At 43.3% G+C, this 55000-nt stretch overlaps 4 protein-coding genes across 4 annotated transcripts in view; 1 reads left to right on the forward strand and 3 right to left on the reverse strand.

The window, feature by feature from the left end:
• Positions 1 to 6790: 6790 nt before the first annotated feature.
• On the forward strand, positions 6791 to 20165 carry ppp2r2ca (protein phosphatase 2, regulatory subunit B, gamma a). The gene is made up of 9 exons (XM_046843483.1): positions 6791 to 7551; positions 9653 to 9750; positions 10682 to 10856; positions 11038 to 11150; positions 11375 to 11552; positions 11742 to 11906; positions 12321 to 12490; positions 12698 to 12789; positions 19039 to 20165. The coding sequence occupies exons 1-9, from the start codon at positions 7491 to 7493 to the stop codon at positions 19328 to 19330; spliced, it is 1344 nt and encodes a 447-aa protein (XP_046699439.1). The 5' UTR covers positions 6791 to 7490; the 3' UTR covers positions 19331 to 20165.
• A 6561-nt stretch (positions 20166 to 26726) lies between these two features.
• On the reverse strand, positions 26727 to 33948 carry wfs1a (Wolfram syndrome 1a (wolframin)). The gene is made up of 10 exons (XM_046843528.1): positions 33818 to 33948; positions 33274 to 33528; positions 33057 to 33136; positions 32537 to 32681; positions 32249 to 32422; positions 31953 to 32024; positions 31673 to 31821; positions 31070 to 31186; positions 30268 to 30947; positions 26727 to 30114 (listed from the first exon to the last, which is right to left on the reverse strand). Exons 1-10 carry the CDS (start codon positions 33900 to 33902, stop codon positions 28959 to 28961), a joined length of 2913 nt encoding a protein of 970 aa, XP_046699484.1. The 5' UTR covers positions 33903 to 33948; the 3' UTR covers positions 26727 to 28958.
• Positions 33949 to 41894: 7946 nt separating this feature from the next.
• On the reverse strand, positions 41895 to 50148 carry pi4k2b (phosphatidylinositol 4-kinase type 2 beta). Its single transcript, XM_046843006.1, has 8 exons — positions 49276 to 50148; positions 48335 to 48485; positions 46040 to 46241; positions 45719 to 45850; positions 45465 to 45618; positions 44772 to 44836; positions 42026 to 42125; positions 41895 to 41929 (listed from the first exon to the last, which is right to left on the reverse strand). Exons 1-8 carry the CDS (start codon positions 49562 to 49564, stop codon positions 41895 to 41897), a joined length of 1128 nt encoding a protein of 375 aa, XP_046698962.1. The 5' UTR covers positions 49565 to 50148.
• Positions 50149 to 52543: 2395 nt separating this feature from the next.
• Positions 52544 to 55000, reverse strand: part of hgsnat (heparan-alpha-glucosaminide N-acetyltransferase) — a 23774-nt gene continuing 21317 nt past the window's right edge. The window contains exons 18-21 of the mRNA XM_046842574.1: positions 53742 to 53927; positions 53476 to 53546; positions 53200 to 53312; positions 52544 to 52791 (exon numbers count right to left, since the gene is read on the reverse strand). Coding sequence (XP_046698530.1) covers positions 52610 to 52791; positions 53200 to 53312; positions 53476 to 53546; positions 53742 to 53927 — 552 coding nt within the window. The 3' untranslated portion in view covers positions 52544 to 52609. The remainder of the gene's footprint in view (positions 52792 to 53199; positions 53313 to 53475; positions 53547 to 53741; positions 53928 to 55000) is intronic.

The raw sequence follows: 55000 nt of genomic DNA on the forward strand, positions 1-55000 counted from the left end.
CCCAACGGCTTTATAAAACAAAAGCAATTTACTTACCTGTTGGGACCAGACAATCCAGATACTTTTTTTTACCTCCTTCCAGGATCCATAAGGACCCTAAAACATGGAACATACACATAGCAACACATATGCTACAGCGGAGTATATTGAACACTTCCTGAACCCCCTCAGTACCCTCATATGGGGTGTCTGGATTCAGTCTAAACTAGAATTTGAAGAATGTATTAATCATCTCAACCAGTTTAATAAATCCATTTGGGTCAAGTACACCATACACTCATATGAAATTAGCTTCTTAGACACAAGCACATTCAAGGAGGAATATTTCATAGAAACCCAACAACTGCAAGTTAGGGTCTACTTTAAGGACACAGACACAACACACTCCTACATAAGAAGCGCTTTCACCCAAAACACACTATTAAAGGCAATGTAAAGTCTCAACTGCTGAGATTCCATAGTATATGCTCTAGGGCTGAGGATTTTTGGAAAGCCACCAAAATCCTATTTGGGTCACATAAGAAAAGGGGATATTCTCTGCCTTTCCTAAGGGGTTGCATAAAAAGATTCCTGACCTTCATAAACTAGAATAAACAGACCCCATCAGAAAACATTCAAATCATCACTCTTGTATCCACATTCTCTGATAGTAGTACACTTTTAAACAGGAGAATCAAAAAAAATTTTGTCAAATTCATGACTGAAGGGGAAATTTTGCATGGACACAGAGTAATTTCGGCCTATAAGAAAAATTACAATTTAAAGGACTTATTAGTTAAAAGTAAGTTACTTCCACCGTGGAACTCGGAAAGGGACAAGGCATACATTTTGACCCAAACGCCACATTAGTAATCCCAACACCAAGGAAATGTTTGTAATTAGACCCAACTCAAATTCACAAGTTTCATATTGTGTTTATTTAATTTACTGTAATAAATACAATTTGCAATATGTAGGGGAAACGGGAAATGCTCTATCAATGAGAATGACAACATTTTTATAATATCAGGAAGGGAAAGGAGGCACACATGCATTTGTACAGCACTTCCTACAACATGGTTGTAAAGAAATATGACTCATGGGACTTCAACGCAACCTGAACTGATCCTGGAATGCCCAGAACCAGGAAAATGTTTTATGAATGTTTGAAATATGATTAAAAATGCACTAATGTTTGGAGTGATTTTGCCTTTACCTTTTTAAAAAATTCCGCAGTAAAATGACTTGAAAATTAATTGTGTAATACATAGCGATATTCTAAATAGGAATTATTTAAAAGATTGAGCAAACCTATGAAGGAAAATGTTTAATGAATGTTTGAATATGTGACTTGATTTAAATGCACTATTGTTTGGAGTGATTTCACCTTTACTTTTCTTAAAAACTCCACAGTAAAATGACTTGATATTTAGCAAACATAACAGTGATTTTGCTTTTACATATATATATATATATATATGTATAGTCTCAAACATTATACAGTAAAGATGTTTTAAGAGTGTTTGAATATGGGCCTTGATTACATATATATTTACACCACAAACAAGAAATTGTATTATTTGTGCTTTGATTTAAAAAAAAAAGGTATTGCTATTTTATGTCTTTTTGTTTTGTTTTGTTTTTTTATAATGGAAACGCCTTTCTGAAGCGTCTTTATATATATTTTGACGGCTCCCACCACCAATAACCCTGACCTCGCGCAACACAAAGAAAAGTGCGTCCGTGTATTTTCAAGACGCGGCTGTTTAATCGCAGTACCGATATCCCAGTCTTCTCAGGTGTTAATGTTTAGCAATAGATGAAATATAAAGTGAGAAGAGTAACCATGACTAACTAAACATCATTCTAAAGCTCTGAGCCTCAAGCAGCGATTTCAGGTCACAGTTTATCAATGGAAAACGTGTAACGAATGTATTATCTGAATGTGTGTGAGCAGTACACAACAACAACATGCATAAAAAAAACCGCAATACTCACATTTTTATTGTATTAACGAGTCACAAACACATCCACTGCTGCTCATCCCGGTTTATTAGGAAAGACGAGGCTCCACTGAACAACATGCTGTAAAGCATTTCTGCTCCAAACAAACAATAGTGTTGTCATTTAGATGGTAATTTTTTGGTTTCACAGAACTTCGGCTGGTGTTTGTGTTTATATGTTTCGGAATAACTTCCGCATAAAAAAGTAAAAGAGGCGGAATCTTGGGCTTCAGTCTACAATCCATATGCAGGCGTCGTAATGTTTATTCTGGACCACCTTTCATTCCAACCCTTTAATTTCCAGCCAGTAGCATTAAGGAAAGAAAATGACTGATGGAAAATGTAGCCAATGAGTTCAGGATTCTAATGATATATGGGAGGATTTTATTCCCCACGTGTGTGTGTGTGTGTGTGTGTGTGTGTGTGTGTGTGTGTGTGTGTGTGTGTGTGTGTCAGTTTTATTACTCTTTACAAACTCTTATTGGTCAAACAGTGACAGAGCAGGAAGTGCATGTGGGTTACTGTTGTTGTAGACAAATGCCAACATTTTTCAAGCAGCTGTATTATCTTGCTAAACAGTAACTTGAGCAACAAAGAACAAATTTCATTATCTATTATTTTTAATTAGTTGTTGCAGCCCTTAAATACATCTCCAAGTCAAACTTACTCACATGCTAATGTGAAGATTCAGTAAGTAATAATCATGGTGAAGGTGAAGGAGCTTCTTAAAGTTCTAAGGAACAACAGTGGAATGGTGAAAGCTGCAGGATCACTGTTCGTGTAGCACAGACCTGGAACATCTCTCCTCCAACAACTGACTAGACAACATGCTGGAAAAAAGAACACAGCAAAACCTCATAGGATCTCACACCATGCTCTCAGGCTACTAATTATGGTGAGGGAAAAGGAAGCAGTCAGCAGAAAAGGGCTGCAGCAGAAAAACAAAGAACATCAAGCAGCACCTTACTTAAATGGTGTGTTTATCCCTGATGAGCACCATGGAGACTGTGGCAAGGAAAAACTCCCTTAGACATTATAAGGAAGAAACCTTGAGAGGAACCAGACTCAAAGGGGAACCTCATCCTCGTTTGGGTGACATCAAGAGTGTGATTATAGTCTTTAAACACTACAGAACACTGGAGGGTGAGAACTAACATGAGCACTGGAGTGTGTGATTATGACTGATGATCTTTCTTCAGTCTTATACAGTCATTATGGTTATAAAACTAGGAGCTACTGAGCAACTCTTAAAATAGCTCAAGATTTGCGATCATCACAGATCCAACACCAGCTTCTCCATGCCAGAGCCTTTAAACACTCAGGTTTAATATCCAAACTCCACATGAAGTGGGATCCAGCTGGCACTGGTATGTCTCTGGGTGGTACGGGAAGTTTGCGAGTTCCGCATCTATTTCTTTAAAGGTCCATAATCTTTATGAGGTGGGACGTGACTGGCGCTGGAGCAACCTCAGGATGCCTCGGGATGGGGATTAGCGTAGATGCTGTTCATGATATTAACAGCACAAGTTGATAATGTGATGTGATCAGATGTTCTGGAGCACAAGGTTATGATGTGATGTGTGTTATGTGTAGAACTCGCTAAAAAGATATGACTTTAATCTGCACTTAAACTGGGAGAGTGTGTCTGAGTCCCGAACACTGTCAGGAAGACTATTCCAAAGTTTAGGAGCTGAACGTGAGAATGTTCTACCACCTTTAGTGGACTTTGCTATTCTAGGAACTACTAGAAGTCCAGAGTTTTGAGATCTCGAAGAGTGTGACAGATTGTAGTGTCTTAAAAGACTGGATAGATACATGGGAGCCAAACCATTTAGTGCTTTATAAGTAAGAAGCAGTAGTTTGTAGTCGATTCGAACATCATTTCAAAAAGACCATACAAAGCCACAATAACTCAGAAAAGACCTGCATGGCCAAGCTCCTGACTATTTCTGGTTGATTCAGAAGTGCGAGTCCATTAGAGGGATCTGAATAAGTTGATGGATCTGAAGAGCGTTTACTGAGAAGAATGAAATAAACAAGCAATGCTGCAAGAAGTGAATTAGATCATACAGCTGACATCTCCTTCCCGACTCCAACCACCAAGATCTCCGACCCTGATTTTTATTAATCCATATAAAGCAGTGGTAGAGTATGGAGGGATGAGTGGAGAAGTGGTAGGGGATAGAGAGATGAGTGGAAAAGTGGTAAAGAATAGAGGGATGATTGGAGAAGTGGTAGAGGATAAAGGGATGAGTAGAGAAGTGGTATATATATATATATATATATATATATATATATATATATATATATATATATATATATATATATATTGGTAATTTCAAAGACAACAAACAAAAAACTTCTTCCTCTTCTTTCGGCTGCTCCCATTAGGGGTCGCCACGGCAGATCATTCGTCTCCATACCCTCCCTGTCCTCTACATCTGCCTTTATCAAACCAACTACCTGCATGTCTTCCCTCATCACATCCATAAACCTCCTCCATTGTCTTACTCTTTTATTCGTTCATGGTGTCTCCATCCTCAGCATTCTCCTACTGATATACCCCATGTCCCTCCTCTGCACATGTCCAAACCATCTCAATCTGGCCTCTCTCACTCTGTCCCAAAAACGTCCTGCATAAGCTGTCCCTCTAATAAACTCATTTCTATTCCTGTCCATCCTCAGCACTCCCAGTGAAACCCTCAATATCTTCTGCTACCTCCAGCGCCTGCCCTCTTTTCTTCACTTTTCTAACACACTTCATTACTTTGCACTGTTGACCCCAGGTACCTGAACTCCTCCACCTTCTCCACCTCTTCTCCCTGCAACCACACCCCTCCACTGCCCTCCCTCTCATTCACACACATGTACTCCGTCTTACTCCTACTAATTTTCATTCCCCTTCTCTCCAGTGTGTACCTCCACCTCTCCAACATCTTCTCCACCTGCTCCCTACTCTCACCACAAAGCATAATATCATCTGCAAACATCATAGTCCACGGAGACTCCTGTCTGACCTCGTCCTTCAACCTGTTCATCACCACTGTAAACAGGAAAGGGCTCAGAGCCGATCCTTATCATGTCTTCATACATGTCCTGCACCACCCTTACATACTTCTCTGACACACCAGACTTCCTCATAAAATACCACAACTCCTCTCTCCACCCTGTCATATGCTTTCTCTAAATCCACAAACACACAATGCAACTCCTTCTGACCTTCTCTATACTTCTCCATCAACATTCTCAAAGCAAATAATGGGTCTGTGGTGCTCTTCCTCGGCATGAAACCATACTGTTTATCACAGATGGTCACCTCTTCTCTCCGCCTGGCTTCCACTACTCTTTCCCATAACTTCATGGTGTGACTGATCAACTTTATTCCCCTGTAGTTACTGCAGGTCTGCACATCTCCCTTATTCTTAAAGATCGGTACCAGCACACTCCCTCTCCATTCCTCAGGTATCTTCTCACTTTCCAGAATCTTGTTGAATAATCTTGTTTAAAACACCACTGCATCTCTCCTAAACATCCTCATCCTCATTCATCAGCTGCTCAAAATACTCCCATACACTAAACACAGTCTCCTCACTAGTCAATGCATGTCCATCTCCATCCTTTATTGCTCTAACTTTCATCACATCCTTCCCAGCTCAGTTCCTCTGCCTGGTCAATCGCTACAAATGCTTTTCTCCTTCCTTAGAGACAAACTTCTCCTACAGCTCCTCATATGCCTTTTCCTTGTCTTTCACCACATCCCTCTTTACCTGCTGCTGCATCTCCTTGTTCTCCTGCCTACTTTTCTCATTACTCTGTCGATCCCAATTCTGTTTCTCCAACCTCTTTCTCCTTCTGCTCTCCTGCACTTCCTTATTCCACCACCATGTCTCTTTGTCTTTCTTTCTATTTCAAGATGTTACACCAAGTACCTTTCTAGCTGTCTCACTTATCACTCCTGCAGTAGTTCCACAATCATCCAGCATCTCTTCAACACCACCGAGCTCCTGTCTGACCTCTTCCCTGAACCTCACACTACAGTCTTCCTCCTTCAGTTCCCACCATCTTATTCTTCTTTCAGTCCTCACTCTCCTCCAAAACCATCCTACAGACCACCATCCCATGCCCGCCAACACCTTACAGTCTCCAATCTCCTTCAGGTTGCATCCCCTACATAGAACATAGTCCACCTGTGTGCACCTTCCTCCACTCTTATATGTCAACAACAAACAAAAATAAATACCTAAATTAACACTTTCCAAGTTTGTAGAATTCAAGTTATATTTATATTAGGTTTGTAATCTTGCGTACCCGTGTAGATTTATTCATTACTAGAAATTTAAAGCACTTTTGTACATCGCTCTGGATAAGGGCGTTTGATAAATGCCGCAAATGTAAATGTAAATAAATAAATAAATAAAAAATATTTTGTGCAAACTATCAAATATTATTCACAATTATTTTTCAGTCATAAAATAGTTTTTGAAATATCAATAAATAACTTATAAATAGACATTTTATTATATACAGTACACTTCTTTAGAAGCATAAATAACTCTATTGTTTAACTCCTCCAGTCGTTCCTCAGGCCACAGTTCACTTCCTTCCTCTAATATTCATTTCCTCCCTCATTTCTGTGCTATGATGCAATGGCTCTCTCACTCTCTCTGTATTCTCCCCTCTGTGTTCTATCTTTATCCATCTTGCCCTCCCTCTTTCTCTCCCTCAAGCTCCCTCCCTCCATCTCCCCTTCTCTGCTCACTTCTTCTGTCACCTGCAGTGGGTGGAGTTATAAAGCAGTGCTGAATTGTCATTGGCTATTGAGGGAGGAGGCTGCAGTGGCATGGTGATGCTGTGCAGATGCTCAGCAGAAAGACAGGCAGCCACATCTTCTCTCTGTCTATCTCTCTCTCTTTTTTTATTTCTCTCTTTTCCTATTTGGCCTTCTCTTACTCCCCTACTTTATCCATCTCTTTCTTTCACAGACACATACACACAAACAAGCTGTAAGGTAGGATTAGGCCCCTATCATTCTGCTCTCCTTCATTCATCCTTCTCTCCTCTGTTCATCCAGCATCCCAGCGTTTATCCTGCTCTCCGCTTTTACTCTGGATCTTCATGAAGGATCACCACACCCACTGTGAAAAGTGTCTACAGCAACTCGGGAACACACACTGACGCTTCACTGGAGTGCACTACTGTGTTTCTTGGACCCTGGTTACCAAACAGTGCTGGATTTTGTGTGTGTGTGTGTGTGTGTGTGTGTGTGTTATTTTGGTTTCTGAACACGCATACACACACTCACTTAAGGAGCAAATCATATTTATTCTTGTTTCTTGAAGCTTTTCTGAACCGTGTCTATCTTAAGAAGGCTTTTCATATCCCAGGATGTTGTGCAACAGGCCACTCCAATAGGCCACAACAGAATGGGTGGAGCCTCAAAGGGCCTGGTCACTACTGATTGGACAGCTCTTCGCTGGACAGGCAGAGACACACAAACCGATACTGCCCATGGGTGAGGACGAGAGTACCAAGATCAACCACAGCTTCTTACGAGACTACGTCACTGAAGGTGTGCACACAAATGCAACTCGAACACATTCACACAAATACACATTGCATAAACCTAGCAGACGCACACCTTACACATGCACAAACCAATACACACACACACACACACATTACATATGCATATACCTAACACACACACACACACACACACACACACACACACACAGCTTACAAAACACGGTACTGCAGTCCAGGTATAAACTCTTACACCAAATTTCACTAAACACACATCAGATTTGTTTTTTATAATTAGATTATTATATTTTAAACCTAAGTTCCAAAAAGGTTGAGACACTGTGTAAAATGTAAATAAGAACAGAATACATTGACTTGTAAATCTCACAAACCCCTTAATTTATTCACAATAGAACATAGAAGCATATAAAATGTTAGATCTGAAGAAATGTACTATTTTAAGTAATAAGTAAGGTCATTTTGAAATTGATGGCTGCAATATGTCTCAGAAACATTGGGACAGGACCATGTTTATTACAGTATAGCATCATGTCTTCTTTTAACAGGTTTTGTACATCTAGGAACTGAAAAGGAATGTTGTCCCATTCATGTCTGATACAGGATTTTAGCTGCTGAACAGTCTTATGGCTTCTTTGTTTTATATATATATATTCTTTTTTTTTTTTTTTTATGTACCAAATGTTTTGAAATGGTGAAAGGTCTAGACTGCAGGCAGGACAGTGTGATGACTATGAAGTCATGCTGTTGTAATAGATGCAGTATGCAGTTAGCATTGTCTTGCTCAATTATATAAGGCCTTCCATGAAAGCAGTTGTTGCTCTAAAACCTGTATATAGCATTCAGCATTTATGTACTTTCCAAATGTTCCATACGTACTAACCTCATACCATAAAATATGCAGGCTTTTTAACTAAGTGCTGATAACAAGCCAGATGGTCCCTCTCCTCTTTAGTCTGCAGGATGCGGCATCCATGGTTTCCAAGAAGAATTTTACATTTCGATTCCTCTGACCAAAGAACAGTTTTCCACTTTGCCTTAGTACATTTTAAATAAGCTTTGACCCAGAGAGGATGGTGGGGTTTCTGGATCATGTTCACATATGAAAGAGATTTAGAAGAACCCCCGACCTTCTGATCAGTAACCCAGAACCTTAACCACTAAGCTACCACTCCCCTGCATGTGTGGATGACGTAACAATGATTTCTGTAGGGGTTAATGAGCCCATGCAGTGATTTCTATTACAGAATCCAATATTGATTTTGATTCAGAGATTTCTCCAGATTCTCAGGATCTGAAATCAGGTGATGATATTATGTACTGTAGATAACCCTGAGATATTCAAAGTCTTCATAATGCGATGTAGAACATTATTCTGAAATATGTAGACACAGCTTTTTATCACAGATTGGTGAAGCTCTGCTCGTCCTTACTTCTGAGAGACTCTTCCTCTCTAAGATACACTATTTATACCAATCATCTTTCTGATCTGCAGCCCTCATTAGTTGTTAAATGTTACTTTAGCTGTCTCTTTTTAGTAACACCGTTTCTTTTGAGACGTGTTGCAACCATCAATTTCAACCTGACATCTCTTTAATTTGTAGATTTCTTCAGTTTAAACATTTTATATGTATTGTGAATAAAATATGAGTTTATGAGATTTACAAAGCAGTGCATTTGTTTTTATTTACATTTTACCCACTGTTCCAAGTTCTTGGAATTGGGGCTGTGTATTGTATTATTACTGTAATGTTTTTATTGTGAATTATTCATACGTCACATTCAGCTCTAGCATGAAGTAATTTTAGCATATGGTTATTATTAGGGATTTTGTATGTAATCATTTCATAATAATAAATGATAAGCATACTAAATTCCATTTCAGAGAATTCTTTAGATTAATTTGTTTCCTTTAAGGCTGTAGCGGCTATAAATTATTTAAACGAGATATTCTGTGTGAGCTCAACTACAGAGAAAGAACCTGCAAATACACGTTAAAAAAAAAAGTTAACTGCTATTAAATAATATTTGAATTTACTTTGAAAATATAAACGCTTGTACGAGAAGTGTTAAAAGTGTTCAACACAGTTGACCATATTAAACTTTATTGTGTTCATATGATTTATCAGCTGATGTCATTTCCACTGTGGAGTTTAACCATACTGGGGACCTCCTGGCCACTGGAGACAAAGGTGGACGTGTGGTCATCTTCCAGAGAGAGACTGAGGTCAGGGTTTAAAGCTTGGTTGTCAAGACTCATTTCAATTTTATTTATATTTTTACTTTTAACAGTATACATATAGAATTTCACAGATTTTCAGATGCAGATCTTTATTAAATAAGCTAGATGCAGCAGAGGCAAAGAAAACCTCCCTAAGGTGACATGAGGAAGAATCCTTTAGAGACCAGACTCAAATGTGAACCCATTCTATTCTGTATTACATAAAAGAAAAGCAAATTAACTACAAGGTAGACTAAATTAGGGTTTCAAACTAAATGTAAAGACTCAGAGGGAGTCCTGAAGAATGAATGGAAAGCTAATCTATAATTGGGGGCTTTGTAGAAAAAGCTCTGCTTCCATTTTTAGTCTTCATTATTCTACTTCCTAATAAAAAACCTCCAAATCAGAGCACAATAGGTTATTATAATAGTATTTGTTCCCAAATGTAGTGTTTAAGGAAAAAAAGTGTGAGAAAAGAGCAGTGGACCAAGAAATGAACCTTGTGCATACACTTCACTATTTACATCTACAAACTGTTAACTTGATCAACATTTCTTGTCTATCTAAAAGTATATCATGATCAATATACATTAAAAAAAACTATGTACTGTGATTAATCAGCACAAGCAAAAAAGTTTTATTATGACAAATTGTAAAAAAAATATTTTTTTTTTATATTGAATTCTAATCCCGCTATTAGATTATGGCTGTATCTACCATAAAAATAAGGTCCTCCTCTATATTCTAATTGACCCTAAACTTTTTGTATATGAAAAGTAGAAAGGGAGTTAAATAAAGTTAAACAATGTGTAGTGACTGTTATCTACAGGACATTACATTCCTAAAATGTGCATAATAAAACAATTGAAAGGCCAGCTGTGTGTGTGTGTGTGTGTGTGTGTGTGTGTGTGTGTGTGTGTGTGTGTGGTGTTAACAGTGTAAAGGAGATAAGGAGGAGCTTGGAGAGGCGGGGGAATATAACGTCTACAGCACATTTCAAAGCCACGAGCCAGACTTTGATTACCTGAAGAGCTTAGAGATCGAGGAGAAGATCAATAAGATTCGCTGGCTGCCTCAACAGAATGCTGCCCACTTCCTTCTCTCCACCAATGGTGAACAAAAGACACTGTCAAATCAATTAGAACAGAATTACACTCTACAATCATCTACAATCACACTTAGTTTCGGAGATTCGTCATTTCATGGCTAGTTTCATTCTCACATTAAAAGTGAGAAATGCATCTATTGTGAGCAATAAAATAACACCAAATATAAATGTTTACTGGCTAACAGATAAAACAATAAAGCTTTGGAAGGTGAGTCAAAGGGATAGAAGGCCAGAAGGCTACAACCTGAAGGATGAAGAAGGACGAATAAAGGACATTTCCACTGTCACCTCACTACAGGTGTGTATATGGCTCTATCATATTTAGCAGTGACTATATCAGCATTTTGTGCCTTACCTTTAACAGTAACTCTGCATAGTGTGCTCATGGCTATGACATCCTGAATAGTAAACATGTTTAGATTGCTCACTGAGACATTCAACTGCTCCACTTCTGCTTATTAACAATAACTTTGTTTTTCCTCTGGTTAAGAGTTTATTAATCCTGTCTTTTGATTGGTCCAGGTGCCAGTACTGAAGCCCACTGATCTGATGGTGGAGGTGCGTCCGAGGCGGGTCTTTTCGAATGGCCACACCTACCACATTAATTCCATTTCGGTGAACAGTGATGGAGAAACGTACCTGTCAGCTGATGACCTCAGAATCAACATGTGGCACTTGGATATTACAGATCGCAGCTTTAGTATCCGTGTGTATGTGTGTGTGTGTGTGTGTGTGTGTGTGTGTGTGTGTGTGTGTGTGAGAAAGAGAGAGAATGTGTTTAAAAAACAACACTGTGATTTATATTAGTGTGTTTGTGTAAAAAAAAGTATCTTAATTAGTTAAATTACATGCTCTTTTACCTGAAGTTTGATCCTTTACTCTTAATGAGACATTGTGGACATTAAACCAGTGAACATGGAGGACCTGACCGAGGTGATCACGGCAGCCGAGTTTCACCCACAGCACTGTCACCTGTTTATCTACAGCAGCAGTAAAGGGTCAATCCGCCTTTGTGACATGAGGACATCAGCGCTGTGTGATACACATGCAAAGAGTGAACACGCACACACACACACACACACACACACACACACACACACAACCTCAGATTTGAGAGCATAGCTAAATAACAGACACTGAAAGCTCAAAATAGCTGATGGAAGGTCTGAGTGTAAATATTTACACACAACAACAATAATTTGTTTCCATTAAGAATCTCAAATATGAAGAAAATGTAGCAGTGCATTGTGGGTAGGCTGACAATTCAAAACCTGAGATCCCAGAACAGCAAGTAGTTAAATTTCTTCCTCAATCATTCTGTTCTAAGCATAAGATTAAACGAGTATTAATCTTGAGGAGAAATGATTACTGATATAGATAGAGTTATATATTTACTGTGCCACAATAACATGTTGCATGTCTTATTCAACTTCAAGAGCTTTGACTGAATCTATATTTCTTTGTTAAGTCTTTGAAGAGCCTGAAGATCCAGGGAACCGTTCGTTCTTCTCTGAGATCATTTCCTCTGTTTCTGATGTCAAGTTCAGCCACAGTGGACGTTATCTGCTAACACGAGACTACCTCACGGTGAAGGTGTGGGACCTAAACATGGAGAAAGGACCAGTAGAGACATACCAGGTAAGACAACATCCTCACTAAACACACATTAGGTGATAAAGTATCCACCACACACACACACACACACACACACACACACACACACATACACACTACTGTAGGTGTGACACCGTGACCTCAGTGAATAGCAGTGACACCACAATGCACTGATTATATCAGCTGACATTATAAAGGAAGATCTCAATAAACAGATTTGTGTGTTTTCAGGTTCATGAGTACCTGCGCAGTAAACTCTGCTCACTCTATGAGAATGACTGCATCTTTGACAAGTTCGAGTGTGTGTGGAACAGCACAGATAGGTAACTTATCCCCATGTAAACACTGAAAACATTTAGGACAAAATGTGTAACTGAAGTTCAATTTGGATTGATTTTTTTGTGTCTCTCTGTCTGTCTGTCTGTCTGTCTGTCTGTCTGTCTGTCTGTCTGTGTATCAGTGTGATCATGACAGGAGCCTATAACAGTTTTTTCCGCATGTTTGACCGGGACTCTGGGCGAGGTGTGACACTTGAGGCGTGGCGTGAAAGCAGTAAACCTCGTGCAGTCTTGCGAACACGGCGTGTGTACACAGGGGGCCGTCGTCGTCGTGGAGATGTGGGCGTGGACAGCTTGGACTTCCGCAAAAAAATCCTGCACATGGCGTGGCACCCGGCAGAAAACATCATCGCAATCGCTCGTCTAACAACCTTTACATTTTCCAGGACAGAGTAAATCCAGAAAACCAGTGAAACACACACAAACACATAATCACCATGGGGTGGAGCTGACACTGGAGCTGACACAAAACTCCACACAGTGAAAACGAACAATGCACTGCTTTCAACAGGACAGAAGTGGATCAGTGTGAATTCTGCGGGGTGACAGTCACTGAGGCTCCGGAAGGATGAGACGAGTGCTGTGAAAAGGAAGAAAAGAGGCGATAAACATGAGCAACTGTGGCAGCATTCACAGTGGGCGGGGCTTGCACTATTGTAGGTTGCAAATTACACCATTAGATGTTCACCATCACAAACTAATATTTCCTGGTTGCCGTGGTTACAGCAGCAATCTAAAAGTCTTCCTATCAAGTTCTTCCTAAATTAATCCCACCATGCTTCATCAAATACATGAACAGATGCACACGCCCACACTATTATACACACACAACAAAAATCCACAATATCATACACACACAACCAAAATACACTCTTACTATCATACACACACAACCAAAATACGCACTTACTATCATACACACACAACCAAAATACACACTCACTATCATATACACACAACCAAAATAACACTCACTATCATATACACACAACCAAAATAACACTCACTATCATATACACACAAGCAAAATACAATTTGGTATCATACAAACACAAACCGACAAACACACTCACTATCACATACACACAAGAAAAATAACACTCACTAGCATACACACGTGTGTGTGGAACAGCACAGATAGGTAACTTATCCCCATGTAAACACTGAAAACATTTAGGACAAAATGTGTAACTGAAGTTCCCCTTCAGGAACTCGAGCTGCGTCGAAACGCTATGGGAACGCCCCTGCGTGACCACGCTCTGAACCACGTGTGAAATCTAGCCAATAGGCAAGCCGTGGCGTCATAGACAGGCGGCGTCGCGTAAACCAGGAAGCTACAAGATGGCTGTGCGGTGGTAGCGACATTAGCTTCTGCTAGTTCAGGTAAGCGCTTTGAGTGTGTTATCTGTGCAGTCATGAGCTTATATGCAGGCAAAATTCTGTCTGCGTGTCTCCTGCTTGCCCGATTCATTTCGGGGGTGACACGCAGCCGATGTGTTGTTGCTTAGCTTAGGGCGTGCTTAGTCGGCTCTCGAGGGTATCGGTTGTTAGCATTTAGCCGTGCGGCTATGCGCTCCCGGCTGCTAGCCGAGCTCCCGTTCCCGGGGATTACGCTCGTTTGGCGGTTCATTCTCCGGTGCGTGTGACGCGGTGCTCCGTATTCTTCCTCCGAGGTGGGTGAATTTTGAGGCGCTCTCGAGGTGGCGCTCTTCCTCGCGGCTTTGGCTCTCGATGGTATCGGCTGTTAGCATTTAGCCGTGTGGCTATGCGCTCCCGGCTGCTAGCCGAGCTCCCGTTCCCGGGATTGCGCTCGTTTGGTATCGGTTCTTTTCGGTGTGTGTGACGCGGTGCTCCGTATTCTTCCTCCGGTGGGAGAATTTCAGAGAGCGCTCTCGAGGTGGCGCTCTCCTCGAGGCTTTGGCTCTCGATGGTATCGGCTGTTAGCTTTAGCCGTGTGGCTATGCGCTCCCGGCTGCTAGCCGAGCTCCCGTTCCCGGGATTGCGCTCGTTTGGTATCGGTTCTTTTCGGTGTGTGTGACGCGGTGCTCTGTATTTCTTCCTCCGAGGTGGATGAAATTTCGGGATATTAGGGAAGCATGCCTGGCGGCTGCTTCTTCTCCCGTGCGGGCGGCGCAGCATTACATGTCTCTCTCTCCGAGGAGGTTGAGCTGGTGGATGCTGGCGAGCCTGCGGACTCCTCACAGCCTGTGCTGTATATGGAGCTCCTTGTGGTCGTGGCACGGGCCGGTCCGAGCTGGATTAGCTTGGCGGTCGTGTGGCGGGGCAGCGCGCCAGTGAGCTGGTTGTGCGTTTCCTGCACTGTGTCACAGCCTCAGCGCCTCCCTGATCTGCGCACCGAGGTGTCTGGGTCCTGGGAGGCCCGTGGGCCGCGCATGCTTTTCCGATGTTCTTTCGCTGTCGCGAATGTTATTGGATCTGCGTGGCGCGGCTACGGGGCGTTGCCGCTTGTGGTGGAGATGCTAGCTAGCTATCTCTCCCGAGTGTTGCGTCTGTGGCGGCTATCGGTTTGCCTCTGAGCGCCGCTTGGCTCTGGTGGGTGGCGCTGCGCGGCAGGTCAGGCTACAGGTTGCTTCCACACGATGAGTGTGTTGCAGGCATACCAGGCTGGCCTGCTATGGGGATGATGCGAGCTTCCTTCTGGCGTCATGGTGTCCCTCCTGGCCTGACCTGGTGACGCTGTGGGTAAGGGTGATTGCTGGCGGGTTCAGGAGGCGCGGTGGCGTTTCAGTGGTAGTGCCTCGCTGCTCCGATGGAGCTGCTCAGCGGCAGCCGCGCCTGGTGCGTCCAGGCACAGCGAGATGGCCCGGTGAGAGAGTGTTGCCACCCGACTCCGGGGCGGTCCTAGGGGCCCTGGCGACTCTCTAGGCCGAGGAGGCTGGGCGGCCTGAGGTCGTCCTCGCCTCTGGTGAGCAGGCTATGGTGCGTAGGCCTGATGGCTTGCATTTTGGAGGCGGTGCGCACCTCATGCTACGGTGCTCGTCCCTCCCTGGCACCGCCGAGGCGGTCTGTCGGCCCTGCCACAGGGTGTTCGGGCGCTGCCTCCCTCTAGCGGTTAACTCCCTTATTTCCGCTCGACAGTTCGTTGCGGATGGGTGTCATCCGCCGCCTCTCAGGGGGCTTCGACGGCCGCAGCACGCTGCTCCTGCCGTTCGGGTTCAGGAGGTCTGTCTGTTGGCCCTGCCACGGGTCGTGTTCAGGCGCAGCTTCTCAGCGGTTTGCTCCCAGTATTCCGCCCGTATGATCGCTGCGGACGGGGGTTCCGCCGCCTCTCAGGAGGCTTCAACGGCCGCAGCACGCTGCTCCTGCCGTTTGGGTTCAGGAGGACTGTCTGTTAGCCCTGCCACGGGTCGTGTTCAGGCGCAGCTTCTCAGCGGTTTGCTCCCGTATTCCGCCCGCGTGATCGCTGCGGACAGGGGGGGTTCCGCCACCTCTCAGGAGGTGTGGTCGGCTGCAGAGCACCGCTCCAGCCGCTCTGAGTGGGTCGGGGCCAGCCCGAGGTTGGTTCTCCTGTGGAGACTTTCTGTCAGTCTTAGGGCTGCCTGGAGTCTCTCGGGGTCCTGCGTACTGTGAAGAAGGGTTGCGCGATTCGGTTCGCATCTTCTCCTCCCCGGCTCGACGGGGTGTGTCCCGCCCTGGCGGGACCCGTGCAGGCCCTGGTCCTGGAACAGGGAGTGCGCACACTCCTGGGGAAAGGGGCCATCGGTGGTTCCCCTCTCAGTTTGCGAGTCAGGCTGCTACGGCCCGTGCTTCGTTGTTCGAAGAAGGGCGGTGGGTTGCGTCCCATTCTGGATCTCTGCTACTTGAACCACTCACTTTTGGGGCTCGGGTTCAGGTTTCTCGTTTAGAGAGGTCGTGTCTCAGGTCATGTCCAAGGACTGATTTGTCATCGCTAGATCTGGAGGTTGCATGCTCCCATGCAGCCGTCCTTCACCGCAGGAGGTTCCTGAGGTTGCTTTGGTGAGCTTACCAATATCGGTCCTTCCGTGCGGCCTAGCGCCCTCACCCGTGCCTTCACAGAGTGCGTGAGCAGCACTGACCCGCTGCGGCTTCAGGGCATCCGCGTTCTGTATTATATCAGCGATTGGTTGATGGTGGCTCGTTAGACCACCTGGCGGTTTGGCATTGAGGTGCTGTTCCGCCTGCATGAAGGTACTGGGGTTCGGACTGGGGCGCGGGTTGTGTGTACTTTCCCAGCGGAGGCCACTTTCTCGGCGTGGTGTGGGACTCGGCGAGTTGCGGGCACGGTTGTCTCCCGCCCGGTTTGTAGTCATCCTCACTGCAGTCAGGAGGGTAGGGGCAGGCCGCCTGGTCACTGTGAGGCAGTTCCAGAGGCTGCTGGGTCTCATGTCGGCAGTGTCCGCATGTGGCCCCTCCAGTGGTGGCTCCGGGGCAGTAGGTTCTCCCCTGAGGGAGTCTGTGTCATCACATCAAGGTCTTACGGTGTGCCCACGAGCCTTGGTTGCATGGTAGAACCTTACGTTCTGTCCGAGGCCCGTTTAGGGACTCCTTGTCGTCGCGTAACGCTAACGACGGGCGCTTCCATCACGGGGTGGGAGGCGGTCATGAGTGGCCACTCCTCTCAGGGTCTGTGGGCGGCCCGCGTCTCTTGTGGCACATAGGTTGCGGGAGGTGCTGGCAGTGTTGTTGGGTTACAACTCTTTCTCCCAGTCCTTAGAGATCGCTATGTGTTGGTCGCTCGGACAATGCTGCGGTGGTCTCGTACATCGTCCACGGGGACCTCGGTCTCGCCCTTGCGAGCAACAGGCGCAGGGGTCCTCTTGTGGTCCCGGACGAACTCCTCTCATTTAGAGCGGTTACATCCGGGGCGGTTGGATGCCTGAGCAGGCGCCCTGTCGAGACAGTGGCTGCCGTGGGGCGGTCTTGGCGAGGCTACGCCTGTCGCCTTTCCCGATTGCGCTGCTCTCGGGAGTTCTGGGAAAGTTTTGCGGTAGAGTCTGTCTCCTCCGGGTAGCACCTGGTTGGCGGGCGGAACCCTGGTTCACCCTGCCCGGTGTTGTGGAGCCTGTGGCCCCTGAGGGGACACGGTTTGTAGCGGCTGTTCTCTACCGAGGTAGTAGAGGCCCCTCTCCACTCCAGAGCTCCCTCCATGAGGAGGTTGTATGCCGCCGCGATGGCGACTGTTCGCGTCACGGTGTGAGCACCATGACTTGGACCCAGATGACTGCCCGGTCGGTTCAGTTCTGGTGTTTTGCAGGTACAGTTTGCCGCTGGGTTAACCCTTCGACCCTGAGGGTTTCCGTGTTCGCTGGGTAGGTCCCATTGGTGACACGTTTCCTCCATGGCGCCGGAGGCTGTGGCCGGGACACGACTCGGAGTGCCTGTCTGGGACTTGGCAGTTGCCTCGTCCCACCTGGAGTTGCCCCTGGCATGCCCAGAGTGTTCTTACACGGGCCAGGTGCTCCCACACGATGTGTCGTGTTACAGGCATTCTGCCCTCCTCTGTTATAGCCCCGACCAGGGGTTCTGAGACCGGCTGTGTCCAGTGCGAGCACTGGGTGCTTATCTCCACAGGGCGAGTCCTTGGGGTGGTTGGTGCAGTTGTTCGGCTGCGAGTCCGGCGGCTCGCCCCGCCGGAGTGTGGCGGCCTCTGCGGCCGGGTGCACATGAGTGTCACTCCGGGGCGTCTGTGGCGCTGCGGGTTGGTCCACCCGCTGGCCTTTGTCAGGTTCTATGGCCTCGACCTCAGAGCCACCCGGGCTCCTCTGTCCCTACGTGCTGGTGCGAGGCCCTCACTCTTTGGCAGGGTCTGGTCAGTGTGGCGTGATTGGACACTCGTTCCCATAGCGTTTCGGCGCAGCTCGAGTTCCTGAAGGGGCGTCTCAAGGTTCTGACGTAACCCTAGTTCCCCGAGGAGCAGGCGCTGCGTCTCCGTGCCACACTCCCTGCATCCCTGCGGCGCTTACCTTCTCTCTTTGCAGAAGCTAATGTCGCTACCACCGCACAGCCATCTTGTAGCTTCCTGGTTTCTGCGGCGTCGCCTGTCTATGGCGTCACGGCTTGCCTATTGGCTAGATTTCACACGTGGTTCAGGCGTGGTCACGCGGGGCGTTCCCATAGCGTTTCGACGCAGCGTCGTTCCTGGGAACTAGGGTTACGTTCGTAACCTTGAGACGTTCAATTTGGATTGATTTTTGTGTCTGTCTGTCTGTCTGTCTGTCTGTCTGTCTGTCTGTCTGTCTGTCTGTGTATCAGTGTGATCATGACAGGAGCCTATAACAGTTTTTTCCGCATGTTTGACCGGGACTCTGGGCGAGGTGTGACACTTGAGGCGTGGCGTGAAAGCAGTAAACCTCGTGCAGTCTTGCGAACACGGCGTGTGTACACAGGGGGCCGTCGTCGTCGTGGAGATGTGGGCGTGGACAGCTTGGACTTCCGCAAAAAAATCCTGCACATGGCGTGGCACCCGGCAGAAAACATCATCGCAATCGCTGCGTCTAACAACCTTTACATTTTCCAGGACAGAGTAAATCCAGAAAACCAGTGAAACACACACAAACACATAATCACCATGGGGTGGAGCTGACACTGGAGCTGACACAAAACTCCACACAGTGAAAACGAACAATGCACTGCTTTCAACAGGACAGAAGTGGATCAGTGTGAATTCTGCGGGGTGACAGTCACTGAGGCTCCGAAAGGATGAGACGCAGTGCTGTGAAAAGGAAGAAAAGAGGCGATAAACATGAGCAACTGTGGCAGCATTCACAGTGGGCGGGGCTTGCACTATTGTAGGTTGCAAATTACACCATTAGATGTTCACCATCACAAACTAATATTTCCTGGTTGCCGTGGTTACAGCAGCAATCTAAAAAGTCTTCCTATCAAGTTCTTCCTAAATTAATCCCACCATGCTTCATCAAATACATGAACAGATGCACACGCCCACACTATTATACACACACAACAAAAATCCACAATATCATACACACACAACCAAAATACACTCTTACTATCATACACACACAACCAAAATACGCACTTACTATCATACACACACAACCAAAATACACACTCACTATCATATACACACAACCAAAAACACTCACTATCATATACACACAACCAAAATAACACTCACTATCATATACACACAAGCAAAATACAATTTGGTATCATACAAACACAAACCGACAAACACACTCACTATCACATACACACAAGAAAAATAACACTCACTAGCATACACACACAACCTAAATACACACTCACTATCATATACACACAACCAAAATAACACTCACTATCATATGCACACAAGAAAATACAATTTGGTATCATACAAACACAAACCGAAAAACACACTCACTATCACATACACACAACAAAATAACACTCACTAGCATACACACACACAACCTAAATACACACTCACTATCATATACACACAACCAAAAACACTCACTATCATATACACACAACCAAAATAACACTCACTATCATATACACACAAGCAAAATACAATTTGGTATCATACAAACACAAACCGACAAACACACTCACTATCACATACACACAAGAAAAATAACACTCACTAGCATACACACAACCTAAATACACACTCACTATCATATACACACAACCAAAATAACACTCACTATCATATGCACACAAGAAAATACAATTTGGTATCATACAAACACAAACCGAAAAACACACTCACTATCACATACACACAACAAAAATAACACTCACTAGCATACACACACAACCTAAATACACACTCACTATCATATACACACAACCGAAATAACACTCACTATCATAAACACACAAACCGAAAAACTGCCCAAATTCTGGAAATGTTGGGACGTTTTTTTAAAATTTGAATAAAATGAAAACTAAAAGACTTTCAAATCACATGAGCCAATATTTTATTCACAATAGAACATAAATGTTTAAACTGAGAAATTATACAATTTTATGCACAAAATGAGCACATTTCAAATGTAATGCCTGCTACAGGTCTCAAAAAAGTTGTTGCTACCATTGTGTAGCATCTCCTCTTCTTTTAAAAACAGTTTAAAGATGTCTGGGCATTGAGATTATAAGTTTGTAGAGTTTTGCTGTTGGAATTTTGGTTCAGTTTCCAGCTGCTGAAGAGTTTGTTGTGCCTTTCAATACATGCAAGCTGCCCATACCGTATGCACTTATGCACCCCATATAATCAGAGATGCAGATCTTTTAAACAAACACCGATAACATGCTGGAAGAGGACACGGCATCCATTATTTCCAAGGAGAATGTCAAATTTGGACTCGTCTGACCATAGAACACTTTTCCACTTTGAAACAGTCCATTTTAAATGAGCCTTGGGCCACAGGACATGACTGCGCTTCTGGACCATGTTCACATAGGGCTTCCTTTTTGCATGAGCTTTAGTTGGCATCTGCAGATGGCACGGTGGATTGTGTTTACCGACATTGGTTCCTGGAAGTATTCCTGAGCCCATTTAGTAACGTAAATGACACAATCAGGCCGATGAGTGATGCAGTGTCGTCTGAGGCCCCAAAGACCACAGGCATCCAACAAAGGTCTTCGGCCTTGTCCCTTATGCACCGAGATTTCTCCAGTCTCTCTAAACCTTTTGATGATCTTATGAACTGTGCATGATGAGATTTGCAAAGCCTTTGCAATTTGATGTTGGGGAACGTTGTTTTTGAAGTATCTTTTTATACACTCGTTCACAGATTGCAGAGCCTCTGCCCATCTTTACTTCTAATTAACTCTGCCTCTCCAACACATCCCTTTTATAGCTATTTATGTTACAGACCTGATGTCAATTAACTTGATTAGTTGCTAGATGTTCTCCCAGCTGAATATTTTCAAAATATCTGGGTTTTTTTTTAGCTCTTTGTTTCCCACATGCCAACTTTTTTAAGACCTGTAGCCTCATTTTGTAAAATTTCTCGGTTTAAAAATTTGTTAAGTTCTCTATGTTCTATTGTGAATAAAATATTGGCTCATGTGATTTGAAAGTCTTTTTTTTATTTTATTCAAATTTTGAAAACGGTCCCAATATTTCTGAACTTCGGGTTGTATACACTCACTATCATACTTTAACCCTAACCCATACAAACACAACTAAAATACACATTCACTTTCATATACACAACCGAAATACACACAGTATTATACAAACACAACTGAAATACACACTATCATACACACACAAAACCAAAATATACATTCACTACCACATGCATAATCTAAAGACACACTATAATACACATACAATCAAAACACACACACAACCCTAAACCTAACCAAATCATACACACTATTTAAATACACGCACAATAAAAATACATACTCTATCATGCACACAGTTGAAAAACCGACATACACTCTCTTTCACAAACACAAACAATCTAAATGCACTACACCAAAACAATATAACATCAACATTATAACACAAAAACTACACTACTGCAACACTACACTACTCTAACCCAACACTAACCTCATTAACACTCACTACACTAAAACTACCCCATCAACACTGTCACTACACTAACACTACCCCATCACTAAGACTGTCACTACTAACACTACCCCATCACTACACTATCACATCACTAACATCACTACATTAACACTACCCCATCACTACACTAACACTACACCATCACTAACACTGTCACTACCCCATCACTAAGACTGTCACTACCACATCACTAAGACTGTCACTACATTACCACTACCCCATTACTAAACTAACACTACCCCATCACTAAGACTGTCACTACACTAACACTACCCCATCACTAAGACTGTCACTACCACATCACTAAGACTGTCACTACCACATCACTAAGACTGTCACCACACTAACACTACCCCATCACTACACCAACACTACCCCATCACTAACAATGTCATTATACTACACTACCCCATCACTACACCAACACTACCCCATCACTAACACTGTCACTACCCCATCACTAAGACTGTCACTACACTAACACTACCCCATCACTAACACTGTCACTACACCACCATTACCCCATCACCAACATAATCACTACACTAACACTACCCCATCACTAAGACTGTCACCACATTACCACTACCCCATTACTAAACTAACACTACCCCATCACTAAGACTGTCACTACACTAACACTACCCCATCACTAAGACTGTCACTACCACATCACTAAGACTGTCACTACCACATCACTAAGACTGTCACTACACTAACACTACCCCATCACTACACTACCACTACCACATCACTAACATCATCACTACACCAACACTACCCCATCACTACACTAACACTACCCCATCACTAAGACTGTCACTACTAACACTACCCCATCACTAACACTGTCACTACACCACCATTACCCCATCACCAACATAATCACTACACTAACAATACCCCATCACTAAGACTGTCACTACCACATCACTAAGACTGTCACTACACTACCCCTACCTCATCACTAACATCATCACTACACTAACACTACACCAGAACAGCACTAACAGTACCCCATCACTAACACTGTCACTACACTAACACTACCCCATCACTAACGCTGTCACTACACTAACATTGCCCCATCACTAAAACTGTAAATACAGTAACACTACCCTTCACCAAACTAACAATACCCCATCACTAAATACTGTCAATACACTAACACTACCCCATCATTACACTAACAATACCCCATCACTACACTAACAATACCCCATCACTTAGACTGTCAATACACTAACAATACCCCATTACTACACTAACACTACCCTATCACTACACTAACACTACCCAATCACAAAGACCTTCAATACACTAACACTACCCCATCACTACACCAACACTGTTACTACACTACCACTACCTCATCACTAACATTATCACTACACTAACACTACCCAATCACTACACTAACAATACCCCATCAATAACAGTCAATACACTAACACTACCCCATTACTTCAATAACACGTCCCCATCATTAACACTGTCACTAAACTAACACTACCCCATCACTAACAATGTCATTATACTACACTACCCCATCACTTCACTAACACTACACCATCACTACCACTTTCACTACACTAACACTAAACCATCACTACACTAACACTACCCCATCACTACACTAACACTATCCCATTACTACACTAACACTGTTACTACACCACCACTACCTTATCACTAACATCATCACTACACTAACACTACCCCATCAATAACACTGTCAATACAATAACACTATCCTATTACCGTAATTTCCGGACTATTAAACGCACCCAAATATAAGCCGCACCCACTGAATTGTACAAATTTTTATTTTGAACATAAATACGCCGCACCTGTCTATAAGCCGCAGGTGTCTACACTGAAACTAATGAACTTTACACAGGCTTTAATGAAAGACAGTGTCTGTTACACGGCTTGTATCTAAACAGTAGCCTACCAAGAAAGTCATTGTTCACTGTCTTCCTCCTTCCTTTCACAACTATTTCTCTCGGGAGTTTATCTTTTGGCATCGTCGTGCGTTTAAAAATCACCATCGGTGAATCTTTTCTCCTGATGCTGTGCAGCTCAGAACACAGGTGAAGTGTGTTTGCATGTCTGGTTGTTTTCAGCGTGACGAATGATTCCCCTTTCCTGTAGACAGTCCGAGTGAGCGGCAGGTCAAACGTCAGAGGAACATCATCCATATTTATGATGTGGTGCGGCCCGATTCAGTGGGAGCGCATCTGATTTAATATAAAGAGTTTCATGGGTTCACCTGAACCCGTTCTGCAATTTCATTGGTCTACTGTTATGGGGCTCAGTTGTTTGGTGGCATGAAGCTTGTGAAATCGGAAAAAAACATGGAAAAATCCATAAATTAGCCGCTTTATTGTTTAAGCCGCGTGGTTCAAAGCGTGCGGAAAAAGAATTGGCTTATAGTCCGGAAAAAAATGGTACTTCACTAACACTACCGCATCACTAACCCTGTCACTGCACTTACACTTCCCCATTACTTTACTAACACTGCCCCATCACTAACACTGTCACTACACTAACACTACCCCTTTCATTGCACTAACACTACTCCATTAATTACACTGTAACTACACTAACACTACCCCATCACTGCACTAACACTACCACATCGATAACACTGTCTCAACACCAACACAGCCTTATCACTAACACATCACAACACTAACACAACCTTATCACAAAACCATCACTACACTAACACTACCTTATCACTAACATCATCACTACACTAACACTACTCCATCACTTTACTAACACTACCCCATCACTAAAACTACCACTACCTCATCACTAACATCATCACTACATTAACGCCACACCAGAACTACACTAACACTACCCCATCACTAACACTGTCACTTCACGAACACTACCCCATCACTCCACTAATAGTCACTACACTTACACCACCTGATCAATAACACTGTCACTACACTAACACTACCAACTTATCACTAACATCATTACACTAACACTTCCCAAGCGCCACACTAACACTACCCCATCACTAACACTGTCACTACACTGACACTACCCCATCACTAACACTGTCACTACACCAACACTACCCCATCACTTTACTAACACTACACCAACACTGTCACTACACTGACACAACCCATCACTACACCTACACTACCCTATTATTAAGTCAATACACTACCCAATCACTAACACTTTCACTACACTAACACTACCCCATCACAAACACTGTTACTACACTAACACCACCTCATAAATAACATTATCATTACACAAACACTTCTCAACCACTACACTAACACTATCCCATCACTAACACTGTCAACACACCAGCACTACCCCATCACTTCACTAACACTACACCAACACTGTCACTACACTTACACTACCCCATCACTAACACTGTCACTACACTGACACTACCCCATCACTACACTTACACTACCCTATTAATAACACTGTCAATACACTAACACTACCCAATCACTAACACTTTCACTACACTAACACTACACCATCACAAACACTGTTACTACACTAACACTACCCCATCAATACACTAACACTACCCCATCAATAACATCATCACTACACTAACACTACCTCATCACTAACATCACAACACTAAAACTACCCCATCACTAACAGTGTCACTACATTAACACTAACCCATCTTAAATACTGTCTATACACTAGCACAATCACTACACTAACACTGTCACCACACTAACACTACCCCATCACAAACACCACCACTACACTAACACTGCCCTATCATTAACATCATCATAACACTAACACTACCCCATTACTAACACTGTCTCTAAACTAACACTACCCTATCACTAACACTTCCACTACACTAACAGTACATCACCACTAACACCATCACTACACTTACACTACCCAATCACTAACACTGTCAGTAAACCAACATTATCCCATCACTAACACTTTCACTACACTAACACTACCTCATCACTTAAACCATCGCTACACTAACACTACCCCATCACTAACACAACATCATCACTAACACCATCGCTACACTAACACTACCCCATCACTAACACGACCTCATCACTAACACCATCACTACACTAACACTAGCCAATCACTAACACTGTCACTACACGAACACTAACCCTTCCCCACAAACCTCACTTACGTTAACTACACACTCGCCAAACACCGACCTTACACTGACGCTAACCCACACTTTCCAATCACCGCCTCACACTAACGTCAACTACACACTGCCCAACACCGACCTCACACTAATGTCAACTACATACTCGCCCATCACCGACCTCACACTAACGCCAACTACACACTCGCCCAACACCGACCTCACACTAACATCAACTACACTCGCCCAACACCGACCTCACACTAACGTCAACTACAAACTCGTTCATCACCGAACTACACTAACGTCAACTACACACTCGCCCAACACCAACCTCACACTAACGTCAACTACACACTCGCCCAACACCGACCTCACACTAACGTCAACTACACACTCGTTCATCACCGACCTCACAGTAACGTCAACTACACACTCGCCCAACACCGACCTCACACTAATGTCAACTACATACTCGCCCATCACCGACCTCACAGTAACGCCAATGTGGGAGAGCATGTGAGTTCGGAAAAAAGAAACGCCACGACAGAACAGCTTTGAAGGCAATAAAGTCACTTTTATTCATATATTAGTTTTGGCTGGTGCTCAGTGCCTCAACCGCACGTTTCTGGCACACACACACACACACACACACACACACACACACACACACCCATCCTCGCTCTCCTCCTTAAATGCCCCCTCTGATCACTGAAAAAGAGAGAACACTCATTAGACATTATTTGCTTCAGGTGAGGCATTCCCGGGTCTACCTGCTCCCAGCCTCGCCCTCCATTACCAAACCGGCACTCGGCCACGCCCCCACTGCCACAGCCAAATACACACTCACCCATCACCGACCTCACAGTAACGACAAATACACATTTGCCCAACACTGACCTCACACTAACGCCAAATACACACTTGCCCAACACTGACCTCACACTAACGCCAAATACACACTTGTCCAACAACGACCTCACTAACGTCAAGTACACACTCGCCCAACACCGACCTCACACTAATGTGAACTACACACTCACCCATCACCGACCTCACAGTAACGACAAATACACATTTGCCCAACACTGACCTTACACTAATGTCAACTACACACTCGCCCAACACGACCTCACACTAAGGTCAACTACACACACGCCCAACACCGACCTCACACTAATGTCAACTACACACTCGCCCATCACTGACCTCACACTATCCTCAACTACACACTCGCCCATCACCGACCTCACACTATCCTCAACTACACACTCACCTATCACTGACCTCACACGTACTAAACACATTTAACACATAGCTGTTAAACAACATATTTTCTCTGTCTCACACAAACATGCATGTTTAATCCTGTGTTTCTCACATGTATATAAAACAACACAATCATATTCTAATATCAAAGAAATGAATATTACACTAGAATGTATATAAGCACTAATGATGTGAGTAACGTTGCTCTGCATCAATGGTGCTGTGGTTTAACATCTGACCGACAAGAGGAGGGGCTTCAGCTCTATATTAAAGCTTTGATTTAAACTGAACCCTGTAAGGAGATCATTTGTCCCGAGCTGAGACAAGCTGAGCGGTACTGTTCAATTTCAAGCCTGAACCCAAAACAGATTTTTCACAACAGATATCTTTCAGCAGCAAGTAGTTAATTTTTCATGGTTAAAAAGCAAAAATCATAAAAGAAAGTGATTTTGAACAGCACACAGAAGCTCTTCAGTACAGAAGAGGAAGAAACCCGTCATTGCCGGGTTATGAAGTGCTGCTGTGTAACAGGTGTAACTTCACATCGTTTTCTTTCCATCTCCTACTCCAACTTATTCTATAGAGTTCACAGAAAATTTTACACTAATTTTTACACCAGAATATCGCTTTCACTGTATGTTGTGAAGGAAGGCATCGACAGGTGATGATTTCATCGCTGAAGCTTTATCAGTTCAACATGTTAATATTTTATAAGATTTATAATGTTTACAAATGTTTATAAATTAACTTTTCTCAGGCAGTAGACCTCCACTGTACACACACAAACAAAACTCATGCCTAATATTTGTTCAAGTGGACTTTTAATTAACACACACACAATCAACTTATGCAGTGCCATACACACACAAATATTTTTTTTTTTTACATTTATAAAATCGAGTAATATACCAGATCCCTAACTGTTCCTTTTGGTTTGATAAAATAAGCATGTTCAGCTTTGTTTATTCTGTTTTAGTTTTGCTGCTGAAAAAGCCAGAAGCTTCTAGAACACCACATTGTACATGCAAAATCATTCTCAGCGATTATAAACTGTACACACATTTTCAGGTACTAATATGAACTTTGTTTTTCACAGCAAACTTCAGCATCGAAGGAGCAAATTAACATTAAACCTTCTCCTGCTTTTCTCTATCAGCATTGAAACACTTAATTATTCATCCAAAGAATATTTACTCATTTCTACACTTCTCTTCCTCAAACCTTGATCCTGGCCGTGAGCAACGGAGAGAAGAAAAAGTCAAAGGCAAATTTGATGGCCGCCTGCACACTTTTCCTCCAGTTGCGTTCGATTTTGACTTGTCGTCCTTCGGGCAGTAGAGATGATCTACAGTTCAGACAGTGAATTGCTTTCAGCTCCAGTCTTGGTAGTTTGGATCCCAGTTTCCCTTCCAACTTTGTGCTAAACTCCACCATGCTGCTCTCATCTAGGTTTAACAATACCTGCTTAAACTCATGGCTGGCGAGAAGGATGATGTCACTATCTTGAATTTCAGCTCCTGCCACTGGATTGCGCACAGTTACTTCAAAGCGGTACTTATCAAATCGTTTAACGTGGCAGTGGTGTTTAGCCACAGGTTTGATGCGGCAGAGTTCCTCTTCCTCTTGCTGCTGGAAGAGAACGGATGCATTTGCACTCATTTGTTCCTGCAATGAATCGCTAACATTTCTCCCCTCACAGGACGGATATTCATCTCCATACAGGCAGCGTAGCCAATCACCCATAAACACAGGCAGCAAGTTGATGAGAGACTGAGCTCCGTTCTCTGTCTCAGCCACTCGAACACCTTGAAACCTTCCACTCCATGTTACCCTGTGTCCCTCCAGATGACTACAGAGGATCTCAGTTTGTGTAATTCCATGCTGTTTCCATGCTGGGGGGCCACACACTGTGTCATACTGTTCCCATGTCAGTGTGGAGTTATACACCTTCAGCCCCTCTGTACTGTACACATAACCCACACACACCAAAAAGACACAGCACAAACACAACAGGATGAGTTTGACTGGGCCGCGGTGTGTGATGGAGCGCAGCACGCTCAGAATCGATAGACTGAAGCGGGTCCACAGACGGAGTGTGACAGGAACCACACACACAGCCAAAGTAACCAACATTTTTGTTAGCTCCAGTTCCAGAAACCACTTTATCATCTGGATCATTAGCATAGCCGCTAGTCCCAGTGCCAGTACAGGCAGAGCAAACAGAAACAGGAAGTACGCAACACAAGTGCGAATCAGTCCGATCAGCGTGGAGTTCTGCAGGAGAATCACTGCAAATTCCAACCACATAAAACACACTAGGTATGGAACCAGGAAGCAATACGTCCCTCTGAATCCATGCATCCGGGCCATGCTGAGGAGAAACATATAGGCAGGTGTAAACATTTAGCTCAATTAAGTTATTCCTATTAACTGAACATCGACCTGAGAGATTCTACACACTATAAGCTACTGATCTGCATAATTGATGCCCTGCAGGAAACTGAAAGAAGAGAAGGTGGCTCACCTAAAGAACAGGTAGAAAAGGTAGAGATAAAGCAGGCACGGTAGGCTGACCGTAACAACCACCAGATCTCCCACTGGAACCGCTGCAAATGTTTGGCCTAAAAGTCGCAGCGTCTTAAATTCCTCAGGAAGACGAGTCATTAGGGCACAAAGGGAGGAGGCCACCTCAATGATGAATGCTCTGCGTGTGTACGACGCCGCTGCAGGAGTCAGAGAGGCATAACTTAGAGCTGTGAAGAACATGGCCACCGTGCAGAGCTCTGAACAAGGAATCCAGCGTTTATCAGCAAGTGGAAAACTGAAGATCACAAAACACACAGAAACCAGGAAGTAAAGGTGCTGTTCCAGCTGCTTCCAGCCAAATTGAGACTCAACGTCCAGCTCAGGTTCAAAACGCCGCAGGAGAGCTGCTAAAGCACTAAAGTTCTCCCAGCATTTACTGCTACGAAACACTCGCAGAGTGCAGATTGCCATGGAGATGAAAGCCAGGTAGAATGTAAGGAGAGGGATGAAGAAGAAGAACAGATCTACACTCAGGTTTGAGATGATGAAGAAGAAGACGAGTGCATTAACATGTTGTGTCGGTATGATGGTGCTCAACCACTGAACACCTGCACGAGACGCCCAGTCCACCAAGTGCTCCTTTACATCCAGGATGAGGTGGAGAGGATACTGCAGACCCTACTCCACACACACACAGACACAGACACACACACACAACACACACACATTCAGTAATTTCCTCTTGATAATAAAACAGTAGGATTTTATGAAAGGTGATTTTTTTATGACTCTGTTTTTACCAAGAAATAAGATTGTATGTTCATGGCTCTCTTCATGCTGTGCTTTGTTTCCAGCATTATCTGACTGCCAGGCCACACCCTCCTTTTAGAAACAGGACACACCCCCTTCTTTGAGGTCTTACATACACATGCACACACACACACACACACACACACACACACACACACACACACACACACACACACACACACACCATTAATGAAAATGATTACACCACATTAAGCTATACAGATGGTTATATCACAATGTCAAATAATTGTAGACTTCCGGCCATGTGTGTGTGTAATGTTTGTGTATTGTAAGTGTGTGTAGTGTGTATGGTGTGAGTGTGTGTACTGTGTGTGCGTGTTTATGTGTGTGTAGTGTGTGTGAGTGTGTGTGGGTATGTGGATATGTGTATGTGTGATGAGTGTGCGAGCGTGTGTATGTGTGTCAGTGAGTCTGTGTGTGTGTGTGTGTGTGTGAGTGAGAGGGTATACTGTATATGTGAGTAAGTGTTTGTTAGTGTGCGTGTGTCTGAGAGTGAATGTGTGTGTGTGTGTGTGTGTGTGTGTGTGTGTGTGTGTGTGTGTGTGTGAGTAAGTTTCTATGTGTGTACTTGCCTTGTCCAGTGTTAAATCACTCCAGTCCCACCCTCCTCTTCCCCCGGTGTCCTGCGTCGACTCTTCACTCTGTGGTGTGTGTCTGATGTTCTCTGTGTATTTTTTTGTCATCTCCACAAATCCTTCCACATCCACATACTGACTATGTGCTGCAACACACACACACACACACACACACACACACACACACACACACATACACACACACAAATATACTACCGACACAATGTTTACAATTATAATTGTAAAAACAGTACAACACACACACATGCACACTTACAATCAGTGGCCACTATTGTCTTTAAAATCTTCCTCTGCGTCTGGACGTCTGAATTTCCACCACAGACACCACCTTTAGATCACAGTAACCACAAACACAACTGAAATTATACTCACCAACACACACACATCACACACAACACATGTTGCGGTTATAATGTGCGTGTTGTGAGTATGATGTGAGAGGTGATGTGTGTACACCTACAACACATTCACTTCATACTCACAACACACACACAGACACACACACACAGTGCAGGGCTTGCGGACATCCCCCGCGTCTCCTGTGGTTTTTACCTGCTTCTCTGTTCACCTGACTGGCGTTGTGTAATATTTCCCTCGTGTCCATTTTCTCCTTCCTGTCTGGATTTAATTTCCAGAACATCACCATCGCTGCTCGCCGAACTGCCTGCTCGAATTTACTCTCCGTCGACAGAGAGCGCACTTCCGCTTCGTTCTGTGGCGTGAGCCCTATGGGGTCAGGGGTCAGAGGTCATTCACACACTGCATGACGAGAAGGGGTCAAGTGCTTTTAACTAGCGCTAATGAGCTCAAAGACAAGAATAAAATAGTGTGTTGTTTTACCCTTTTTTTGGATCCAGCAGTGTTGTAGTAGTTTTGCTGCATCTCTCCGTCCCTGTTTTGCTGCTCTCACCAGCCACTCAACAGCTGCCTCGTTATTTACATCCGCATCAGAGTCTGCCCCTAACTTTAGATAGTATTTACCCAACTACACACACACACACACACACACACACACACACACACACACACACACACACAACAACAACTGAAATACACTATTACCATAACCCAAAACATAAAATTCTTAAATCACAGAACTAAAATTTAAAGTGCTATACAGTAGCTGTGTGTGTGTGTGTGTGTGTGTGTGTGTGTGTGTGTGTCTGATTTTTGTATGCTAAAAACCATGCTATGTATGTGTGTAAATATTCAATCCACCTGTCAGTATGTGTCTATACTCAGCTCTGTGGAAGACGAGATGTGTGTCTTAATATAACTCCTGCAAGCACACACACACGCACACACACACACACACACACACACACACACACACACACACACACACACATACACAACTCACCCTGCTTTGGGCTTTAGGATCTCCCGCTTTAGCTTTTTCTAGAAGCTCCTCAAAGCTCAGATCTTCTTCAGGTCCATCCTCTAGAACGAACACACACACACACACACACACACACACACACACACACACACACACACACACACACACACAGAGTGATGAACAGTTATGTAAATCAATGTGATTGTGTGACTGAGTGTGTGTGTGCGCAACATCCTACCTTCCTGCTCCACCCTTTCCTGTTCCTCCTCTTTCTTCTTCCTCTCTTCCTGAATCACCTGCTTCACCGCTGTAGCAAAGCCCCGCCCCCGGCGCATCTGTCTAATAGGGGGCGTGGTCGAGGGAGCAGGTGAGTGGGAGGAGTCTTTAGGGGGTGTGGGAGAAGTCAGGGTGTTCAGGGGGGTTGAAGAGGGGTCATCAGGGCTCAGGTTCTTCTGTCCAGAAACAGGACAAGAGACGTCCATCTGACAGGACACTGCCAGGAAGTGTGTGTTATACCGTTACAATCATTTTCTCTTTAAACACACACACACACACACACACACACACACACACAATAAACAGACGCACATACAAATACAGATTCTCAGACGCACACACGCGCGCACACACACACACACACACACACACACACACATCACATAAACGTTCATTTAAACAGCAATTAAAACATACTGCAGAATTAATCATCATCATCATACTACTACTACTACTACTAATAATAATAATAATAACAAGAAGCAGACGAAGAAGAAGTAACTCACGCAGGCGCGCGCGTTCCGGTGAGATTCTGTCAGAGATCCATTCGCTCTCCGTGAGAGAAAGCTGCGGGCTCGTGCGCCTGAACATGCAGAACTGCGCTAATTAGACACTCAGCTGTCAATCACAGTGTCTGTTACCTGATTGGCTGAACTTTGAGCGGTTTATTAATAACTTTTAAACCATTTTGGAAGTCATTTTAACGCGAGTCAGTAATCCAATTATATAAACAGGAACATAAATAAAAGTTACATATTTGATTAGAAATAAGAATTTATATCTATCTATCTATCTATCTATCTATCTATCTATCTATCTATCTATCTATATATATATATATATATATATATATATATATATATATATATATATTTAAACACTGGAGATCAAAATTAGAGAACAATTTATAAACAATTGAACAATTCTGAAATAATGTCATCTTCACTGCTCAACAGTTGAAGGAGTTTTGTCCTGTCTATACCATGCTACCAGAACACCTTTTCCACAAAATAACTAAGGCATTTCCAAAAAAAACATTATTTTGCAGAAAACACACTGATCAAAATTAGAGAACACTTTCAGATACCTCCCAGTTATTGGTGTTAATCTGGTACCTGGTGCTAATTTCCTTGATTATCTGTAAACCCCTATTTAACTGGCAGCCTAACTTCCAGTTTCACTGACTCTGCAAGATGGTGGGCCGTTCTAAAGTGACTGAAAGCCTCCGGCAGCAGGTTGTCCAGATGAAGGCCAAAGGATGACCCTATCAGCCATAGCAAGACAAGTTGGTCGTTCCAAATCTGTGATTTCAAGAATATTGAATCTTTACAACATCACAAACTCATTCAAGTCCGCCAAGAAGGCTGGTCGTCCACGGAAGACAAATACAAGAGAGGACAGGATACTGCGGAGGATCTCAATGGGCAATCGTTTCCACACTGCAGCTGGAATTGCTCACCAGTTCAGCGCTGAACAGGGTAAGGATCTGTCTCGTCATACAGTGTCTCGACATTTAAGAGCATTTGGACTGAAAGCCCACTCTGCAGTGACCAAACCTCTCATTAGCAGAAAGAATCAAAAGGCTAGACTAAGCATGTTGTGTGGACAGAGGAGAACTGGTCCAAAGTTCACTTCAGTGATGAAAGCAAGTTTAATTTATTTGGGTCCGATGGGAAACATTATGTTCGACAAACTGGAGAAAGACTGAACCCAAAGTGTGTAAAGAAGTCAGTGAAAAGTGGAGGAGGAAGTGTCATGGTTTGGGGCATGTTTTCTGCAGCAGGAGTTGGGCCTCTTATACAGCTACATGGCAGAGTGAATGCAAATGTTTATCAGAACCTTCTTCAACAACATATGGTTCCTTCCCTGCGTTCATCACCCAATCAGCTCGCAGTGTTCATGCAGGACAACGCTCCATGTCACACAGCAAAACGGGTAAAGCAGTTCCTTCAAACTGAAAACATTGAAATAATGACATGGCCTGCCCAGAGTCCTGATCTCAACCCAATAGAGAACCTCTGGAAAATCCTTGGTGACAAAGTTATGGCCAAGAAACCCACTACAGTCACCGAACTGTGGAGGAGAATGGAAGAAGAGTGGACCAAAATCCCACCAGAGCAGTGTGAGAGACTCGTGCTGTCCTGTGGCTGCAGATGTGCTGAAGTCATTCAGAGCAGAGGCCTGGACACTTCCTACTAATTGCTGACTGTTTTAACCTTCAGAACATTTTGTTGTAATCTTTTTCCATGCTACAGTCATTGTTGTTCTCTAATTTTGATCAGTGTGTTTTCTGCAAAATAATGTTTTTTTTAAATGCCTTAGTTATTTTGTGAAAAAAGGTGTTCTGGTAGCATGGTATAGACAGGACAAAAACTCCTTCAACTGTTGAGCAGTGAAGATCACATTATTTCAGAATTGTTCAATTGTAATTGTAATTGCAAAATTGTTCTCTAAGGGTAGAGAGGAAAAGGAATCAGGGTCAGGAAGAGCTGAAAGAGTACAGGAAGCTACAGAGGAGAGAGAGACAAATAAGAGAAACATGTAAATTATTTTTAGGTTGAATAGGAAAAGTGATTGAAAAGGAAACCAGGTGATGGTCAGAGATTGGAAGTGGAGTGGAGTCATGTCTGTAGCTGGGGTAGGGCGGGTGAAAACCAGGTCCAGGACATTTCCTCCCTTGTGTGTTTGAGGGCAGCTGTTAAATGTCAAAATAAGCATTTGAAATGTAGTAAAGTTGCAGTAAATCACGTTTGAAAACAGATCAGTTACTGTTGTAGTAGACAAAAGCTATAAAAAGAGAATGAAACGGAAAAATGCAGTAATCTAACAATCTTGATTTTTTTTTTAAAAGGAAAAAATATACATTGGTGTACTAAAGCATAATCATTCGCTGAAAACCACAACAGTGAGTAAAAATGTGCTCATTTAATGCTGCTGTTATTTGCTGCTTTTAGATTTGGTGTTTGTTTGCAGTGGTTTAATCGAATCATCACAATGTCGCGAGTAAACTGATTAAGCAACCTGATGCTCGCAAGTCCCAGTAGAACAGATCCAGTGCGACTGTTACAAAAAGAGGAAGACCAAGGAGGAGGTTTATGGATGTGATGAGGGAAGACAAACTGTCAGTTGACAGTGCGCGCACTTTTCACTATCGGCGCGGCGTCCATCTTCCTAGAGTATAAATAAATGCTGGCTCCTTTAAACCCTTGCCAGATTGTCTCTTCTGCTGTGTTTGTTTAAGAACTGTCAGCCCTTTTTTCCTCGGGAACACTTTACTTTTGTTTTCGGATCTTTTTTTTCCGACTCACTTTGTCCCAGACTCTGACAGCAGTTTTGTTTGCCTTGTTTTTTGCTGGTGTTGTGCCCAATTCCGACTCCCATGTGCATGCGGACAGTTCCGTCATGTTTCCTGTAGATGGCAGGAAAGTAGATGGCCTAGTATTAAATATGTATTAAATATGATTTTGTGATTCTGTAAAATGAATAATTTGTGAAATATTAATTGAATATTAATGGCTAGAAAATTGACTGATAGTCTCAAAGGTTTTCCAAAAAAATTTAACTATAATATAGTTACAATGCAGCTTTATATACAAATGTTACAAATTACAGAGAGACGTTTCACATCTGGAGGTAAAAACCATTTTACTAAAACAACAAACCCAGTTACACTCCAAACCTCTACACTACAACCACAACTGTGCACCTACAACATCTGGAGCAGTTCACAATCAACATTTGTCTAATAACATCACAAAAACAATAAAATCTAAATAAAACACAACCTACTCACCAGAGATGCAGACTCATAATGTGCAGCGCCCCCCAGAGGCTGTAATCCAGTGGTACCGCTCGTATTCACTGGTCTGGAGGTGGAGATCAAATCCTTTCCCGGGCTGAGACACGCTAGCTAGCTTCAGGGTTGGTGACCTCCTCACCATGTCTCGCTTTTCTTCACAATAGATTTTTAAGTGTCTGAGACCAAATCAATTTCTCTTCCTCCGTCGGTATAAAAAAGTCTAACTCAGATGTATGAACGTGTGCAGAGCTACACACGTGTTTTACCAGTCGAACTCGGCTGTAACAGTTTCCCCTCTGACCAACCAATCAGAGGACGGAAAAATGCTGACGCTATTCTGGGCCAGTGATCTGCTCTGTGAGGAGAATCTGAAATCTGATTGGATAAAGAAACAGAGCTGTTGGTAATATTCTCTATGGTAAAAGTCCAGCAGTACTGATTCTGAAGGCTCTGAGCAGATTAGATTCACATGGCAGCACATAGAGCCTGAAATCTGATTGGACAAAAAATCTACCATCCACATACACGTACTGAAGCAGTGCAGCCGAGAGAAACACTACCACATGAAGAGAAGAAACTGATTAATAAATTAATACAATTTCATTAAACAAATAATAAAGTTTAGGTTGTAAATGTGGGTCAGTGCTTCTGATAGTGTTTAGTCCAGCAGAGAAGCTTTACTGGCCCTGACCACCCACCACTGGTAGAATGTCATGTCATGAATGTGAATGAATGTCATGAGGAGGCAAATCATTTTTTTCTAGAGTTATATGCTCACAGCATTGGTGCACACTGTGTACAGAAAAAACTAAGTGAAGTTTAATTTTATTGCACTTTTCACAACACACATCATTTTAAAGCAGCTTTACAGAATTTAACAGTGAAGGTGAATGGTGTGTGTATCCCTGATGAGCACCATGGAGACGGTGGTGAAGGAAAAACTCCCTTAGATGTTATGAGAGGAACCAGCCTCAAAAGCAAAACCTCATCCTCATTTGGGAGACATCAAGAGTGTGATTATAGTCTTTAAACACTACAGAACACTGGAGAGTGAGAACTAACATGAGCACTGGAGTGTGTGATTATGACTGATGATCTTTCTACAGTCTTTTACAGTCATCATGGTTATAAAACTAGGAGCTACTGAGCAACTCATAAAATAGCTCAACATTTGAGATCATCACAGATCCAACACCAGCTTCTCCATGCCAGAGCCTTTAAACACTCCATGTGGAGTTTAGACACTGGACCTCCTCAGTATCTAAACTCCACATGAAGTGGGATCCAATTGGCACTGGTACGTCTTTAGATGGTTCAGGATGGTTTGAGGGGTCGGCATATATTTCTTTAAAGGTCCACAATCTTAATGAGGTGGGACGTGACTGTAGCTGGAGCGACCTCAGGATGCCTCGGGATGGGAGATAAACCATTTAGTGTTTTGTAAGTAAGTAGCAGTAGTTTGTAGTGGATTTGAAACTTAACAGGAAGCCAGTGTAGGGACGATAAGATTGGGGTTATATGGTGATATTTTCTTGACCTTGTGAGAACTCTGACTGCTGCATTCTGAACTAACTAAAGCTTGTTTATTAATGATGCAGAACTTCCACCTAGTAATGCATTACAATAGTCCAGTCTGAAAGTCATGAACGCATGAACGAGCTTCTCTGCATCAGATTTAGACAACATGTTTCTTAGCTTAAAAATATTTCTAAGGTGGAAGAAGTTGTATTTGTAACTTGGTTGATCTGATTTTTAAAAGATAAGTTGCTCTTAAATAACTCCCAGGTCTTTTACTGTTGAACTAGTGGTTACAGAACATCCAACTAAATGCAGGTTGAGATGCTGGAGCTTCTGTGTAAGATTTTACTGGCCAGGGATGTCTGTGGAGCTTGACAAATGGGTAATGACATCATTAAATTTAATAAATTTATATAATTAAATCTTTTTTCTCTTTTAATACTTGTTAATAATTTTTTTTAATTCTATACAGGTCGGTCAATCGGTCGTCCGTCTGTCTGTCCATCCGTACATCCATCCAACCATCAATCCCCCACCTCTGCATCTGTATCATCATCAACTACCATGAGCAAAAGCAGTACAGCAGCATCTCATCAGTATCAGAACAAAGTAAAGCTCTAAACTCATGAAAGCTAAAAATCATGTTTTCTCACATTTACTATTTTCTTATGAAATCTATCAATACAGCTGTTTAAGATGCATGGGTGGGGAAAATGTCTGTGTTGCTCTCCAGAATTGGAATATATAAGAAAAAAAAAAAAAAAAATATATATATATATATATATATTTTTTTTTGCAGACATTAATAAAACTGCTCCAAATAATGAGCTTGAAACTGATTTAAGATCTTTATAGTGTTTTAAAATGTGATTGAACTGCTAATCCCACACTGTTTTGCTTCCTTGTTTAAGGTTTTTAATGAACACACATCATGTTGTGAGGCGTTTTAATGCAGAGTCAAAAGAACAAGCATTTCAAATTGACTCATTCGAAATGACAATCATTTGGAATGGAAAAAAATTGAAATGAAATGTTTGTTCAGGTTATGCAACATCAAATTCATCAAATTATGAATCATCAAATTCAGAACATAGTTCCCTCCTGTTTTGGGAATTTCAGGTTGATACCACAATGTACAGGTATCTCACTGGCATTGTGAGGGACCAGCACCACTGGACAGTTGTGGTAAACAAATTAAATTTTTAATTTTGCATGTGTAGCATGCAAATATTACAGTAATATTTATAATAAATAAGGGTCTATTGACATATTTGGTGAGATCTTAAAAGAATCTGTAAGATATCCGGTCAACACTTAGCCAGCCAGTAAAAATAACTCTCAAGATGGTGTTTTGCATATGACATTAGGTGGCAAACTTTCAAGGTTTTCAAGACAACTGGAACAGTGCTGTATTGGGGGGATGGGGGCTCTCTCGTTCGCATACTATTACTATTATTATAATTATTATACTTCAATAAACATAAAATATTAAATGTGTCACTCACTGTAAACCATAATTTATCAAGTGCAAGACTCAAGAAAACACACACAAACTAACCACCAGCATAATAATCAAATGTAGCTACTTACGCATCTTACCTTTAGAAGAGCTGCAGACGATGAGAGGAGAAGAAATTACATTTTTGAAGAACAAGACAAACCATTGTTTTATATACATTGTTAAAGATTGAAAGGATTTTAAAGATTTTAAAGGTTTTTTAATTAATACAGTGTTTTGGTAAATGTTTTAGACAAACTTTAGAATAACGAATTCACTGACCATTAAAGTCTACTGATTTACGCTACTGACGTAGTGGCAGCGTGTATATAATTGGCTGACTATGTTAGCACTGCATTATGGGTTAGTAATTTTTTATTTATTTACTTATACTCTTCATTCTTTAACTAGTATTCATGGTATAATAAAATCAATTTGTAAAACTTTTTTTTAATTATTAAGTTCATTATTATTTTGAGAAGTAAGGGGGAACAGTGACTCAAGTGGCCGGCCACACCCCCCAGGGCCCACTCGTGGCAACGACACTGCATCTTTTCCTATTTAAAGTTTTAAGTGGTTCAGCTACTTAGGAAAAGTAAGGAATGAATCGATGATACCATTCCACCATGTCTATTTCATTAGGATTCTTTGGCACAGGGAATTCCTGGACCATTCTGCTTTTCTCTGGGTCTGCCTTAGTTCTTGCAGCAGTAACAATGTGGTTAAGAAACTTGTTTTCTTCATATTAGCAGTCTGATTGTTCTCTCTCAATTTGCTTAACACAGCTTGGATGTCCTGGAAGTGTTGTTCCCAGGATGGTGATTAGACAATAATGGCATTGAAAAAGACAAAAATCATCCTTTTAGATCTCTCAGGATTTCTCCCCATAAGCTGCTGGAATGTAGCTAGAGCATTTTTCAGCCCAAAGGCCTTGACCTAGAAATGGAATAGCACAGGCAGCATGGACAGAGACCACACAGACAGACAGAGAGAGCACAGACAGACACAGAGAGAGAGCACAGAGACAGAGAGAGCACAGAGACAGAGAGAGAGAGAGAGAGAGAGAGCACAGACAGACGAAGAGAGAGAGAGAGAGAGAGCACAGACAGACAGAGAGAGAGAGCACAGACAGAAAGAGAGAGAGAGAGAGAGAGCACAGACAGACAGAGAGAGAGAGCACAGACAGAAAGAGAGAGAGAGAGAGAGAGAGAGAGAGATAGCACAGACAGAAAGAGAGAGAGAGAGAGAGAGAGAGAGAGCACAGACAGACAGAGAGCACAGAGTCTTTCTGTAGCCACTCCTTAAATATCTTGGATATGTGTTTTTATCAAGGACGTCTCTGTACATTGCTGCATCCATCTTTCCCTCGATCCTGACGAGTCTCTTAGTTCCTGAAAAAACATGAAAACACCACCATGCTTCACTGTAGAGATGGTATAGGCCAGGTGATGAGCAGTGCCTGGTTTCCTCCAGACATAACGCTTAGCATTCAGGCCAAAGAGTTTAATCTTTGTTTCTCATGTTCTGAGAGTCCTTCAGGTACCTTTTGGGGAAACTCCAGGTGGGCTGTCATGTGACTTTTACTGATGAGTTGCTTCCGTCTGGCCACTCTGGAAGGTTCTTCTCTCCACAGAAAAATGCTGGAGCTCTTTCAGAGTGACTGTCAGGTTCTTGGTCACCACCCTGACTAAGGTCCTTCTCCCTGATCTCAGTTTGGCCAGGCGACTCCGCTCTAGGAAGAGTCCTGGTGGTTCCAAACTTTTTCCATTTACGAGTGATGGAGCCACGCCCAGTGAAACGGATCTAACACACACACACACACACACACAACTGTGTGTAAGGTGTGGTATGTAAAGATGTAAAAGGTGTGTGTGTGTGTGTGTGTGTATAAACACTCACATGCTCTCCACTCGTCAGGGTGTTTGAAGGGAAAAGCCAAACCATTATCAATTGCAGCGATCTGAATCACACACTCTTTATGCTCACTCCACTCACTGTCCTGAAACACACACACACACACACACACACACACACACACACACACAACGCGGTCACGTCTCCTCAACACACATCTCCACAATGCTGTCACGTCTCCTGAACAAGGCCACGTCTCCTCAACATGGGCACATCTCAATATCTCAACAAGGTCACATCTCCTCAATATGATCACATCTCAACACGGTCATGTCTCCTCAACACGGCCACGTCTCCTCAACACACATCTCAACAACACAGTCACGTCTCCTCAACACGGCCACGTCTCCTCAACACGGCCACGTCTCCTCAACAACATGGTCACGTCTCCTCAACACACATCTCCTCAACACGGTCACGTCCCCTCAACACGGTCACGTCTCATCAACACAAATCTCAACAACGCGGTCACGTCCCCTCAACCCGGTCATGTCTCCTCAACACACATCCCAACAACTCGGTCACGTCTCCTCAACACACATCTCCTCAACACGGTCACGTCTCATCAACACAAATCTCAACAACGCGGTCACGTCCCCTCAACCCGGTCATGTCTCCTCAACACACATCCCAACAACTCGGTCACGTCTCCTCAACACACATCTCCTCAACACGGTCACGTCTCCTCAACACACATCTCAACAATACGGCCACATCTCCTCAACACGATCACATCTCAATACGGTCATGTCTCCTCAACAGGGCCACGTGTCCTCAACACAATCACATCTCAATATCTCAACATGGTCACATCTCAACGCGGTCACATCTAGGGTTAGGGTTCTGACCACTAAGGACAGATTCATGAATAACCTGCCTGATTTATCTCAATTTCTCACTAAACCCATAACTATTAATAATCTTGATGAAATGGTTAACAACATAGACCTTATCCTCACTAGCACATTAGACACTGTTTCCCCCATCCGGTTAAAAAAGGTTAGAGAACAAGCACCTGTACCTTGGTATAATAGTCATACGCATGCCCTCAAGAGAACAGCCCATAACCTGGAGAGAAAATGGAGGAAAACTAAATTGGAGGTATTTAGAATCGCGTATAAAGACAGTATGCTCAGCTACAGACGGGCGCTAAAAGCTGCTAGAGCTGAACATCTGAGCAAACTTATAGAAAACAACAAACACAATCCCAGGTTCCTTTTCAGTACAGTAACTAAACTAACTACAAATCAGGGCTCTGAAAATTGTGTTCCATCACAGTTTAGTAGTGAGGACTTTATGATTTTCTTCACTGAAAAAATAGATAACATTAGAAAAACAATTGTGGAGGTCCAACCTCTGAAATCATCTCCTGAGACAGTGTTACCTTCAACTCCACAACTCCACTGTTTACATGTACAGGACAGGAAGAGCTGCATGATGTTATTATCAAAGCTAAATCAACAACATGTCAGTTAGATCCCATTCCAACTAATCTACTGAAGGAAGTGTTATATACAGCTGGTGAACCTCTTCTCAATATTATTAACTCCTCACTATCTTTAGGTCACGTCCCTAAACCACTCAGGTTAGCAGTTATTAAGCCCCTCATTAAAAAACCTAATCTGGATCCAAACACACTATTGAATTACAGACCCATTTCAAATCTCCCATTTATGTCTGAGATTTTAGAAAAGATTGTCGCTGCCCAGTTCTGTTCCCACTTACAAGAGAACAATATCTTTGAAGAATTTCAGTCAGGTTTCAGGCTCCATCATAGCACAGAAACTGCTCTAGTTACAATCACTAATGACCTGTTTTTAGCTTCAGACCAAGGCTTCATCTCGCTGTTAGTTTCACTAGATCTCAGTACACAGAAGCTCCAGCATTTCAACCTGCATTTAGATGGATGTTCTGTAACCACTAGTTCAACGGTAAAAGATCTCTGTTAAGTTTCGAAGATTGTGGAGCTTTAAAGAAGTAGATGCTCATAAACATCCCGAACCATCTAGAGACGTACCAGTGCCAATTGGACTCCACTTCATGTGGAGTTTGGACACTGGACCTCCTGGAGTGTTTAAAGGCTCTGGCATGGAGAAGCTGGTGTTGGATCTGTGATGATCTCAGATGTTTAGCTATTTTATGAGTTGCTCAGTAGCTCCTGGTTTTATAACCATAATGACTGTAGAAGACTGTAGAAAGATCATCAGTCATAATCACACACTCCAGTGCTCATGTTAGTTCTCACTCTCCAGTGTTCTGTAGTGTTTAAAGACTATAATCACACTCTTGATGTCTCCCAAATGAGGATGAGGTTCTGCTTTTGAGTCTGGTTCCTCTCAAGGTTTCTTCCTCATAACATCTAAGGGAGTTTTTCCTTCACCACAGTCTCCATGGTGATCATCAGGGATAAACACACACCATTCACCTTCACTGTTTCTGTAATTCTGTAAAGCTGCTTTGAGACGATGTGTGTTGTGAAAAGTGCAATAGAAATAAACTTCACTTGACTCCTCAATACGATCACATCTCATATTTTATTAAATTATTATAAAAGATGAAAGTGAGATGGGCAGCTTGTAATTGAGTTCTCACACACACACACACACACACACACACACACAATTGTTTACCGACTATAATTTAAAAATGGACAGTGTGTGTGTGTGTGTGTGTGTGTGTGTGTGTGTGCATGTATAAAAATAAATGAAATAAAAAGCTTGGTGTTTCATACCTTCACTGTTTCTTCTTGTTCTCCAGCTTTTTCATATTTAATCAACCAGTTATCATTTCCTCTGTCTACACACACACACACACACACACACACACACACACACACACACACACACACACACACACAAAATGAGTACTCATGTTTCAGTGTTGGAGAGTTTGTGTGAGTGTGTATTCTGTGTGTATGAGTGTGTGTGCACGATTGTGTATGTAAGTGTGTGTGTGAGTGAGTGTGTATGAGTGTGTGTATGTGAGTGAATGTGTATGGTGTGTGTATGTGAGTGAGTATTTTGTGTGTGTGAGTGTATTTGTGAGTGTGCGTGTGTGTGTGTGTGTGTGTGTGTGTGTGTGCGTGTGCATATGAGTGTGTGTGCACGATTGTGTATGTAAGTGTGTGTGTATGTGAGTGTGTGTGTGTGTGTGTGCATATGAGTGTGTGTGTATGTGAGTGTGTGTGTGTGTGTATGTAAGTGTGTGTGTGAGTGTATTTGTGAGTGTATTTGTGAGTGTGTGTGTGTGTGTGCGTGTGTGTGCGTGTGTGTGCATATGAGTGTGTGTGTATGTAAGTGTGCATGGTGCATGTATGTGAGTGTATGTGTGTGTGTATGGGTGTGTGTATATGTGCGAGAGAGAGAGAGAGAGCGAGAGCCAGAGAGAGAGAGATAGAGAGAGAGAAAGAGCGAGAGAGAGAGACCTGTGTTCCGGATGACGTAATCCAGCACTACGAGTCTCTCGAACTGAAACTGCAGCTGCTTCCTCGTGTTCTCAGGAAGAGGCTCCGCCTCAAACCTTCTCAACCAATAATCTGCCTCCTGATAGCCTTCTACAAACAGCTGGAATGAACCAACCTGCAGCATAAAAGGGGGGACCATTCCACACACAGTGTAGACGGGAGTGTCAGATATAATGATAACAAGATGAAGGTGATGTGATGGGGCGTGGCCTCACCTTGGGGGGCAGGCCCACTCTGTGGAAGCGCCGCCCAACTTTGGGAACTTTCTCCAGGGCATACTTCTTACCACGAGATTTTGCTCGATCGATAGCATTGTAGTGAAACGTCTCACTGGCCAGAGACACAACCTGCATGCGCATGCACACACACACGCGCACAAACAAGCGCACACGCACGCACGCACACGCACACACATTAGTAGTGAAATCAATACCAGGATGCGTTTTACCCCCGAGACACACACACACACACACACACACACACACACACACACACACACACACACACATACACACACAGGGAAGCCATCTCCTCACCTTGGTCTTTGGGACGACATGGAGGCAGAGTTTCTGGTCCACCAGTGAGGCAGCTGCTTCAGAAAGGTATCCCTGGTTGGGGACAAGGCAGCCGCGGCCGAAGCAGCAGGGACAGCACAGCTTGTGGAAATATTTGGTCCATTTGGGGTTCAGGTGACCGTACGGCTCCTCTGACTTTGGCTTGAACACACCAATGATCTTCTACAATAAAAACAACAACTGACTATAAATGAGAAATCAATCAATACAAACCAAAGACAATTAAAAATCAACCTGATTAACAAAATCAAAGAAATAATTAACTGGAACAATTAAAACTGATAATTACAAACTACTGAAACCCATTAGAGGCGGAGCACTGAAAAAGAAGAACTCTGCAAAAACACAAAACTCAAAAGAGCATCTGGACCCGATGAAATATTCAACGATAAAAAGTTCTCAATTGCATTTGTCCATCTGAAAAGTATTTCCTGTAAATCTGAGTGTAGGACGTTTCCCTGAATCGAGGACTTACAGGGTCTTTATCGTTATAAATAGAGAAAAAAAGGGAATGGGAATGTTTTTCTGACGTATAATCAATTCTAGACTTTTAGACATCTTGAGCACAATTCTCACAAATCTGATCACATTTACACACTTGAATTGAGAAACACTTCGAAACAATGTTTTAATGTCGGCTCGTGTGGTGAAAAAGGGCTCCTGTAGCAGATCCACCTCAATCTGTGTGATTCAGAAATAAAAAACACCTGCTTTACGCAGATAACAAGTTTCAGCAGATCTCCCACTGAACAGGGCCTTCAGCAGAACCTGGACCTGCTTCAGCACTACTGTTAGACCTGGGCAGGAGAATCACAAACTCCCATAACTCCCTCCACACAAACACAAACTCCCATAACTCCCTCCTCACCCTCAAACTCCCATAACTCCCTCTACACAAACACAAACTCCCATAACTCCCTCCTCACCCTCAAACTCCCATAACTCCTCTACACACACAAACTCCCATAACTCCCTCCTCACCCTCAAACTCCCATAACTCCCTCCACACAAGCACAAACTCCCATAACTCCCTCTACACAAACACAAACTCCCATAACTCCCTCCTCACCCTCAAACTCCCATAACTCCTCTACACAAACACAAACTCCCATAACTCCCTCCTCACCTCAAACTCCCATAACTCCTCTACACACACAAACTCCCATAACTCCTCCTCACCCTCAAACTCCCATAACTCCCTCCACACAAGCACAAACTACCATAACTCCTCTACACAAACACAAACTCCCATAACTCCCTCCTCACCCTCAAACTCCCATAACTCCTCTACACAAACACAAACTCCCATAACTCCTCTACACAAACTCCCATAACACCCTACTCACCCTCAAACTCCCATAACTCCTCTACAGAAACAAACTCCCATAACTCCCTCCACACAAGCACAAACTCCCATAACTCCTCTACACAAACTCCCATAACTCCTCTACACAAACACAAACTCCCATAACTCCTCTACACAAACTCCCATAACTCCCTCTACACACACACAAACTCCCATAACTCCCTCCTCACCCTCAAACTCCCTTAACTCCTCTACACATACACAAACTCCCATAACTCCCTCCTCACCCCGTAGAACTCCTATAACTCCTCTACACAAACTCCCATAACTCCCTACTCACCCTAAAACTCCCATAACTCCCTACTCACCCTCAAACTCCCTCTACACAAACACAAACTCCCATAACTCCTCTACACAAACTCCCATAACTCCCTCTACACAAACTCCCATAACTCCATAAGCACACAAACAACAACAAGCACACAAATATCCTCAAATGATGAACATACAGAAACGACCAATCAAATTCCAGAAACACCTGAAACTCAGTGACTTACCAAAATCACATCACTGACAAAATATTTAAATACCACGAGCTGAAACACAACAACCTCCTGATATGAAGCATCAGTAACATTTACTGATTCCCACCACACACACACACCTACTGATCCATCACCCCCACACACCTACTGATCCATCACCCCCACACACCTACTGATCCACACACACACACACACCTACTGATCCCCACACACACACACTTACTGATCCATCACCACACACACACACCTACTGATCCACACACACACACACACACCTACTGATCCACACACACACACACACACACACACACACACACACACACACACACACACACACACACACCTACTGATCCATCACCACACACACACACACACACACACACACACACACACACACACACACACCCTTTAGAATCTTTGACGAAGTAGCTGCCACTAGAACCCTGCGAGATTCTCTCAGGGAAAACGCCGCTCTCGATGGCCTGCTCTGCCCGCTGGATGATCTCCCCAAACATCGGGTCGTCTGGGAAATGGTTAAAGTCCCCGCTGCTGGCTCCTACACACACACACACACACACACACACACACACACACACACACATAAGTACTTGTGGAAGTGTCTTTTCAGTGTATCTTGTGTTGATTACAGACACAGGAAGGATTTTCCAGAGATTTGAGGAAAAAAGTGAGCTGAAGATCAACACCATCTGCTTCTGCTCATTCAGGAGCTTCACACACTTGAGGTGAACTTTAACCAATTAACCAAAACTAATCAGAACCCATCCTCCTTCAATACCCAATCAGTGATCAGTACCATGTTTGGCCCCGCCCACACTGTAACTTAGATGTTATTTATGATTCCTGCAGGAGTTTTAGGAGATGCCAGGAGAGTTCAAACACAGCTCCGAGTTCTTTCTCTCTCTCTCTCTCTCTCTCACACACACACACACACACACACACACACACACACACACACACACACACACACCTTCAATGGCACTCCCATTAATCATTTATATTCACGTCACACCAACACGTGTGTGTTAGCAATATATAAATAATTTATCACACACACACACACACACACACACACACACACGCGCGCGCACAGGTAGAGTTTAGAACACTAAGGCTACACACCCAATCAGATTTCTCCGGATAATTAAAATACATTGACGTTATTGATACCTTTGTGACGTCAGGGAGTGCGTCAGCGAGTCACGTGATTTTTTTCCTATTCACTAATTAACACCCCGAGTGTCAAAGTCCGTGTAAGAACCAGAGCATCTGCTACACCTGCAGATACCCGAGTAATAATAACCGTGTGTGTGTGCGCGCGCGCTCACCGGGAGAAGCCAGGTTCTCTTTATCAGAGGAAGAGGAGTGTCGGTTCCGCCTGGGTTTCTTGCCTCTCGCGGCGCGAGTCGGGGAGGACGAGGCCGAGCCGCAGGTCGATGTTCCCGGTAAGAGCAGCGCGTCTTCCTCCTCTTCCTCCAGCTCGGTGAGCACGGACTCTGTGGAGCCGCAGACCCGCTGAGCTCCGCCGGGGAAAGCGCGCAGTGAGCCCGGCTCCGGGACGCGGCTCTCGGTGTCGCTCGAGCTCTCGGTGTCGGCGGGGTCGCATTCCGACATCATGGTGAATATTTTCCCGTCGGCACGCGCTCAGCGCGGTAGATGAGGGGTACCGGGAGGTTCAGGTTCGATCAGAAGTTTCGTTTCTTTCACAGCTCCATACTGAACACTGACCTGCTGTGGATCCACTCCTACATTTCCGGACACGTCATAAACTAACTTCCTGCTGCTTATACGCATGCGCACTCACTGCGTCACGCACCTCCTAAAGGGGCCACGCACCGTTATTACCTGTGTTATTACCACCGTTATTACCTCCTCCTCTGTGCTTCAAAACCCCAAATAATCAACTATTAAATACAATAATATTATATATTACATTACATTCTCATACTATATACTCTATATTTATTATTTTACCAGGTCTACACAGTCCAGAGTTCACAAAGAAAACATTTCCACTCATTTGAAGTAAAATTCTAAGAACTTAATTATGAAAAATTGTTCTTTCTCTGGTTTTATATCTGTAATATGATCATGTGATCAGGTGGAATATATCATAATTTTTACGACCTACAGTATTTACTTTTTTCAATAAATAATGATTTAATTCATTATTTTATTCATATTTAATGGAATTAAACTATTTGTTTCTAATAATCTTTTTCAGGCTTCTCCCATTAGTGGTCTCCACACTCCTGTCCTCTACATCTGCCTCTTTCACACCAACTACCTGCATGTCTTCCCTCACCACATCCATAAACCTCCTCCTTGGTCTTCCTCTTTTCCTCCTTCCTGGTGGCTCCATCCTCAGCGTTTTCCTACTGATATACCCCATGTTTCTCCTCTGCACATGTCCAAACCATCTCAATCTCACCTTCCTCATCTTGTCTCCAAAACGTCCTACGTGCGCTGTCCCTCGAATAAACTCATTTCTAATCCTGTCCATCGTCATCACTCCCAATGAACATCTCAACATCTTCAGCTCTGCTACCTCCAGCTCCACCTTCTGTCTTTTACTCAATGCCACTGTCTCTAATCCATACAACATCTCAGGTCTCACCACAGTCCTATAAACTTTCCCTTTCACTCTCACAGATACTCTTCTATCACAAATCACTCCTGCTATCACTCTTCTCCACCCACTCCACCCTGCCTGCACTCTTTTCTTCACTTCTCTAACACACTCTACATTACTCTGCACTGTTGACCCCAGGTACCTGAACTCCTCCACCTTCTCCAGCTCTTCTCCCTGCAACCACACCCATCCACTGCCCTCCCTCTCATTCACACATGTACTTTGTCTTACTCCTACTGACTTTCATTCCCCTTCTCTCCAGCGTGTACCTCCACCTCTCCAGGCTCTTCACAATCACAATATCATCCGCAAACATCATACATCATAGTCCATGGAGATTCCTGTCTGACCTCGTCCTTCCACCTGTCCATCACCACTGCAAACAGGAAAGGGCTCAGAGCCGATCCTTGATGCAGTCCAACCCTCACCCTGAACCAGTCTGTGGTTCCTACTGCACACTTCACTGCTGTCACACTGTCCTCATACATGTCCTGCACCACCCTCACATACTTCTCTGACACACCAGACTTCCTCATACAATACCACAACTCCTCTCTCCACCCTGTCGTCGCTTTCTCTAAATCCACACACACACAATGCAGCTCCTTCTGACCTTCTCTATACTTCTCCATCAACATTCTCAAAGCAAATAATGCATCTGTGGTGCTCTTCCTCAGCATGAAACCATACTGCTGCTCACAGATGGTCACCTCTTCTCTCAGCCTGGCTTCCATATACAATATCAATATAATATGATAAAATAATAAAAAAATTTTATAAAGAGGAAAAATTTGTACATTAATAAGTGAGTGAGAAAATTGTTTTAAATAATTTCAAGTTACATCTAACTAAATAAAGAACTGGTAGCTCATTGGTTAAAAATTTTGACTTCTGATCAGATGGTTGTATGTTCAAATTCCAGCACCACGAAGCTGCCACAGCTGGGCCCCTCAGCAACACCCTTAACCCTCAACTTCATAAAATCACATAATGCATGTCGCTCTGGATAAGGGCATCTTCCAAATGCCAAGAATACAAATATTAAAACATATTTCAGAACTGCAGTTTGAGGTTAAATACGGATGTAAAACAACAGAAAATAAAACAGTAAAAACTTTGTTTTTATTTTACTGAAAATTGTAGCTAATTGTTTAAACTTGTCTAAAAACATCTTCAGCATCTTGAATTTAGGTTTTGCACAAACTGAGATAAAACTCCACTTTTCATTGAAAGAAATTAAAGAAATTATTTTAGGAAAAAGAAAAAAAATCGACTTATTTTAATTCTTGAATTAAAAAAAAGTTTATTTCCTAAAAAAAAAAAAAAGATAAAAAAAAAATTACAAAAAAAGAAAAAGATTATTGTTAAAGTTGAGGTAAAATGCATTTTTTCATATAAAAGTGAAAAACAAAAATTTATAAGCCCAACACTTCACCCAGCACAGAGTGTTGATTTATTCTACTGCACTGTCTGGCTGTATAAGGGTTAGTCTCCTGAAGGGAGGATTAAGGATGGGGATTGAGGAGGGTTGAGGATTAAGGATGGGGATTGAGGAGGGTTGAGGATTAAGGAAGGGGATTGAGGAGGTTTGAGGATTAAGGAAGGGGATTGAGGAGGTTTGAGGATTAAGGATGGGGATTGAGGAGGGTTGAGGATTAAGGATGGGGATTGAGGAGGGTTGAGGATTAAGGAAGGGATTGAGGAGGTTGAGGATTAAGGATGGGGATTGAGGAGGTTGAGGATTAAGGAGGGATTGAGGAGGTTGAGGATTAAGGAAGGGATTGAGGAGGTTGAGGATTAAGGAAGGGATTGAGGAGGTTGAGGATTAAGGAAGGATTGAGGAGGTTGAGGATTAAGGAGGATTGAGGAGGTTGAGGATTAAGGAAGGGGATTGAGGAGGTTGAGGATTAAGGAGGGATTGAGGAGGTTGAGGATTAAGGAGGGATTGAGGAGGGTTGAGGAGGGAGGACCATTGAGAAGGTGAAGATAACAGAAAAGGGGGTGTTTGAGGTTCCTGGTTGCTTGTGAATTTAAATCTTCCAGAATATTTTCTTCCTGTAGAGGATGTATGAAATCAGCACCCACAGACTCGTGGCCAGCAGGTTCTGTGTCAGGTGCTCGGCATGTGATTGGCTGTTCTTCATTTTCCAGCGGAATGGGAAGTAATTCTCAAACACCTCATGACCCACATACACCAGGATGGAGTTCATACCTGAAGGCACACATGTGCTCAGTTACAAACACACACACACACACACACACACACACACACACACACACACACACACAGTGAGGAGAAATACACACACAGTTCACACACTTCTGTTTGCTGTTTGAGGTGTTTTTGCTGCTGCTTTCAGCTCCTTTCTCCTGAGTGAGTGCTTCTTTATCCCTCACCTTCATCATTAGTAGCCTGAAAGTATAGTGTGAGATCTAATGAGGTTCTGCTCTGTTCTTTCCTCCTGCATGTTGTGGAGCCAGTTGTTGGACGAGAGATGTTCCAGGTCTGTGCTACATTAACTGTGACCCTGTAGCTTTCACCATGATTATTACTTCTGAATCTTCTCACGTGTGTGGAGATGTTATGAAAAAGGTTTACAGATGTTACAGATGAGCTCACCAGGGTAGAAGAATGGTGCTCCACTCCACCACCTCCTCACATCCACCGTATAATAACACAACATCAACAACACAAAGGCAAAACAGCTGAGCGTTGTCACATACGACAGAGACCTACACACACACACACACACACAGACACACACACACACTAATATTAATATGTAATAATTGTGTAATATGAGCTCCGTCTCTGTATGATCCCTAACACACGATCACAGTAATAATGTGTGTATGTGTGTATAAATGTGAATGTGTGTGTGTGTGTGTGTGTTACCATAAATTCTTGTTGATGGGGATGAAGCCGTGATCTCTGGAGCATTTAGTCAGAACAGCCGAGACGATTCCCTACAAAATGACCAATAAAACACAAATTAATAAAGAGTCCTTTTTAAATGTACATTAAAAAACTACAGATTTATAACATTTTACAATTCAATAAATAATAAATATACTGAATTCATTTTATATAACTAACCTCTTGCAATTAAACAAAATAAACAAACAAACAAATAAACAAATAAATAAATAAAGTAAACAAACCAGAACAAAAGCCCAGATCAGGAACGGGTCATTATCTGTCTGAGTGATCTCTGTAGTGCTGCAGAATTTTCCTGCCTGTAACACACATATACACACACCCACACACATCCACACACACCCACACACACACACACACACACCCACCCACACCCACACACATCCACCCACACACACACACACACACATCCACACACACACACACACATACACACCCACATCCACCCACATCCACACACACACACACACAAACATCCACCCACCCACACACACATACACACACACACACATACACACACATACACACACATACACACATCCACACACACACATATACACACACACACACACACCACACACACACATATACACACACACACATCCACCACACACACACACACATCCACACACACACACACACACACACCACACACACACATACACACACACACACACACCACACACATCCACCCACATCCACACACACACATCACACACACACACACACATCCACCCACACACACACACACACACACATCCACACACACACACACACCCACACACACACACACACACACACCCACACACATCCACACACACACATCCACACACATCCACACACACACACACACACACACACACACATCCACACACATCCACACACACACATCCACACACACACACACATCCACACACACACACACACACACACACACATCCACACACACCCACACATCCACCCACACACACACACCCACACACACATCCACACACACACACACACACACACACACACACATCCACACACACACCCACATCAATGCACACAAACACACACACACATCCACACACACCCACACACACACACACACAATCCACACACCCACACATCCACACACAAATGCACACAAACACAAACACACCCACATCAATGCACACAAACACACACATATGCACACAAACACATGCAAACACAAATGCACACACATAAGCAAATAAACACACGCAAACACAGTCACGCACAAACACGCAAACAGACACACAGACACATACAGACTGTGAAAAGTGAGGAAACAGCGAGTTCACATTAATGTTCCTTCTGTTTCTATGCAACCAACATTCCGTCTGGACTGCGGCCCATTGGAACGACTTCACTGTACATCAGGACGATGAGCCAAGCGCACGCCTGAGTTCTGTAAGTGTTATTCAGAGAGTAGACAGACGTCTGGAGTGATATTTATCATGGAACAACCTGCTCAGTC

This window comes from Silurus meridionalis, chromosome 28 (genome assembly GCF_014805685.1).
Source record: "Silurus meridionalis isolate SWU-2019-XX chromosome 28, ASM1480568v1, whole genome shotgun sequence".
Classification (NCBI taxonomy): domain Eukaryota; kingdom Metazoa; phylum Chordata; class Actinopteri; order Siluriformes; family Siluridae; genus Silurus; species Silurus meridionalis.

Excerpts from the sequence above, each read along its gene's own strand:
- ppp2r2ca (XM_046843483.1), top strand. The coding sequence starts at position 7,491 with ATGGGTGAGGACGAGAGTACCAAGATCAACCACAGCTTCTTACGAGAC. Across the intron at positions 11,151-11,374 it reads CCACTGTCACCTCACTACAG|GTGCCAGTACTGAAGCCCAC; the intron begins GTGTGTATATGG and ends TGATTGGTCCAG. Across the intron at positions 11,907-12,320 it reads GTGTGATACACATGCAAAGA|TCTTTGAAGAGCCTGAAGAT; the intron begins GTGAACACGCAC and ends TTCTTTGTTAAG.
- pi4k2b (XM_046843006.1), bottom strand. The coding sequence starts at position 49,564 with ATGATGTCGGAATGCGACCCCGCCGACACCGAGAGCTCGAGCGACACC. Across the intron at positions 45,851-46,039 it reads ATGTCGTCCCAAAGACCAAG|GTTGTGTCTCTGGCCAGTGA; the intron begins GTGAGGAGATGG and ends ATGCGCATGCAG. Across the intron at positions 42,126-44,771 it reads AACAAGAAGAAACAGTGAAG|GACAGTGAGTGGAGTGAGCA; the intron begins GTATGAAACACC and ends TGTGTGTTTCAG.
- wfs1a (XM_046843528.1), bottom strand. The coding sequence starts at position 33,902 with ATGTTCAGGCGCACGAGCCCGCAGCTTTCTCTCACGGAGAGCGAATGG. Across the intron at positions 33,529-33,817 it reads ACCGGAACGCGCGCGCCTGC|TGTCCTGTCAGATGGACGTC; the intron begins GTGAGTTACTTC and ends ACTTCCTGGCAG. Across the intron at positions 32,025-32,248 it reads TCAGGTGAACAGAGAAGCAG|GTGGTGTCTGTGGTGGAAAT; the intron begins GTAAAAACCACA and ends TGTGATCTAAAG.